This window comes from Biomphalaria glabrata, chromosome 12 (assembly GCF_947242115.1).
Source record: "Biomphalaria glabrata chromosome 12, xgBioGlab47.1, whole genome shotgun sequence".
Lineage (NCBI taxonomy): Eukaryota > Metazoa > Mollusca > Gastropoda > Planorbidae > Biomphalaria > Biomphalaria glabrata.
The window spans coordinates 23,980,484-24,041,431 of NC_074722.1; the positions used below are offsets into that span (position 1 = coordinate 23,980,484).

Here is a 60,948-nt window from a genome sequence, read left to right on the forward strand (position 1 = left end):
AGTGAACATTCATAATGAACATTCATAATGCCTCTGACGACGTTGATCATGTCTATAGCAGGTACACTGACTTCATTATTTCGATTTAAGACTATGGATATAAGAGAAAGAGGGTACTGGGCTGATTATTTCCCTTTTCAGTAAATTTCTTATTTCCATTGACAAAACTTTGTGAATGGACATAGTCACAACTGATAGTTTTGCTACTATCTGTAGGCCACACTTGTTCTTTACACGTATTCAGGTACTCATTGTATACAGATACCAATGTGCTGTCGCTTCTTCAGTTTTATCCGCAACCATTTCAGACATAAGACATGAATCTATTTTGTTTTCTACCAGCATTAAATAAATGAACTTTATAAGAATTGAAGCAACAGTACGAGAAACACTAAAACAAACTACTGTCACTAATTTAAAGTTTAAAGTTCTTTGCATTCACTGATTGGTTCTTTACACTAATGCAAGGGTTTCTATCTCCAGTTTAGATTAGGCCAGATTCGACCATGTTTGAAAAAGAAGTTAACCAATGAGCTAGATGTGACATTCACACTCTCCCACTTCGATTACTGCAATGCATTACTGAAGGGTATACCTGATGACTAAGTCGCTAAGCTTCCCGAATCCTCGACCATAAGATGATATGATTTCGTGGAGAAAATACAATGTTTGGGAAATTGATTTGTGAATAAATAAATTGTGTGGTTTTATCAATTTAAAATTCAGAAAATTATAACATATCTACAACAGGTAAAAAAGAATCATTTGGACTTAAAGATTGAGAGGGTGATTTTAGCTAACTACTCTATGCTTACACACACACACACACACACATACACACACACACAGACACACACACACACACATATATATATATATATATATATATATATGACACGCGCGCGCACGCGCACGCGCAAACGCACACGCACACATTTTTTTTTTCTATTTCATTTTTCTCGCCTCTTCTCGATAACGTCATAATGTGAATCTCTCCATAAACACGATAAAAGACCGCCACCCCCCCCCTTTTCCCATTTCCAAGTTCTGGATCCCCGCCCCCCTTTTGTGTATGGTACTTAGTGTCAGGGTTCACTTATGCCTGGCTGGACTTGGTTGGTGTGTTTCTCGACTTGGCTCGTTAGGGGGTTACTTAAATACGAATAATTATCACAAACAAACTCCGACTCCAAATATATATGAATAACACAAGTAATACTTTAATACTTTAATAGTATCTGATAGTATCTGATTGAGCACAAAAAATGATATCAACCTCAGGCCTCAGTAAATATTAAATACACAAAACACAAGTCCAGGAACATAATACAACTAACGAACTACCAATCCACTCTATCAACCAGCGGAAAAACTACCATTCAAAAACATCACGTGTATACTGTTCACATTCATGCCTGGGGGGGGGGGGGGGGGGGGGGGAAGAGAAGAGGAGAAATAAACAAAGGGATATAACTCTTTCATACTTAAATAGTACAAAGAAATAACACAATCACTCTCGCCATACCTGCCCCTGACACTTAGGTAAGTTTATCAATTTTAGCCTTTTTTTGAAATATCCAACATGCTATTCGTCACGTGACACTATGATGTTTAGCTACTACGTGTAACTTCAACTCTTATTACCTGTACAAGAGTTAATTTCTCTTGAAAGGATAACAGAAGACGAATCTTTGCAATAACGTGCCAACTACGAGAATAGACAAATTTGGTACCACCTACTCTCTTTTTGGCTCTATTGCTTGCTTTGCTCTTTTTTTTTTTTTTTTAAGTATTAGACATTTTAAAAAATAGGTAAAAAAAATTATTTAAAAAATAACCGAGCCTACCAGGATTCGAACCTGGAATCTTCTGATCCGTAGTCAGACGCGTTGTCCATTGCGCCACAGGCCCATGTATATAACTTGTGTATATATTGTTTGTATCGGATGTCTAAGTTGTCTACGGGAACAGAATTTCTTTTCCACGGCTGCTAGAGTTTGTCCTGATGCCGTTTTGAGGGTTGTTACAAAACTTGTCGAGGGTTTTGTTTGGTCGAATAGAGGCTGGAAACGAGCCGCTATCAGAAACAAAGGTAACCATTGATTCAAAAGTCAGTCAAATACAATAAGCAATGATTAACAGCAGGGCCAGATCTAAGTAATAGGACCTGGAAAGTTGCAATCTTTAAGTCACAATATTTTAAATGAGCTTTAACCTATAGTTGGTCACAGAGACCTGGTGACGCTCATAGTACCGTATGTTCGTATAGCCCGCACACGCCCATAACCCGCACAAAATACTAAAGTATCATGCAATCTGCACCCTTCAATACCCGGCATGTGCAAAGCGTGACTTGACGTAAACTTGTCACAATTGATGACTGGTCTATTAAAGATTCTCTGTCGAATCGGTCGAATGTGTTTTCTTGAGCTTCGTAATATGCTGGTCATTAAGCTTTCCAATGTGCACTTCACAAAGACAAAGTCCAACAGCTATGTCCATAGTTTCGTTATGCTATGTTTATAAGTAAAATAAATGTGTACACCCCGCACCTTTGTATACCCCTCACAGCTGTCATTTGTTTGTAGAACTTGTATAACCCGCGAGTTACATGCTCGAAAATACGGTACTAGTCGTTTTAATATTATTTCCTTTTTTTTAATACTTGATAGTCTTTTTTTTTTAAGTTTGTAGCATTTCTTTATTAGTGCCAACCACGCTGAAAGTCTTGTGTGGCTGTGAGGTCTGTACCTTAGTAAATCTGATCTAGGTGGCGAACAATATTGGGCTACGGTTGAATCAACTAGGTGTGGTGAAGCTAAATACCCTTTGAAACCAAAACTTGAGATAGCTGAATTTTGCTATATTTAGAGACAAGGGCCGCTATTTGGGGATTTAGACCGCTAATAGCTGTAGGGAAATTTTCTTGTGACAATATTTTTTTTAAAATTTTTTTTTTAGAAATACAAGTTTTACTAAAATTATTTTTTTTTCTCTAAATAGTTACAATGTACTCTAAGAAATTATGTCTACATATCTTTTTGCATAGGCCAGCCCCCTTATCTTTGACATTTAGGGGCTTTGTAACGCCCCCCACTTATTTTTTTTTCTTCAGGGGAGGGGATGGGTATTTGTATTTAAATTAGGTCAAGTGTAAAAAAAAATTTTTTTAAAGTACAAACTATAAATAAAGGTACTGACTTTTGTTTACGGTACCGCACATTTGTTTGAGGAGTTCCGTCCCCTTGGCGATGACGTCGTAGCTCACAACATGGCCGACACGCGCGCTTATGTTAAGCGTCAACTTTCTCGGTGACTGGCCTGGGATGATGCATAAACTTCGCAACTTCATGTCACAGTTAAGATATTCTGGGTGGAAGGGTAAAGAGAGGGGGGGGGCAGTGGAGAGAAGGAGGACCAGAAACAAACAAGAACTTGTGAAGATGGGGCTCCGTTGAGGAGGGAATGGGAAGAGATTGGGTCAGTGAATTCTCCCAACAAAAATGTATTCTTCAACTCACGATCCGAATGTAAACACTTAAAACAGAAGAGCGTATGTTTACGTTCTCAGGTGATAGTTAAGAGTGGCGGACGAGATGGGGTAGGGGGTCAACGCACTGTCCGTGTACCATAAAAGTAAAATTAGTCTAAATATTTGTCGCTACTAGAGAGATAGAGCCATTTTTTATGGGACTATGTTTTTTTTTTAAATTCAATATATAGCTTCATTGTTAGTCCAGAAAATAAATAAACAAAATGTGGAATAGACGAAAACTTCTTGAAAAAGAAATCGTAAACACTCCGAATATAATGATTCCTCTTCCTCTGCAACACTATGTCTTTCTCTCTCTCTCTCTCTCTTTCTCTATCTTTCTCTCTCTTTTTCTCTCTCTTTCTCTTTATCTCTATCTGTCTCTGTTTCTCTCTCTCTGTCTCTTTCTTAATCTCTCTGTCTCTCAATCACTCTCTCTATCTCTCTCTCTCACTATCTCTCTCTCTCTCTCTCTGTCACTCTCTGTCTCTGTCCCTCTGTTTCTGTGTTTCTTTCGCTCTCTTTTTATCTGTCTTTCTTTCTCAAGGTTTCCTTCTCTCTCTCTCTGAATCTGTTTCTCTCTCACTCGCTCTGTCTCTATTTCTCAGTCTCACCTTCTCTCATTAGCTCTCTCTCCCTCTGTCTCTCTCTCCCTGTCTCTCTCTGACTCTCTGTCCCTGTATCTCTCTGACTCCCTCTGTCTGTCTGTTGCTCTCTCTCTCTCTCTCTCTGTCTTTCTCTCAGTTGCTCCTCTACATAACTTTGAGTGATGTCACGTGGTATATTACCACCCCAACCAGGTGCGTGCTGTTGACTGTATTCATTAGAAACTTAGAACAAATAGACTAGTCTTCACTATACTAGTCAAGAATAGACACACCAAGGTTTTACACACAAAGTCTGTTCACGGCCTAAGGTTTTTGTTAAGGTTTACTTCTTGTGTACGTTGAAGTCAATGAGATCAGTACAACGTCTGCTCCACGTCTGCTCCTACACGATGTCAATGTGTACAATGAAAGGACGAAAATTTAAAACTTTTATGAATGATTTGCAAAGTAAACTCGTTCATTTTTTTTTTTAAATGCATCATTGTCAGATTCGTAGTCATTCTATATCTCCGTGGACAGCAAGGGGTCAGGTGCTTTATTATATTTAATGTTTCCTATACTCTGTAAACGTCCCCAAATAAAAACCAATATAAAATAAGCGTAAGTAATATTAATGGGTTTTTTTTCTTCTTGTGAGGTATCTTAATGTTATCTATACACACTTACTAACTGAAAAAAAAAAAAAAAAAAAAAAACTTTTAAAATTGTATTCGGCATTTTGTTCTTGAATCAATCAATTATTTTTATTGTGTTATCAGCAACTTGAGCTCCATCTCAATAGCCCCATCCCCCCCCCCCCCCCCCAATTAACAACACCCCCCCCCCCTCTGCATTTTTCCTTCCACAGCCTCCTCCAGGAATGATCAAGACATCTGCCACTGCTGCTAAGGCGTATCAACAAGACAGGTAGAATGGCATTGCGCTAGATGTCTTGTCCACGCCGTTGACAGTGAGCCGTGTATGGAAATGAGCGCGTGCTGGCGGAAGAGAATTATAATGAACTTAGCGGGCAGGTCACGAAGTATCCAAGATTTGCGTCGAGAAGTATAAGGGGGGAGGGACTGGTCTGATTGCCGGGACTCATAAAGTCTAGATTGATGAAGTTATGGAAGAGACTCGGAACGAGTGCTTGTAATATGTCATAAATGAATAGGGGGGATGTGTGGAGTGTGGGAGGATGGGGGAGGAGGTGTGAGCTTGTTCCCCCAAGTTGACAAGACCTTGTAGTGAGAGAGCTTATGAAATGGAAGGAATTCCTTCCTGTCATTCCAGTGGCACCTGTAAGGCGTGCACGTGTCAGTGATGGGCTGGGGTTCAAATGTGGAAAGTATTCATAATTGTTGATAGAACTCGGTCCAGGGGAGGTAATTAGACTAATCTATTGGACTCTAGCGCGTAAAGATATTCACAGTACAAGAGAGTGACTAAAGAGAGAGGAGATGACCTAACAGAGAGTAGGGGAGAAAGAGAGTGACTAAAGAGAGAGAAGATGACCCAACAGAGAGTAGGGGAGAAAGAGAGTGCAAGGCAGATCATACAGAGGGCTAACAGAGAAATATGTGCAAGAACAGAGAGAGAGAGGAAAAAACCCCAGAGAAATGGGAGCTTGAGACGGAGAGAGAGAACAGAACGATGAATAAAAAGAGAGAGGGCGGGAGAAAACAAATAAAAAGGAGAAAACAACAACATCAGCAGTGCGAGGAGAAATTTGAAAGAGATTCCGTTGTATGTAGTAGGTGTATGTTTAGTGTCACAACAATAATAATGTGCAAGATATCTACACAAAACGTCCAACCTGTGGGACTGTCCACTCTCTGGGCTGAAAGATTGGTAGAGAAGAAGAAAACATGAAAGAAGAGGAATCCTAGGAATAGAAATACCAATTTAATGGTAACAAAAAGGGAGGGGAGAGGGAGGTAGGGGAATTTACTGGTACGTGGTTAACTGAGCATTTGGGTACATTAGATTAATATCGACTGAGTGATAGTTAAATAGCTTGGTGGATCAATTAATATTTTGATGGATAATCACACAAACAGATGGACAAGCCGATAGATAGATAGATAGATAGATAGATAGATAGATAGATAGATAGATAGATAGATAGATAGATAGATAGATAGATAGATAGATAGATAGATAGATAGACAGATACAGATACATTCGTACATACATACATACATACATACATACATACATACACATACATACATACATACATACATACATACATGCCTATACATACATAGATTCATTCATTCTTTACCAAGGTACATATCCTCTACTTTTGACCTGCGTATATATCCCTTTCATTTGACCTAAGCAGGGGGCCTCTAACTTTGACCTTTGTACAAAATGCCTGGGATTCAGTTGTTATTTCAAGTGCTATCATAATTCTGGCTCTGACACGTCATCCATCATGTTAGTCTGGCCACAGCTAATTGACAGCTCTGACCTAATTACCTCACAGAGCCAACCACCAAACTCTCCCGCCCCCTGCTGCTATACCATTAGTATCTCGCACTGTATTTTTTGTTTCATTTGTCCTGCAAGTCCTATAACCCCTACTTGTAGCTAACGTCATTTGAAGTCTCTGTGTAGTACTAGTTGCTCTAGATCTTCCTGCACCTCTAACCTCCCAATACAGACACTACTGAGGCACGTCCACACTGTGATTTAACTTCGGACAAAAAGTAAAAATAAAGAAAGTAAAGTTTCCCCCTTTCAGACCTTGTGAACTATCCGGCAGATGATATAGTGGTCATCAGTTTCTATGGCCAACGGTTAACGAGAGTGACATGTGATCAGCACAACGACCATCCGACTTTACTTTTCCCGGACTAGGGTCAGATACCCATTAGAGCTGTGTGGACTCTAAAGATCCCAAAATTAAAAATCTCGGTTTTCACCAGGATTCGGAAGCCAAGCGCTTTACCCACTCAGCCACATCGCCACCTGCAGTACTATGCCGTAGTCTTAATTTATTCTTAATTTATTCTTAATTTATTACTAAAATTGTATATTGTGTTAAAGAGAGAGAGAAAGAGAGAAAGACAGAGAGAAAGAGAGAGAAAGAGTGAGAAAGAGAAAGAGAGAGAGGAAGAGAGAGAAGAAGAGAAAGAGAGAGAGAAAAAAGAGAGAAAGAAAGAAAGAGAAAGAAAAAGGAAGAAAAGAGAGAGACAGAGAGAGAGAGGAAGTAGATAATAATAATAATAATTTTTATTATCGATAAGGAAATTTGTCTTACAATGTGTGCATTACACCAAGCAAAACATTATAACTATAGAAAACCAAAATATACATTCACACCAGACTCACTCATAATTTACATTGGAAAAATTTAGATCAGATGGTTTATACTTCATGATTTGTTTGCCAGGGGAATAAAAGAGTTTTTAGGGAGACAGCTACTGGTGGAGCCTTGCACTTAGAAAATGTATTTATCTTCTAGGTATGGAAGACCTGTCCAGCTGACCTTTAGGTGTCAGTTCCAGTGCTAGTGTGGCTCTGCTATTGTGAAAACGGTTAGTGGTAACTTGACCACGCTGCAAAACTCTGTGGAAAAAAAGGAAAGCTGTATAGCGTTATATGACCGCAAGACTGGTGAGGAGCTCTAGTTCTGGTCAGTGCTTGAATAAAGAGCTAGGTAGTCGGTGCTAATGTACTAGATGATCCGTCCCCAAGTAAAAAAAAAAACAAGCAGGGAAACTGGACTTGATGACCTGATGTCAATGAAAGAGGAAGATTGCCTTTGCTTGGATTCCAACAATGAATACTTTAAAAGACCAACAATTTGAAACCTAGAAAATGTATGCTAACAATTAATACAGTATCATAATTATACGCAGTCATGTGAAACACTGCACTCATCTTTAATCTTCGGAATCGAAGACATTGTCATTTTAGCGGCCCCCGGAAAGGGGAATAGACGCTATTAGTTGTGTGTGGTCTGTCTGTCCGATCGTCCCTCTGTCCGTCCATCCGTCCTTCCCGTTTTGAGCTCAGAAACTAGAAGAGAAAATGAAAATCGGACATCATGATATTTTAGATCATTTAAAGCTCTGATGCAACAACTACTTTTTTCTTTTCCAAAAGTGAACCATTTAATTTAAAAAAATTATCTATGCAAGATTAAAAAAAACAAAACAAAACAAAAAAACACTACTTTTAAAAGAAAAACTTCAGGGTAGGTAAATTTTTTTTTAAATTCACAGACTTCTTCATTAATAACTCATGCTTCTTTCATAAATTCGCGCATCGGTACAGAATATTTGCATCTAAGGTCACAGTGGAATAAGTATCAATGAATTTTTATAAAATATATTTTCCATTTATTAACTAACTCATGGAATGAAATACTTTTTAAAATGTTGTTTTTAAAAAGAATTTTGATAAAAACTTTACTTTTGTTGTAAGTTTAAAAAAAAAAACTACTTTTATAGCGCATAGTTTTAACATAATAGCAATCTAGATATCAAATTGTAAGGTCGTATGAATTCTAGTCTAGATCTAGATCCTATATCAAGATTCTAGATCTAGTTTAGATTCTATATCTAGTTCTAGATCTAGAATCGAGATCCAGTCTAAAGACTCTAGATCTAGATCAAGTCTAGATTAATGTAGTTCGATAAAAAAATTAACCTCAAAATACAATACTAAAGCGTATCATGCTATATGGTTGAAAAGGGCTTGAAAAAAATATTTCCAACCGCATTAAATGTATGATTGTATGACGAAGAGAACTGGAGATATTAATTTGTATTTCCGAGGGGAAAAGTTTTAATTTTGTGACCCAAGTCATTTCAAGCTCACTACCGGAAATGAAATATCAAGAATATTTTGTGTTCTCGTGTTGCCAATTTATCTAATTTTGTAAGAAGAATGAATCTTAATTATTTTTTTTTTTACTTTCTCTTAATACATTTTATTAATTTTAAATGTATGCATAAGGTTAATGATTATTATTTAGAGAAATAGAAATGTACGCTCAATGAATATATAGGAAGCGGTGAGGATGAGTGGTAAAGCGCTTGGCTTCCGAACCGGAAGACTTGGATTTTTACTTTCGGGATCTTCGTGACGCCTTTGAGTCCATCCAGCTCTATTGGGTACCTGATATTAGTTGGAAAAGTAAATGTGGTTGGTCGGTGTGCTGGCCACATGACACCCTCGTTAACAGTAAACCTATATATCATTTGCCCCATGGATCACTTGATCTGAAAGGAGAACTTTACTTAATGAATATATAAAAAACAACAAGTAATTGAAAAAGTACTTAAGTTTGATAAAAATTCATTTAGAAAATTTTAAACATTATTACTATTATTTTAGTGACCAATGATTTTTTAAAATTGTATTACTTTGAACGATCAAAACCAGACTATGGCTTGAATATTCCTGGTCCACTGGTCGCCTCTGTATTTGTGTGATAACACAAACCCTGTTTGTAATCTTGTTGTGTTTTTTTTTTGTTTGTTTGTTTTGTTTTTCAGTGTTACTGGTTGACCATCTTGTGTTGTTTGTATTGTTCTATGTATTTCCGTTTCTTTAAACTGAGGTGTGGACCAGGAATTAATAAGCAGCTAGAGAAAATGAACCCACCATTTGATAGTTTATTTATTTTCCTTTATGTAATGCACTACTAGTTTTATTCTATAATTGCTAAATCAGGGCCGGATTTTGGGGGAGGGCACGCGGCGCTACAGCCCTGAGAAATCCACAAGAGAAATTTTTGAGAGATGGTTAATTTTTGTTCTTTATTCATAAGTCTAAATTTGGTACTGAGTTCTATATTACATACTAGCAAAAAATGTAAAGAATAATAATGAATAACCCCTTTCAGACTTTGTGATCTATAGGGCAGATGATGTCAAGATTCTATCTGAAAACAGGTTTTAATTGCTGGATTATCTGTGACATTTTACGTAAAAAGAGTTGCTTTTCTTTTAGTTGTTGTAAAACTATAAATCTTATATTAGACTAGAATTACTCAAATGATTTCCAATGAATAACATTTGTGAACACCTGCGCGTATGATCCTAATTTATATAGGTCTTGTTTGTTAGCCAGCTGTTAGTTCAGAAGAGAAACAATTTCATTAATCATCTAATTAAATTAGGTGTGTTGACATGAATACATTATTCTACCCCCCCCCCCCATCTCTCTCTCTTTCTTCTCTCTCTCTCTCTCTCCGCCATTGAAAAGACTATTACAACAGAAGTCATGTCAAGAGTCAGTGACTGACTCGAAAACAAAAATCAAGAATGTCAAGAAGAGATGGAAAAGACATTCAATCAATGGGGAGAGGGCTTGGTGGTTGGGGAGGGGGGGGGCGTTAGGGGTTGGTAAGTGCTATCGCGACTGGTAGACGTTGTACACTGACCAGCTGGATGTTCCGTAGGTGAGAGGGAAGAAAGGGGAGAGGAGGGATTGGTGGAACACCAAAAGCTATTGCAGGCTAGCACGACTTCCCCAGTTAAAGAAACAGCCAACCAGAATGACTGAAATAGATCACGTGTCCATTAACTCCTCCCACTTTTTTTTCTCTCTCTCACTTTGGTTTGCATCAGAATGTTTGGCAACTTCTTTAAAAAAAAAAGTCTAGACACATCGAGTAGACGAGAAATGGTATTTAAAGAAAAGTTTTGTTGAGAGATAGGGGGAGGGGGGGGGGGGAGAAAGACTTCCACACTTTATAAGCTGTGAGTTAGGTTCAGACTGTTAACAAATTGAAAAGGGGCGGGGCTTCCTTCCCAGCTCATTAACTAGCTGTCACTAAAGAAGAAATTCCCGCCCATTTTGTTGTTTCTACTCACACCCCATGTGGAGCCAGCAGCCGACACGTTAACAAATGCAGGAATGAGCCAGGCATTGAGTGAGGAAAGAAAGTTAATAACGGATACACTTTGAATGCAAGTGCCAGTTAGTTAGAACAAAAAACTCAAGTGTTAACTTGTAGATAGATCTTGTGTCTTCAATCTTGACTTCAAAAACAAAACAAAAATTATAATTGGATTGGTTCTTTGTCTAGAATCTAGATCAATATTCTTTGACTACATCCAGACTTCACGTTTCTGACTTATTTCTCGCCTAGTGTTAAGGACGACGATTCCTGGCTTGGATCTGGTGATACCATCAACTCATCACATTGCTCTTCGATAAAAAAAACAACACCCGTTTCTTTGCACTAAAACCGAGGCAGACTTGAAAAGCATTTCTATTAAAACCCAAGCCTAGAGGATTGGAACAAGCCAATTGTATTTCTTGAGTGTTTCTTGTGTCGATAATAGTCTACATTGTTTTCTGCGGCTGAATTCTCATGACGCTGTTACATCAATGACGTCTCGGGACTAAGTCGGGGGGAGGCCACAGTTTCATGGACCTTGCCAGTCCACTGTCTCCCAGAGCCAAAGATTTCAGTATCGTCTCTCTCATGTCCGGCTCCGTGGACTCTATGCTCATCAGCGTCAACAGTGGAAATCGAACCGCGAGTGCAAACTGCCCCCCTGTCGTTCCGTCTTCCGTTCCAGTAGCAGCCATCGGGCCTGGAGTGCCGGCACAGAGGTCCACGGATTGTTCCTTTGACTGGGCCCAGGTACCCCCTTATACAGCAGCGATCAAGTCAATGGAAGGTATGCCATTTCTATTTGGTTGTTGGTGCTACACCCAGTTGATTGTGATAGCATTTCCTGATAGGTTTTGTTTTAAAGATCTAGAGATATAGATCTAGTCTAGGCCTAGTCACCACTAGAACTAGAGTACTAGTTTCTAGATCTTTCTTTCTGAAAACTAAGACTTTTATTTCTTTAGCGTTCAGTCCCCAGCCAGGTCAAAGATTTAGATCTATTTCCAAATTAAAGTTTTATCTTCTCTTCCAAAGAGAAAATGATTTCGTCCTAAGTGTTCTTATCTTATCTTAGATCTATATAATAGTCGTGTATTTTAATTAGAGATTTAAACTCTGCTAAGTCATTGGTTTTCCTGACTTATTCAGGCAATCCTTTCCTTGATCTACAGACATAGGGAAGAAGGAATACTTGCTTTGTTTCTTTTGCTGTATTTGTTTCGGATGTTCCTTCAGAGTTGAAGATAATTTACTTCTTAGTCCGAACCTCCTGCAGGACGACGTGGGATGGCAGCGGGCTGGGTATGAACCCTGGACCATTGAGACGACTGAATGACAGTCCAGCGCGCATACCACACGACCAGGCAGCCACCCACAACAGGCCCTAGCGTACGAAATAAATGTGCCTTTAAATGAGATTTGCGAGTTATAAATTAGATTGTGTTTTTGAATTTGTAAATTATTGCTCAAAGCGTTATGCATTAATGCTAATTTACTTTTAAGTCTTAAGTCCTGAAGTGTCACTAAATTTAGTAAATGTACTAGATCTAAATTGTGTTACTCTAGTCAAATGTGAAAGTGTCGGCATACTCTCCATCTATTTCCATTGTGTAGATGTAGACATCTTTTATCAATTATCTTATCTTACCTTATATAATACAGACGTTACTTCAAAAATAATTGGGTCAATCTAGTCATGTATGTTCATCAATGACTTAAATTCTGCCAAGTTGTGGGTTTTCTTGGCTGATTCAGGCAACCCATTCCATGCTCTAACAGCACCAGGGAAAAAGGAATATGATCGTTAATAAATCTAAATTTAATTTCTTGAGATATATCGTTTTAATTACGTTCTAATTACGGGTGCCTACACTTCATCACTTCTACTTAGTTCAGTTCATGTCCAAACTGACTTTCAAGCTCCTGAAACAAAATAACTTTAGATTGAAACGCTCCAGACGTTACTCCGGAAATAAAGATTATTTCGCCGTAGCCCCAAACTGCAGGGGATGAAAGCGAACATGATTTGAACTCGGGACCATCATCTCCACAATCCGAAACGCGTATCACACGACCAGGCAATCGTCTTTGTCATTTGTGTAGTCCGGCGTTTTCTGCTTGGTTATAAAGAGAGGTCTAACAATGGCAATGTCTTTGATTTCGAAGGTTTAGAATGCGTGCAGATCTAGATGAAATCATTATATGCGTTGTTGATACTCGGTCGTTTGTTTGTAACTCCAAACAGCTAAGACAACTAAACCGATGTAGGCGTAGGCCTATTACATTCTTTATGTAAAATTTGAAATAAACACGAATAAGCTTCTTTTAAAGCAAAACTGAATATAACTTGTATTTACAAATAGACTCAGATTTAACTTGTATTTACAAATAGACTCAGATTTAACTTGATAGTAGATGACAAAATAAAATGATAATTTAAACAATGTATAACACATTAAAAGTACTTGTCTTTACAGTCTCACGCCTTCTCTGTCGCATGTCTCTTGCAAGTTTCTACTTTAACACTTTTGTTTTAACCTCAGTAACGAATGAGCATCTCGGGGTTTCATCAGAAACTCTTTAGCCTACACAAACAAAACATGCTCACTTCATTCCAAAATGTTACATCAGAAACACGCACATACGCTCCCTAACATGCGTTTAGGTATCTATAAATAGCTATGAAACCAATATGGTGTAACATTTTCTGTGTTTTAAATGTTGCAACGACGTGAAATTTAGAGGTCGGATAGAAGGAATCCTATAAATTGTAAATTGATGAATTGTATTACACCACTCCTACGGCACCAAATAATAAATGAAAAGTTACTTGTCCGACAGGCCAGCGAAGATATTACATACGCCTAGATTCGTATAATTTGTAACCCAATCTATCTCATCAGGGACCACACCAATAACAAAGCTAGTATTTTGGGGCCTTATTGAGATGATCCTCCTGTGGACCTGTAGGTCTAGATCGCGGCATAGCCCTATGGCCCAATACCGAGATCTCCACTAGATCCACACTCTTATCCGTATTATTTATGCTGAAATGTTATAGAATCCCAAAACCACACTAAGAACTTGATCAGATATTATCTTTATTGGCTTATAGACATGTCTAAAATTGTTTTCCTGTTTTTCTTAGCAAATAACTCGCTGTCGCATACGACATTTTCAATGATTCCAATTTTAACATACATAATACATAGAATTGTATGAAATATAAATATTTTTAATATATTGAACAACATCATTGAATATTAAAAAACTCAGTTACAATAACAGGAAAAAATATTTCCGATACTTATTTCTTGATTTGCTGTTCCTAAAGTTATTTCATAATTCTCTACTCAGTGACCATAAAGTCCAGATCTAAAGGTTTAATGCATACAGCCTTTTGAGTAATGCTTCCTATGTCAGTTCAGCTTGATGCTATATGAGAACACTCTATCAACTTAGCTATCCAGCCATACCTCTATGTGCAACACCTTAGCTTGAAATAAATGTGAATAATTTAATTTTTACTTTGAGTTTTCGGCTCGTGTCAAATCAACGTCCACTCACCAGGTCTACACAGAATGAAAGCAAGCGAGATCTGAACACTGGACCATCGTAACAAAAGCTCTATGATTTCAAAGATTGAAGTTGAGTGCAGTATTTCACGTGACTGCGCATACCCAGTTGAGACTTGCTTAATTAGCTATATCAAAGACGTTTTGTTGTCGACGTTTTTACGGATATATTGACAAAGATATAATAAGAAAAGATGCTGCAGTAAGTGTACAATGCCGTTTGATATTTGTTCGCTTAAGCTCAGACTTCTGTGTATTATAGGAAACAAGAACTAGACTAAAAAAAAAATAATTAAACGTTGCAGAAATAAATAATAAAAAATGTATGCTTTAAAAAAAAAACAATTGTCAACGAAACAATTTTTTTTTTCAGTTATATTCAATGCTACGATATCACCTAAAGTGGCCTTAGTACTTAGTCTGTGAACTTAAAACACATATGGAAGTTAATCTTTCTGTAATTCAACCAAGTTTCTTTGTTTAAACAAACAATATAGTGTGATGTTTGTTGTAATAAAGAAAAATGTCTCACTCCTTACTTCGATCTATGTCGTTAAATAAATTACACAATCTGAAAAAAAAAAAAATCAGCAGGAATAGTCAACATAAAAAAAAGTATATCTGAAAAAAAAAAGTAGGCGAAAAAAAAAAAAAAAAAGAAAGAAAAAGTAAACGACCATCAAAAACTTGGAAAACAAAAATAACCAATTAACGAATCAATTAAAGAAGCATTCAATAACTGTGAATGGTTGTAAATATATAGCACACCGACCAGCTCGCCCCATTACTTTACATTAAACACGCTCCCCTCAAAGCCGATTTCAAAATTAAATTCAAATTGAACACATTGAGTTCTGAATTGTTGTCAACTTCCACAACCAAAGTCTATACGTTTTTTAATTCCCACTCTTCACCAGCACCTTACACTCATCGCTCAGCTTTTCATTATTTTGAAAAGTATTTATTGACAAACGTCTTTCTAATATCTATTCAAAGGCGTTCTCGAGCCTATAAAACAATTCTGACTCGTTCTCTCATTAGCAACGCTGGGTTATCGGAAACTGGTCAAGAGCCTGGCACGTGATCTTGTTCGCCACTCTCCAGTGCTCCAGAAAAGAGGCATATCTCAACAGCCTCGGGTTTATCTTCTGCACCCTATGAACCCACTGACCACCGCGATAAGTGACCAGACCTCATCCCTCCTTATTTTAAGACTTATATCTGTCCACCTCCTCCCTCTGTAGCCTCGCCTACACATTCCGTTATAAGATAAACGGACGGCTATGACCACAGGTCACTTGAAAGGAAGCCGCACGGAAACTCGGCCGGGTTTGTTGAAAAATCTGTTTTATGTCCAAAGTGTTACAAATGACCAGTTAAGTTCTTTTTTTTTTTTTTTTTGCGAGCCGACGAGAAGTCAACAAGATGACTAATTGGAGATAGTAGAAAGAAAAACACGAGTTACTTCCCGAAGAATTGTATTTACTCTGGTCGTCCTCAGCATTTCTCCGTATGATTTTCTCATTTTCTGCGTCACTGTATTTGTTGCATGTAGACAGGATCCTACAAACTGAAATGCAAAGTTAACTCATGTTTATTGTGCTAAACTGGATTAAATTGGGCTACGCTGTGCTCAACTGAGCAAATCTGGGCTAAACTGTACTTTACTGTGCTAATCTGTGCTTAAAATGTATTGTGCAAGAACTGTGCGGTCTCAGAGGCGCCCAAAATATCCCGCAATGAAAAATCCCAGTCTTCACCAAGATTCGAACCCGGGACCCTTCAAGCACTTTACCGCTTAGCCACCGCGACTAGTGGTAGTGATAAGGAGTAGAAAAAAAAAAAAAAACGTTTCTCTATTCTTATAATTACGTGGCGGGGGTGGGGGGGGGTGTTATGATTTAATTGTTTACTATTTCCCCAAGAGTTAGACAACTCTCCACCTCGACTGTCTCCTTCCTCTTACAAAATGTCACGTGTCTCAATTTTCACACTCTCAATGAAATGGAAATTAAAATTAAAATTATGATCTTTTTTTTTGTTTCGTTTCACGAATTCTTTTTTTTTTAAAGTATATTAATTGCATTATATCAGCAGTGTATACCATGGGCGTAGCGATGGGAGCTCCCCCAGCGCGGGGCTGAGCTCATAGAAATTTGAGTTTGTAATTTGTTTTTATTATATTGAAGAGGGGGTTTTAAAATCAAAATCTTCCTTGGCTGTGTTCTTGGAATTTGGGGATTTTCGTTTGCATGTCTTTTTTTTCCTTTTTTTTTTTTGGTTTTATTAAAGAGGGGGATTTAACTGCAAAACCTCCTGATAGGGGGTCTTAAACTCAGAACCCCCTAGGCTGTGCTGGGGCAAGTGATGGTTTAGTATTAAAATCTCATCTAAAATAAACAAAATCAAAGCAAATAATTTCACTAAACTCCGACATTTCGGTCAAACCCCCCCCCCCCCAGGGGCCCTGGCTACGCCTGGTTACTCCCATTGTGTATACTATTCACGCTAAAATTATACTAAACTAAATGATAATTTAAAAATATAAATGATAAAGATTTTAATATGAAAATTTTAAAATAATTATCGCATGTTATCAAAATAAAACATGGACTGTTCATTAATTCATCGCCTCGATGCGGTCGTTAATAGTAAATAATAGTTAAATAAATTGGCAGGAGCGTTTCTGGTTTTCTCAAGACGATGCACGTCAGAGGCGAGCGACAGAGGACTCCCTGGGGATCCAATCATGACTTGTAGCGGGAGGTGATCCCAGGGATATGGGGAGATGGGTTCAGGGTAGGCTACTGAGGCACTGAGAAAGCTAATCACCTGATGCAATCACTGGTTGATATCCACGCCTGCGCACCTCATTACCAAGCAGATCGGAAGTCGGTGTCAAGTGACGTCACGGGGGCACAATTCTTCGACAGCCTGTTGCAAAACTTTCTCTCCCCACTGGGCGCCGTTCATCTTCCTACTCACCCAACACGTCTCTCCCTCCCCCGCCATGTTTACCCACACATGGGAACCTCTTTCTCCAGTTATGGTCACGATGACAAAACCGATAATAGCGCTCTCTGGTGGCCGATAGCTCTATCCCTGACGTTCACTCTCGGTGTCAGCGAGCTTTGAGAGAAGCCAGAACTCTTTTTTTTTAAGTATCATGTCCCGCCGACTCCTGTGTCACGCTCCTCACGCCACTGCAAGCAAACATGTCACAGAGATCGTAATGTTATGCCAAAACAACGCCGGATCTATTTTACGACTAACACAAACATTAGCTGTAAGGATCCACAACATGAATTAGGTAATCTATAAAATAGGTTTTAGAAAATGGAAACAACTTTTCTAAGAGATGTTCATCTAAAGACTCCGCGAGAAAAAAAAGACCACGTAAAAGAGTTAGATGTTTCGTCTATAGAATGTATTCCTACGCAATTCCTAGAAATATAAATCTTGTAATAGATAAAGTCAGTGAGATCTTTAGTAATAAAAATAAGATAATGTATTTGAATTCGAAGACTAAGAGAGAGAGTTTTTTCCGTGAATACACAGAACTAGCTGACCTACATAATTTGCCAGAATCAACACAGGCAAAACTATTACGTTATCTACAAAATACAGACGTAACTTAAAAAAAAAAAAGATGATTAAGTCCTACGTGTTGACCTAGGTCATTTTAGTCATGCATATTGTCTAGCTGAGACGCTGAGGTCGATTTTAATGTTCTTTTTTTTTTTTTTTCATCGACTGCTTCTGTCTTCGGAAGTAACTTACGAGTTTCAAATGTTATGTCCAGCCATCTTTGTAACGATTACATAGGTGTCTACATTGGAAGACATTCTCTGCCTAATGACGCATTTAATGTTGATAATGACTTCTGGTTTTGGATTTAACGCTCTTCAGAAGGGAAGGATCACCTCTGTTTCGCCTTTATTCTTTAATCTTGCAAAAAAAAATCTTTAGTAGAATGTATATCATCTCGTCAGAGTTGAATTTGTTTTATATCAAGTCACTCTGTTTGAATCTTTGCACCATTATTCATTGACCGTATTAAGATGTGAATCAATCTAAAGATAAACAAATTAATTGATCAATGTAACATAATTAATTTAGTTTGATATTGATTAAGAGCAATAAATCTTACAGTATTACTAAATACGTACAATTTTTTTCCCTTATATAATTTACAAATTTAGAATTAGATCCACTTAAGCTGAAAAGAAATAAAACAGTCAAAATAAACTCATTAACTGAGGCGCACAGAAATAAGAACAAATAATATCAAGTAATAGCCTATAATTTTTTTAAAGAATCAATCTCGACTTAAGGTTGAAATATATTAATTATATCTTTTTACTTGATTTTTACAACGCTTTTTGCCAATAGGGGTTAATTGACTTCTGCTTTGGGACTTATGGCTTCTCAGAAGGGAAAGATTACCCATGTTTCTACTTTCTTCTTTAAGGTTACAAAAAAACTTTGAGTAGACTGTATATCAGACTTCAAGTATTATATTATATCTATTTTTCTTATTTATATAAAAGCTTATATCAACTTGATCTGTCTGGTAAAAAGTTTGCACACGTTATTTCTCCGACACCCAATCTCGGATCAGGCTGAAAATTTGCTCAACTATTTCTTTCACCTGCAAACAAAAGAATCAATTAAAAATTTAACAAATTAGTTAATCAACTATTAGTAATGAACTATTTTGTTTGGTATCTCTTACAAGAGAAAGAAATTTTACTGGACTGACAAGGTGGTGTAAGTTGAATTATAATTATACGTTGAATTAGTTCCCTTTATTGTTTGTAGAAAAAAAAAGTTTGTAAATAACTATAAACCTAATTCCATAAGCAGCTTTGGCACACTGGTTAAAGTAATACCTTGAGGTAGCTGAGGAAGCCTTAGCCCTCGAGTCTTTGACCAACAAACTTACATTTTATAACAAATAAACACTTGCCAGATATTTTAGGACATCTCAGGCTGAACTCTAGTTGTGTTTGAAATAGAGGAGCATGAAAGACAGGCTAATAGTAATAGTAGTAGTAGTAATAATAATAATAAATATTTTTTCTTTTTTTTTTTTTAAATACGTGGAAATTTGGATTGATTATAATTTTTTTTTTGTCTTACAAAAAAATGTTACATAAGAATTTCTACGTGTTAAAATGATCAAGAAATTATTTGCTGAGTAATTATAAAAGAAGAACAACCAAAAAAATATATATATATAATTATTTCACCATAGATGAATCTCTTTCTCTACAAAATCTGGGTAGAAATACTCAGTTCTGAGAATCTGACAATCAAGCTACTTCCTTTTATTCATGTTACATATAAATCTAGATCTTTGAGTGAACGAGTTTATCTGACACAAATGAAAATTCTTTCTCATTGTATGATGACATAAACATGTATACAATATACAAACATTAAGTAAAGTTTTATGATAGTAAGTCTTTAATTACGACTTGTGGTAGTGGGATTGCAAATTTATATTGTGATATTATTGAGCAGTGTTTCCCAAACTGTGTTCCGCAGAGGTCTGAACAGGTGTTTCGCGAACTACTGGAAAAATTAACTAGTAGACCACAACGTGAATTAATGTCTCTTAAAAAAAAACTAAGCAAAGTGTTCCGCTAAATACTCAGAATGTGAGAAGTGTTCCGTTAAGGGAAAAGTTTGGGAACCACTGGTCTAGAGGACAAGAAGAGGATAAAGAGATGAGCTAATTATAACTCTTTTTTTTTTCTTCAGCCTGTGTTGTTACCAGTGGATCGAACATGGGGCGCATGTTTGACACCATCCGCTACGACCATACTACTGACCACTCGTCCTCGGCTCCCTCACACGGTCTCCTCCCTTGCGGGCGCCCGTCACCCGGAATGAACGACAGCAAGCACGACTCGGACTGCTCTAGTTCCGACGGTCTCTCTTGCCATCAGGACAGTGCCGGGGCCCTGGATAAGGACAGGATCTCCGGGGGCGACTCCAGCAGCTTAGGCCTGGTGAAGGTGGACGTCCCTAGCAAGCCCCTGCACGTGAAGCTCCTGAACGTCAACGCACAGCTGGAGATGAAGCAGCTGTGGGAGACATTTGACAAATACGGCACGGAGATGATCGTCACCAAGCTAGGAAGGTAAGAACTGTACCTTTATACACTTACATGGCCACTTTGATAATGTTGTAGACTGAAGAAAAGGCTATACACGTAATACAAGCATGTAGATTTATTCTTCGAGTCATCCAATGGTCTATTATTAATTTTAATGGAATTGGCACATCTGCAGACTAAAGTTTTGGTGTCAAGTTAATCAGGGACCTGTGAAAATGAATGCGTAACTCACAGCCGCAGGGTTATCTTCTGCACCTTTGGGAAGAGGGGGTTAGAGCTTCTCATACTCACAATCACATAGAGTTTGATGATGTTGATATGATGATGTTGATATGATGATGTTGATATGATGATGTTGATATGATGATGTTGATATGATGATTTTGATAAGATGTTGATATGATGATGTTGATATGATGATGATAACAATGTGAAAATACACTCAATGGCCATTTTTTCTCTAACAAAACAAAATGTTAAACATTTTGACTGGTGATAATAACAATAATAGTTACTAGGATAATTTAGACTGGTAATGATAACAAAATAACACAGATTGTTTGTATCTGCACAAAAATCTTCGTAATGTGTTACTTTACTAGATCAAATCATTGTCATCGTTGAGATACTAGATTTAAAAAAAAAACTGCTTTCTGTCAATTATCTAGAAAAATAAACTGTTTTATGTAATTGACTGTTTTGTGACCTTGGCTAAACAACCGCCTTTTGTCAATGACGTAGGCTAAACAACCGCCTTTTGTCAATGACCTAGGCTAAACAACCGCCTATTGTCAATGACCTTGGCTAAACAACCGCCTTTTGTCACTGACCTAGGCTTAACAACCACCTTTTGTCACTGACCTAGGTAAAATAACTGTTTTCTATCATTGACGACATTGACAGTACGGAAAGGAAATGTGTTCACTGTAGGCCTCCAAAGTTTGTTCTGTGTATGTCTACTAACGGTGACACCATTCCACTTCACAAGTCATTCTGCACTTACAATATTCAAGACCTTAGATATTCTAAACACGTACATACGTGATCACTAGCCATGATACTTACTTACAAATTATCTTTCTTATTATAATTTAAGATTTTATAATGTTCACATTTCGCCTTCAAATGTCTCTTGTTTCCTATTGGCTGTCTGCTCACAGATGAGAATGGGAGACGAGTTTTAGTTCTTAGGGGCAATAACTTGTGGCCACCTGCATTACACAAGTTAACTGCACTTGATATCAGTAATTCCCTTTTTTTTAAATCCATTAGACATGTTATCTCGTGCCAAATTAGAGAGACAGAGAGAGAGAGAGAGAGAGAGAGAGAGAGAGAGGGAGAGAGAGATTTAAATGATAAAACTTATTGATTTAGCTACCGAGTAATTAAGCTCATACACTTTGCTTACATTACGAAAGACACGCATTTCATAAATCGGCTTGACATTGAAGTCTTCTCCTTTAACTAGTTGAATTTATATATTGTAACTCTGAAGTCAAGTTACTATATAGCATGTGTTGTAATGTAGCTCTCGTTAATGTGAAACACAAATCTTGGCTATTCACTATAGCTGTGTCCTCTTTAAGTGTAGTATTCTTGAAAGGGAAACATTGAGAGATAGTGACGGTTTTCTAAAGCAGGAGGTTTTTCTTTTGTTTTTTCTCTTATTTTTTAACTAATATACATATATTTAAAAAAAAAGAGTTTGTTTTGTTTCTGTTTTTTTGCAGTCGTTGTGGTAGATTTAGATATTATACAAGGTCATTACGGGTATGTAGATCTTGTAGTTGGTCAGGTGTAAATTTTTTGTTGATATGGGGGAGGAGCAAGTTTTGGGGTGATAATTTCCATACACCCCCCAAACACACAATGTGTATTGACCACAAAATCTCCCTTTGGCTTCACTTATGGAATTTGTGTACTGTAGATTTCCATTATTTTATAGTTGTTGTTTTTTTTTATTAGAGAGGTTTTAACCTCAAGTCTCTCTTGGCTAGTTTCATGGAATGATTTTTTGTTTTTTATTAGAAGGAGGATTTCAACATTTAGAACTTCTTGACTACGATTATTTTGTGACTATATTTTTTTTTGTTTTTTTTTTCTACGCTGCGGCAGTGATGGTTTCACATTCAAATCTTCCCTTCCTTGGATAGGATTTCATTTCAGAAAAGTGGGCTTGGACCCAGCACCTCCACCTTAGCTACGCCCATGGTTGGTCATTATTACGGGATAGAACTAGATGTCGTACGTGGTTATTATGTGGTAGGCCCTAGATGTAGATTGAGATGATATGAGGCTCTAATTAATTTCTGTGCCAATCAGGCTTGCTTCCCCGACAAATGAAAATGTCAGTTTCATGTTAAATGCGAAACGAATATGGATCAACGCTTAGAAATGAGATACATGCCAGTGCATTAGCCATGGTTGGAACGATGTCGCCTTCCATGCAGCTGATCTATCCAAAGATACGGCATGTGCCGATACAGTTTGGGGTCAGCGACATCACAGGCTTTGGCAGGGTGTAGCACTGTGCTGACTCCCGAAGCCTTTCCCATGCTCGGCGTAGCTGTTGGTAGCAGAGGTTTGAATTCAGAGTTTTTCTTTTTCTAAGTGGTAGCCAGCCAAAGGTAACGACCCTGCCTGAAACATGGAAAGCTTAAATAAACAACAACCAGAGGAAAATTACATTTTCAAAAATTATTTAGTATTATAGGGAAGTACAACATAGTTGTTCAAATCGGCGTGGATCCGTTATGTAACTAAATTTGTTAAAGATCTAGATTCTAGACCAACAACAATAAATCTGTGTGATTAGAAATATATTTTACACATTTTTTTTTTGTTTGGCTCTATATTTCATGCTTTTTAGCTTTCTCAATACGCTATGATTTTACCACTGGTCTGGATCAGTTGGGGCTGGGAACAGGTTACATGGATGAATTTTATCGTACTCGTTTTTTAAAGGCATTTAGTAAAAAAATAGTGAAAGATCTGAATTCGAACTTACGACTCATGCCGACATTCTAACCATTCCGCGTTTGAGATGTGTATAAAAAATAGGAGATTGTATAGTTATTTATTGTTTAGTTTAAACTTACTTTAAAGCTGCGACCCATAAAGGGAACTAATTCAGCTTATATCACCTCCTCAGACTAGTACATTCTCTTTCCCTTGTTTGAGATACCAAGCAAAATAATTAATTACTAATAATTATTTAACTACTTGGTTGATTGTTTTTTAAACTGATTCTTGTAATGTCAGGTAAAAGAAATAATTATGCAAAATTTTAGCTTGATTCGAGATTGGGTTTGGAGAAATAGCGTGTACACACCTTTGACTAGACAAACAGAGTAAGTTTTGTAAAAATCCCTACCATCTACCATGCAGCTGTCCTTACCACAGTTTCATCATACTCACTGCATGAAATGTATGAGTTTAACTCAGTCTTAAAATCTCCATCTATAAAAATTTAGTGTATTTCATTTAATTCAAAGACCTTTAATTTTTTTGTTCAACCTTGATTACATAGCGCCCTGCTTGTCCTGCCTTATGAGAGCGCACCTGTTTGTAGCAGTCAGGAAACTCGAAACATCAAGTGACGATAGTCATATCTCTATGAAACCCTCTTTCCTCAAGCTCATTGTCTCCCCCCTTCCCCAACTCCATTCTTTTACGTCATTCAGACATCGCCTATCCTATTCATTTCGTACTCTCTCTCTCTCTCTCTCTCTCTCTCTCTCTCTCTCTTTCTCTATTACTCTATTTAGTGCCTTTCTAGTTAACTCCCTTCTCCTTTCTCTTTCTATCTCTCTCTCTTACCCTCTCTAATTTTCTTTCTCTACTCTCACTTTCTACCTCCTCTATATGCTCTTCTAGTTCGCCCCCTTTTTTTTTCTCTCTTTCTCTTTGCTCTCAATTTTCTCTCCCCCCCCCCCCCCCCAGTTTTTTTTTTCTCTTACCCTATTTACTGTATCCGAATCACTTTATCAACGTCAGACGTCTCTCCCCATGGACCCCCCCTCCCCATCTCACGTTCTGACTGTTGGGCCCTCCTCCCGCCCCCCGCTCTTCATATCCTGCACTGCTTACCATTCATCAATGTTGGTGTTACGGAGTGTATTCACCACCAAACAAACACACATGCAAACAAAAAAATGCATTTGTGAAATGGGGCGAGAGATTCCCCTAACGATCTCAGAATGGAGGTGGCGTCAACATGGTACATTGAGGAAGGGGGGAGGGGAGAGGAAGCGGAAAGGTGGAGGGAGAAATAAGCGCGTGAAATAAGGGGGAGTCAAGTTTATAAATTGCTCGTGAACACATCCTGAGTGATATTAGCTCAATATCTGACCGCTGGTCAGGAGGATACCAGCAGAGTCTATGTGTCTGTTAGGGGGCAGGAGTGTGGCGCCTCATTCACCAGGTGTCAGGAGACCAGCAGCGAGTGCCCTAATTTCATTAATTTACTGATAGCTGGAAACTAAACCCAAAACATGTTACCCCCTCCTCTTATTTGTCTTCAGTCATCGTCTCTCTCTCTCTCTCTCTCTCTCTCTCTCTCTCTCTCTTATTGTTCTCTCTTTCTTGCTACTTTTAGGTTCTCACTCTCTTCTCTAACTTGACCAGCTAGTCAACTTCTGGCCTTTCGTTTCACTTTATTCTTAAAGACAAACTCTTACATTATTTGAATCAAACAATTTATATCAAGTGTATCCTGTCCATACAAACTTTGCATTCATTAATGACAAGCAATGTCCCAATGATTCCCTAATACTGTATTTAGGTCCAACTGTCCAACGGTTAAAAGCAGTGATGTCCAAACTACGCCTACTAATATCTTATAAATCACAGACGACGTTACTTCAAAAGAGAAAATTACTTCCCACTTTCATGTGTCATCTAGTCATGCATGTTAATCAATGGTAAATCGTTGGATTGCCTGGCTGATTCAGGCAATCCTTTTTATGGCAGCTAAGCTCTAACGGCACTAGGGAAATAAGAGCACTTGTAAGAATGTGTCCTAGCACATGAAATAAGAAATGAGAAGGGATGCTGTGCCTTGAAACGTCTGACCACAGTACATAATTAAGTCCTAGAAAGAGTGGGTTCCATTACACTCGACCACTCGAAGATTTGGGTATGAAGCGGCCTTTGATCTGTATGTCCGTGACCTCCAAGCCGAAAATGACTATGACCTTCAAGCCGAAAATGTCCATGACCTCCAAACCGAAAATGTCCATGAATTCAAAACCCTTAACATTGTATTAAATGAAATCTATAATACAATAAATATAAAGCACAATTAAATCCTCTTTAAATAGAATATATAAAATTAGCATCCTCATTGCGGAAGATAGGGTAGGCAATAAGAAAAAAGCTCATACACTAAGCATCTATTACAATGGTTACTTCAACCATACTAGTTTTTTTTTACCTATTAAATATTATGCTACTTTGAGTGGGTTGGCTTCCTTCAGCCGTAGAACGACTATGGTTGATCTCTAACACATGTGACTGTGGTGCCCTATTTTGGAGAGACCTTCCCGTTCACAGACATCGAAGGTTATAGTGGCTATCACTTTGGTGGTAGAGGAGCCGGCCATATGTTTCGTGTGGCACGCTTTTCTTCCAGAGCTGAGGCCATGTTTTTTCACTGTCCATAGCTTTCTTGGTCACCGTCTCTCTCCAACTAGTGCGGTCCAGGGCTATGTTTTCCCACTGGTCAGTATCAATGTTTATGGCAAAAGTAAGTAGCCTTTTATCTAATATGTGTTTTCACGCCCTATAAACAATAACCTAAAAAAAAGTGTATTCCCTACAAGATATCATAGGATGAACAGACAATAAGTAGGAGGTAGGAAAATGGCTTTAAGGTTCTATCCACACGTACTTCATTGAAACAAACTTACATTCGCTCCAATGTGACTTTTGGTTGTCTTACTTTAGAATCGCCACCTTGTTTGTAAGTTGATTCTCTCGTTCTCTCTCTGTCTCTGTCTCTCTCTTTTACTTTTATTTTTGCACAAACTCTCTATCAGTATATTGTTTTTTAATTGTTTCCAATCTTGCCTAACACCTGGTTATCTACTCTGAGACGTCACTGACCCAGTCGGGAGCTCCAGGAGAAGACAAGAGAAGGTAATGGTGGATTTAGTTCCAACGAATGCACCTGCGGACCAAATCACGTGATACCAATCAAATGCACCGAATGGACCGAAGGGCTGGAGATCTCCGTTGGTCACTTCTAATTACGTTCAGCTCTCTCTACAGTGGCGTATCACCCCCCCCCCCCCAAGTAGGTCTTCCTTACCCAATCCTTAAAACATAAAACACAAAACAAAAACAAAACAATCGCCTTCGGATGCAAACCCAAACTTTTGACATTTGGTCTTACTTGGCTTCATTGAACAACAAGTAACAAGATTTTCTGGCTATATTTCAGGAGATGGTTTAGCCAACGGTTAACAAGGAGGCCATGTGGCCAGCACAACGACCAACCGCCTATGCTTATTTCCCAAACTTAAGTCAGGTACTTATTAAAGTTGGATGGACTAAGAGGAGCCCCCCTAAAATTCAAAAAGTCAAAAGGCCCAATCATCACCAAGATTCGACCCAAGGACCCCAGGCTCGGAAGCCAAGCTCTAATTTATTAATTATGAAATTTACTGTAAAAAAAAATAAAATAAAAAAGCATAATGCATTGTTGCTGTCTATACATTTTGTACTGACTGGTCTGACAGATTATGCTACCTCCCACGCCCTCTGACACCCCCCACCAGCCAATGTTGTCTCAATGTAAACACAATGTTTTTCTAGCGCCCCCGGCACTGCCTGGCTGCCTTAGCAATGACTCGGAACTGATGCGTCTATGATAGCCAAATTTACGGCTGGTGCCGACCGCGAGACGAAACTGACTCGTTCCGTGACGTCAAAACTTCGAGGAGTCATGCTTTCGACTTGTTGCTTTTTTTTTTTTTCGTTTTGCCTCCCCCCCCCCCCAACCCTAAAAAATACCTAGTCTTTATAGCAATAGCATCTTTCTCTTTCTTTTTAACTATGTCGAGAATTTCATGTTGCGAGTGATGTCCCCTGTGAGGTTTATGGTATTTGGATAAACTGTTATGAGCTGCGATGTGCTGCCCCCCTAGGATGATCAATCTTTCATAATGTCAAATACATTTCTGTTTTAGTCGCTGCTTACGCTTTCCCTCTCCTGACTTGATATCTTTTTGATAGACTAGTTGTGAAATGGTCTTTTGATACATTCTCTTTCTTTTGTCCAAGCTTACGAAAACTTGTTAATACCTTTGCAAACTGTAAATTTCTGAGGGAAGTTTGGGTTAAAGATGTTGGACGTTGGGTAGAGGAAAAAACAACATAAGACATAGACAAGCGTCTTTCTGCCTTTTGAAATCATAATCTTATCATAGACTTAAGAGGATAGACAAGCGTCTTTTTGCCTTTTGAAATCATAATCTTGTCATAGACTTAAGAGGATAGACAAGCGTCTTTTTGCCTTTTGAAATCATAATCTTATCATAGACTTAAGAGGATAGACAAGCGTCTTTTTGCCTTTTGAAATCATAATCTTGTCATAGACTTAAGAGGATAGACAAGCGTCTTTTTGCCTTTTGAAATCATAATCTTGTCATAGGCTAAAGAGGATAGGAGCGTCTTTCTGCCTTTTGAAATCATAATCTTGTCATAGACCAAAGAGGATAGGAGCGTCTTTTTGCCTTTTGAAATCATAATCTTGTCATAGACTTAAGAGGATAGACAAGCGTCTTTTTGCCTTTTGAAATCATAATCTTGTCATAGACTTAAGAGGATAGGAGCGTCTTTCTGCCTTTTGAAATCATAATCTTGTCATAGGCTAAAGAGGAACGATAGAATAATAGACTAATAATCATCTTTATTATCCATATGGAAATGTGTCTCTTACAATTTGTGCAGGACACACTAAACACAACAGTGGAACGAAAACGTCCAGACCAGTTACAAAAATGTCATCTGAATGTTTAGATCAGTATCAAATGGTAGCCCGAAATGTTCGCTATATAGGCCAATAAGGTCAGGGTGTGTGTTGCTTGATGCAAATAAAGTTTAGTTTCTTGTCTATGCGACCACCCTTGACCCCCCCCTTCTTCCCAGGGTCGGCCTTAGGCTTATTTCACCATCTGATCCAATTTGGGCCCCTAATAGGCATATCGTTATTAGTCACGTCTCTTGTCACAGGCCAAGATGTAGAACTCAAAGTGTTAACATATTTAGTGCATCGTGCGATTGACCTAGCTTTAATAAACCGCCTATTGCGTTTAAATTAGTTCATATGCATGTTGTATAATACATGTTGGTCTAATGATCGAATTAATAGTAAGAGTTGATATTCTTTAAAAAAAAATTAGAAGAGTGGCCTCAAAAGCGTCCATTAAATTTGGCCCCCAATTCGTAAGGTCAGCCCTGCCCTCCCTCTCCCTCGACCTAGTTAGAGTATGGTGCTGTGTGTCTGTAAAAACATTAGCCAACACAGGAGGCGAGGACAAACATTACGGGCATTCCCCATCCCTTTGTAAAAACAGCGACCATTGCTTGTTGCTGCAACAGAATTGCCATACAACAGAGATGTACACCTCAACCTCATCACACATTATAAACTATAGATTATAGTGGGGGGGGGGGGTTGAGGGGCGTGGGAGAGGATTAATACTGAAACTCCGTTGTAAAGTTTTTCAGTGGCTCATTCAATGGGTTACCGAAAAAAAAATTTTCGTACATCTGGGCCTGAATAAGACCCGATGTTGTGAAACATTGATTAAGGTAATATAAGTTATAAGTGGGTATAATGAAGTTATAAAGTTTGAGCAATGGTCCTTTGTTTCCTCTATTCTGGAAGTACAAGGACTGGGAAAAGTAACTGAAGGAACACTTGAATGGCAGACATTGAAAAATGAAGAGCTGACAGATTTAGTAGCTACCAGCGTTACAGATAGAAACATAAAGAATAAAGTACACAATCAAAATAGTGGCTAGTTCTGACTCAATCTGATCGTTCTTTAACTACCTCTCTGTGTCACCAACACATTTCATGTGATCTATAACTTGTAAAGTTTAAGTTCGTCAAAACATTGAAAGTGGAGATAATAAGATAATAAGACAGACATATATAGATAGATAGACAGATAGACAGACAGACAGACAGATAGATAGATAGATAGATAGATAGATAGATAGATAGATAGATAGATAGATAGACAGACAGACAGATAGACAGATAGATAGATAGACAGATAGATAGATAGAGTTAATACGATGGATGGATGGATAAGACAGACAGACAGACAGACAGACAGACAGATAGATAGATAGATAGATAGACAGACAGACAGACAGACAGACAGACAGACAGATAGATAGATAGATAGATAGATAGATAGATAGACAGACAGACAGACAGACAGACAGACAGACAGACAGACAGACAGACAGACAGACAGACAGACAAACAGACAGAGACAGACAGACAGACAGACAGAGTATATTGCCTACAGCCTAACGACGTCTCTCCTTCCACAGTCTAACTTCAAGTTTCTCACTTGGATACTATTAGAATTATCAATGGAGATAATCACTTAGCACAGAACGCTACGGCCGGCAAAGTCTAAATATTTGGAACTTCCTGAGGGCCGCCTGGGACGCTGGTTACTGTAAGAATTGGAAAGTTTTTGCCCTTACCTGTGATGGCATTCTCCTCACGTAATTCTAAACTTGTGCCTCCTCTTTCAAATAGCAGTTGCTCTTAGAAGTCTCTGATCAGGCCTACATGATCCTTGGACATTTTCTCTTTTACTTTCAGTGTAAATGCGATTACTGTTGTAAATCTATATTGTTGTGGGTTTTTTTTATTTATTTTTATTTTTATGAAATGTACATGATTTTCCTTTTAGGTTTACCAATCTCAGGGCCGGATTTTAGTATGTAGAGGCCCCTACACTTTTTTTGAAAGCTTTAATAAAAATGCACTTATTAATGAAAAACAAAATATACTAATATCTAAAAGCTTGCGATATTACAAAAAAAAAGTTCTTGTAAATTCAATTTATTTTTCCTTCCTTTACAACAATAAAATAATGTAACATGCATATTTTAGTTTTAAGAAATATAAACTTTTAGGGTTTACCCAATGTATTAGGTTTATCTGAAGTATATTACAAGAATAAGAGCACACACTTTTGAACCACGACAGTGTTGCCAACTGTAAGATTGAATGTATTTTTGGTAAAAATGTGGTGGGACCTTTCTTGTGGACCCCCCCCCCTTTTTTTACGCTGTAGCCCCCCCCCCCCCATCCCTTAAATCCGGCCCTGCCTACTCTTGACTTTTTAAAGCCATAAATAATTTTTAATAATTAATTGCTAGTGAGTTCATGTCTCTGGTAGTTCCACCCAGAAATGTTCTAATCAACAATCGTGAAAACGAGGAGAGGTCTCTCTTTTTGTTTTGTTAAGGTCAGTTTTAGACAGAAGAACCAAACGACAGGGAAATGTTTCGTGAGGTACAGTTGCGTTAGTGAGACGGAGAAAGTGTTTAAGATAAAAGACACAATGAACTGAACAGATGGTTTCTATACCCTGGCCCTCTGTGGGGGGAGCGCAAGCTGGAAATGTTCAACTAGGCATAGGCGGATTGGCAACAAATGTTCAGTCTGAGAGTGCAAATTTTCTGGGAACTCGGACTTCTGATAGTTAAGAACGAGCACTGGTTTTGTATGCACAAAAAATGGCCAACTTTAATTAGATCCTAGTTTTGTGAACATAAACCCATATTCTCATTCCCGATCTATCTATCTAAGATCAAAATAAAAACCATGGTACAAATTGTCATGTCTTAAAACAAATTTCATAGATCTTGTTACAAGACATTTCTTTAAATGAATGTTAAAATTATGATTTCAAAAACATTGAGCTGTTAAAAGAAAATTTTGTAAATTGACGTGTTGCAAACATTTGTGGAAATATTATTGAAATATTTTTTCACTTGTACTAAAAAGGTTAAGTGTGATTTTCAACGAGGGTCGAGTTTGAATACCAATGTATACAAGGAATTTTTTAAAAATTGAGATTTGACTTAAGTTTTCTGAGCACTTAATGGCAGTGCGCACTACGATCTCCCCCCCCCCCCCCCACCCCATGTCCACAAAAGAATCTGGACCAGAACACAGTAATGGTGCTATAGCATAAAGCAGTGATGCTCAAAATACGACCCGCGGGCCAGATCCGGCTGGTGTTATCCGGCCGCCCAAACATCGAACAAAAATGTAGAAAACCACATCTCACTATTTTTCCACTGTTTCCATTCTTTGCTATTCTAATATTCATATTTGTTTGTTTTGTTCTTGTAAGAAAAAAACAACTTTGTTTTAATTTTCCGTTGAAATGAATCTTCTATTATTTTTAATTCTTTAAAATGTCCGCTGCGTCTTGAGCTAATCCTGTCCTTGGCATCTTGTGTATGCCTCACGAGGCATCATTTCCTGCTGACTTTTGGATCGTTTTTAGGTATCAACTCCAGTGGAACTGTACCATATGTGTGTGTGTGTGTGTTTGTGTGTGTGCGTTAATGAAATGGGAGAAAACAAAAAGTAGGCCTTGAATCTAAAACTTCGAAGAAAAGTGAAAAAAAAGTCTGGTTAAAGGTCACAGCGGATTGCAACACGAGTTCTCCAAAAATTTGTCAATTTATGTTGTTTTTTCTTTTCGTTGATATGGCCCGCGACATGAGTATCAGAAATTAAAATGGCCCGCGGGCCGACCTAGGTTGGGCATCACTGGCATAAAATATACGTACGCTAAGCACATAAAGACGTTTTATAAAAAAAAGTACTGATCTAGATAGATACTGCAGACAGATCTTAGTACTGGCCTGGCTAATTTATCGAGAGAACAGAGCTGAACAGTTTTCATTGATCCATTTAATTTGAACCCACAGCCTATAAATCTTTCATTATAAACTTAAACACGAGAATAATTCTCACAGAATTTCACTCTATCCATGGCCTTCCCAACTTGGTCACTTAGGATGGCAATTATCAGATTCTGCTATAAATTAATTCAGGCATAGGTTTATATGGTTAAACATTGGAGTCTGGAGTCATATACATTGTAATTGAGACATAGATCAATATGGTTAAGCATTGGACACTATAAGTTGTAATTCAGACAGCGAAAGAAATGTGCCCAGTTGAATGAATGAGCTTGAAGTCTGGACACTACGTTCTCCACGAGTTCACAATTTTGTTTGAAGAGAAAGAAAGGAAGAGGAGAGGGGGATCTAAGGTGCAGGGGCAACTACTCACGAGTATACAGACTGAAGAGCTCAAGTCAAGGGGCAGAACTCCCACAAATCTAAACACAAGAGTGAATTTGTTTACAAGTGTAATTGGAAGTTTCGGAAAACAGATTCCTCTTGACTGGGCCGGGCAGTACGCTGGAAGACGTTGAGATAGATTAAGAGTTAAGTTAGGGGGGGGGGGGGTGAGGACGACACGGAATTTAATGTACTTAAAAGTGTAGGTCAGTAGGCTACTTATAAGTGACCAAGTCAAACGAAGGAATGGGAATGGGAAAAAAAACAAGGGGCTACATTTGATCAGGTTCAAACGAGCACTAATGAAAGTATAACATAATATTAGTTAAATATAAACCAATACTTTACAAAAAAACTTATATTGAATGAAATGGCATCTATTATCAGTCATGTGATCAATCATCTGGGGGAAGGTTTTCTTGCTGCATTTACAAAAGCTATTATGTTTTTGTTCTAATTCCTACTCGAAACGCCATAATGAGGGCCAACGTGTTGTGCCCCTGGGCTATACAAATACTTATAAAAATAGAAGTTTTTAGTGGTTTATTGTTAGTTGAACATTTTAATTCTCTACATTATTGTGTTTATTGTCAGGGGTAGCCAGTCGCCGATTTAACACCTTTTCCAAATAAAACAAAAATAACTGATTAAGACTAATTGATTCAATAATTGTTTAATATTTTTGATTGATTCATGTGTTGTCATCAACATTAAATAATTGTGCAAAGTTTCAACTTGACCCGAGCACGGAAAGGGGGAGAACTAACGAGTATAAGATTTTGATCAGACTGACGGAGTGACTGGATAGAAGCTCGGTCAAAATAAAGATTCCTTTCTCTACTTCTCACTCTCTACCAATCTCTCTCTCAAACACACACACAAACACACAGTTTTGTCTATTTTCCTCTTCCTTCACTCTCTCTTTCTTTCTCTCTTTCTGTTTCTCTCGATCTTTCTCTATTTCTCTGTCTCTCTCTCTCTTTCGATCTTTCTTCCTCTTTCTCTCTCTCTCTTTATTTATCTTTCTCTCTTTTCTCTCTCTCTATCGCTCTCCCGTTCTTTCTCTCTCGATTTTCTCTCTCTCTCTCTCTCTCTCTCTCTCTCTCAACAGCCTAATAATTACGTGAGACAATGCTATAATGAATTTATAACTGTGAATCAGCTGATGGTAGAGAAAGGATTGTGATCTAGGAACTATGCAGATCTCTGCCAAATGTATCACAAACTACAAACTCATCCAAAATTGAGTGAGTTCATTCTCAAACATTCCCCATGATCATCTTTTTAGGCCAAACCTGACAGGGCCCTATGCGAAATGGATTGCGCGGGGCCCAGCCTGGTTAGGAATAAAGATAATGAGAGCAAATACTAGATCAAATCTGTCTAGATTTAGATTTATTTCAAAATAGATCTAGATTTTTAAATATAATTATGAGTTAGTTCTCTAGAACCAGGTATGCACATTAAAAATAATATATATCTTTTATTTTTTTCAAGAGATCGAGATAGGTTTAGATATGGTTTAGATCTATATTTATATAATTCAGTGAATTTTTTAAAAATATTTTGCAACTTCTGGATTTCCATGATCTCATGACTCCTGGGAAATCGGGAGACCGCGAAAATTCTGAGTGGTTTAATTTAATAATTTACAACTAGAATTAGCGCGGGGCCTATCTAAGTGCGGGACCCACTGCGGCCGCTAAAGTTACAGTTGCCTAAGGCCGGCCCTGCCAAACCATCATATTACAACTTTGTAACACATACACATTCACTCTATGGCTCTACGTGTGCTATGAATCTGTGGAGTAACAAAGCTAAAATTCTTTAAGGAGTATTGGGTGCTTATTAAAGCAATAATGCTTTGTTTTTAACCGGTCACTTCCAATCACATCAAGACTTCCCGAGGCTCGTGCTACTCGGCCACCTTCGCTACAATTTCTGTTATCGTATAATTGTTTTTTGTCGTATTTCCTTTCTCCGGCCAGGAATGTATCTCTCCGCTACGTCGGCCACTCAGTTCGCGCCAACAACCCGCTGCTTACTGAATTGCTTACGTCGGAAGATAACTTCCGAAGATTTTTGCAGACGTCGGGGGCAAGGCGTCGCAAGTTGCGTCCCCTTGGTTCGCGCTCAGATCGGAACACCCGATTAAATAATATATATTTTTTTTTAAATATTACAATAATTGAAGGTTTGTAGTAAGCATGGAGCATAATATAAAAAGTACAGGTACAGTTTTTCTGTTCGAAAAAAAAAAAAATCAGTTCTATCATAAATAGCATGAAGATGTCTACATGCTGGCTAAAACAGCGAGCAGAAGATGGCGCCATTTGCTAAAATAAGTTCTGATCTTTGCAGGAATATGTCCGATAGAAGTTTTTGACATTTATAACTTAAATGCTAGTGAATTTCCGTTTATTCTAGATTTGTAATTATTTCAAAAGTAAAATAATAATAATAATAATAATAATTGTCTTTATTATACATGAGTAAATTTGTCTTACAATAGGTCAGATTAGTATGGTAAATTGAAATTTGACTATCTTCAGGCAAGGTTTTTGTTATTTGTAGAATTATTTCTTTATTGTATTTCAATGGAGGGGAGAAGATATTTTTACTGAGGATTGTATGCCTGAGATTGAAGTGACGGAGTTGTTTGTTTTGTCAGATTGTACAAGGCTATACGACTTTTGGATGGTGACAAGATACTCTAGCAGTGGCGCAGCTAGAGATTTGGGGGCCTGAGGGGGGGGGGGCTTGAACTCTTTAGGGGCCCCTGCATTTTGACGTTCGACATCATGACATGAGATAATATTAAATGTAAAAACAGATTTCGGATACTCATTTTGGGGACCCCTCAAATGGGGGCATGGGAGGATTTTCAACTTTGGAATTCCCACACCAACCATAGCTGGGCCACTGTACTCTAATAAACAGTCGCCCTAATCCTAACCCCACCCCAACCATAGCTGGGCCACTGTACTCTTGTAAACAGTCGCCCTAATCCTAACCCCACCCCCACCATAGCTGGGCCACTGTACTCTAGAAAACAGTCGCCCTAATCCTAACCCCACCCCCACCATAGCTGGGCCACTGTACTCTAGAAAACAGTCGCCCTAATCCTAACCCCACCCCCACCATAGCTGGGCCACTGTACTCTAGAAAACAGTCGCCCTAATCCTAACCCCGCCCCCACCATAGCTGGGCCACTGTACTCTAGAAAACAGTCGCCCTAATCCTAACCCCACCCCCACCATAGCTGGGCCACTGTACTCTAGAAACAGTCGCCCTAATCCTAACCCCACCCCCACCATAGCTGGGCCACTGTACTCTAGAAAACAGTCGCCCTAATCCTAACCCCGCCCCCACCATAGCTGGGCCACTGTACTCTAGAAAACAGTCGCCCTAATCCTAACCCCGCCCCCACCATAGCTGGGCCACTGTACTCTAGTAAACAGTCGCCCTAATCCTAACCCCACCCCCACCATAGCTGGGCCACTGTACTCTAGAAAACAGTCGCCCTAATCCTAACCCCACCCCCACCATAGCTGGGCCACTGTACTCTAGAAAACAGTCGCCCTAATCCTAACCCCACCCCCACCATAGCTGGGCCACTGTACTCTAGAAAACAGTCGCCCTAATCCTAACCCCGCCCCCACCATAGCTGGGCCACTGTACTCTAGAAAACAGTCGCCCTAATCCTAACCCCACCCCCACCATAGCTGGGCCACTGTACTCTAGAAACAGTCGCCCTAATCCTAACCCCACCCCCACCATAGCTGGGCCACTGTACTCTAGAAAACAGTCGCCCTAATCCTAACCCCGCCCCCACCATAGCTGGGCCACTGTACTCTAGAAAACAGTCGCCGTAATCCTAACCCCGCCCCCACCATAGCTGGGCCACTGTACTCTAGAAAACAGTCGCCCTAATCCTAACCCCGCCCCCACCATAGCTGGGCCACTGTACTCTAGTAAACAGTCGCCCTAATCCTAACCCCACCCCCACCATAGCTGGGCCACTGTACTCTAGAAAACAGTCGCCCTAATCCTAACCCCACCCCCACCATAGCTGGGCCACTGTACTCTAAACAATACAAGGTCCATCCCAAAGTCCATGTACACAACATATTTGTGGATTAACCAAACCAAAGAAACACGTTACCCTAACATCATTTGCCTTATAGATCGCAAAGGTCTGAAAGTGGAATTCTACTTATATTTTTCCGTAACCGGGAAATCGTACACTCGTAGTGCGACGTCAGAAAATTTCAGGTTATCGTCATACGACCTATTTCATCCACCAAATGATACAAATATATTTTCCAATCTTGCCAGTTTTCTCTCTGAGCAGAATCCTTCGTGCTTAGCCCTGGGTGAACTAGATTTCATCTGTAGACACTATTGTTATATAAAGTTGGATAAAAAAAAGTTGTTTTTTTTAAATGAAAATAATGTAAAATTATTATAGAATTTTTGCAATATCAAGAAAGAGATGGCTTGCACACAGATCTCTTCATATACATATAGTGAAATTGGTAATTTTAGGATTTTTTTTTCTGCTCTTAAATTTTCATGAGAAATGAGATTTCAAATTCTCTGGCAGAAAGAAGAAAAATCGTGCCAGGTTGTCCGTTCATTTTAGACGTCGAGCACGCTATCAGGGGCAATCTATTCTTCCTTTGTTTTTTTGACTTCTCTCTGGCCACACCTCTTTAACTGACTTCGCAGAAGAGTGGAGTTAAAAATATGACATAGATTAAAATGGAATAGACAATTTTCTTTTAAAATGACTTGTCTGAAACTGGGGGAATTATATTATAATAGAAATATGAGGAGACTATGATAAAGTGAAAGGAACACTCTATCTATCTATTTATCTATCTATCTATCTATCTATCTATTTATCAATCTATCTATCCATCTATAATTTATGTGTATATTCTATTCTGTTCATAATATTTTTCAACAGTATGCATTAAGAATTTAATTACTAATTTTAAAGTAATTTTAGAAAATACATTCAAAAGAATCTTTTCACTAGCAAACCAAACCAAAAAAAATTGTTTGTCACTGATTTAACTTTCCTTAGCTGTTTATTTATTTTTTGATCTTCATCATATCTTTCAAGATTTATATATGTAAATTGTTATATCAATAATTAATCACGTGACGTTCTACGTCATTGACTGATGTCCTGCATTTACTAAGTTTAGCCTTTACACCAGCGAAGGGGAAATATTTAAAGTTTAAATTTGAATCCAATAAGAGTGGAATGCATTTCTTTAGGCTTGGTGTGTGTTGCATTATCAAACAATTAATAATCGATGACTTTATATTTACTTATTTATGATATTAGAGATATGTAAATATAATAAAGTTTTTTTAAAAGATTAGATACATTTAAAAAAACTGTAAACGAATCTAAGCAATATAATGAGACATGTTGAATTGAAGCAGCTGACTGGAATACAAAGTATTTCACGTTAGATCATTGGACCAGAAACTTTCCGTTTGTTAAATGCTAATCCCTTTATGACGTTTTATTTTCTATGTTTCGGACGTTTCTTCTCTAATGAAGGTTATTAGGTCCAGGTCCAAACCTCCTGCAGCAGGTGATGGCAGGTGGCAGGATTTGAAATGGGGATCATCGCGCCGCCTGTTAGCTCATACAACCCAACCAGACCAACGTGATTCTTAACTACTTGTTCTAACCCAATAATTAAACGTGTGACCTATTACCTTCCGCTTTGTTGATTTAATTAATTGTAAAAAAAAATAATTAGCCAAAATATGTGCTGGATATTAATAAAATAAGCGTATAAGAACACAACAACATTGATAGTATGTAGATATGGATACATTCAATTTATTACACCGAAGATGTGACGATGTAAAGTAATTTACAGTAAGAGTTTTATCAAATGTGTACTTATAAGAAGTTACATACATTAGAAAAACAACATCTCTGAAAATGCGTAGATTTCCAATTAGTAATCATTACCACAAAAACACTAATCTGAAGATACGTTGGCCTTAGACCATGGTGTTGGAACCTTCCTTACAGTGGCGTAGCTAGGGTGGGGGAGGAGGGGGGAGAATTTGGAAAATGCCTCCGGATCCCCACTTTAGGGGGGGTGGGAATTTTTTTCTCATAAAAAAATTATTATTACGCAAAATGCAGGGGCCCCCCAAAGAAGTCAAGCCCTCCGGGCACCCAAACGATGGAAAATTCCTAGCTACGCCCCTGCTTCCTTAAGTACAGTTAACTGTAGTACATACAGTATATAGATATTTACTAAACTACTATCCAATTAGATCTACCTGATATAATACTGGCGTGTTCAAAATTGAATTTTATTTCCTTTTCTTTTAATGTAAATTTAAAAAAAGGAACCAGCTGATGTAAAATAAATGTGTTTGGAGAATAAAATAAATTTCCCCGAAGATAAATAATACGCATTAATAATCTCTCCCCTTCTCTAGGCCGAGTTCTCGGGAGTTCAACTATAATTGACTAAGAAAGGAAATTGTCCGTATCAGGTTTTAGGATTTCTGCAGAGAACCTGGGCAAATCGCCCATCAACGAGTTGCTGGCCCCTGATAGGCAGTGTCAAGGGGGACAAGTCTTTCCATTCAACAAAAGGAGATAAGACGCTCTCCACGTGATCGTCGGCTCTAGCTGGGAGTTATCGTTCGCGCAGCATCTTAGAAGTCAATGCAATTGACAATGATATACGATCACCTTAGATTTCCGTTGCCTCTCCATCCATCCTCCCGTTTTTCTTTATTCCTCCCCCTCTGTCTCTCTCTCTCTCTCTAACATTGTAAATTGTGGCATCAGAAAGTGAGCGTAATGAGCTAACATCATCTTCGGAATGAATAGGAGAGGTCAAAGGTAATGATGGAAACTCACGCACTGACCGCTGGCTGGTCACACTTAAACTACTGCATTGTATGCGCAATGGCAAATATGAAGAGTGAAACAAAGAACGTGCTGCTACTAAACGGACTGCTAGAGTCGGAGGGTTCGTCGTTCGTGCCTTGGTCACGACAGTCTATTTAATATACACATTGAATACATTGAATAAAATTCATTTCAAGTCTGGTATTTAAGTTAGATATAGAGAGTAAGACAGAGATTGAGAAAGAGCTGTATCGTAAGTAAATTAAAGTTCCCCTTTCAGACCTTGCAACTATAGGTTATCTGTTTTTGTGTCCCATGGTTAACGAGGGTGTTATGTGGCCAGCACAACGACATACCACCTTTACTTTTTCACCAACCAATGTTAGATATCATAGGCGCCCTACAGATCCCGAAATTAAAAATTTCAGTCTTCACCAGGACTCAAACATGGGACCCTAGGTTCAGAAGCCGAGCGCTTTACCATACAACCACCACCCCGCAATGTACTAGTCATAATTTAAAGTTTAAACTATTAAAACAAGTTAGAGTTTTCTTTGCTGTTTAATTAAGATTAAGGGGCGCGGTGGCTGAGTGGTCAAGCGCTTGGCTTCCGAGACTGGTGTCCTGGGTTCGAATCTCGGTGTAGACTGGGATTTTGAATTTCGGGATTTTTAGGGCGCCCCTTAGTCAACCTGACTCTAATGGGTACCTGACTTAAGTTGGGGAAAGTAAAGGCGGTTTGTCGTTATTCCGGCCACATGACACCCTGCCTAGATGACCTTTACGTACAGATCGCAACGTTTGAAAGGGGAAGGATGAAAACAAAACACGATAGTTATGTCACTGTCCCGTTTAGGTTATGAGAGTTTAGGTCATGAGAATTTAGGTCATGAGAGTTTAGGCCATAAGAGCTTAGGTCATAAGAATTTAGGTCATAAGAATTCTATTATATTAGCTGGATGAGAAGACTTAGTTAGTGAACCTAAAGTCATGTAAGAGGGTCAGTAACCTAAAGTCCTAGTAGAGAGTGGACATATATTTTAAGAGGATTTTTCATATAATTCTATGAGTATTTTAATGTTTGAGGATAATATCCTAAGATTTCGCTGTGCTAGTATTCTATTTTAACATTATATATTGTATAAAAGTAACGTCGGCTGACGTTGGAATTTGTTGGTATATCACCGATAGCTTGTTAATGTACGTATAGTTTAATCCAAGACCATATACAACTCTACAAACGTGAAGTAGCTACGCAGGCAAGCAAGTAATACAAGATGCTAAGCAGTGACAAGTGACAATAACGTTATTTTAATTGATAGCGTTCAGTAGTCTGGAACGCTTGTGTTGAGTAGAAAGTAATTCTACTTCTAGTGTATTGTTACATTTCAAATTTATTGAATGCGGGACTGGGAGGAAATAGTTGAAGACCTGGGGTCATTATCACGAGAGCAGGCTTATAGAGACACTGGTCATGTTTCACAATAAGTTCAAAGTCTCTATAAACATTGGGATTTTATACTTGTAAAGAATAACATTATTTGACACGCGATAATATATCATACCATACATGTAAAGTTAAGTAAAGTTCCATTTCAGACCTTGTGGTCTATAGGGCAGATGATGTAAAGGTCATTTGATTCTGTGGCCAACGGTTTACGAGAGTGTCATGTGGCCAGCACAACGGCCAACCGCCTTTACTTTTCCCCAACAAGCTGGGTGGACACAGAACCGCCCAAATATCCTGAAATTAAAATCTTAGTCTTCACCAGGATTCGAACCCGGGACCCCTTGTTCGGAAAACAAGCGCTTTACCGCTCCACCATAATGTACTTATTTGATACATTCTAAACAGACATTTCTTTTATAGTGGATGGCAATGACAGAGTATGTCTATTTCCTTCGTTTGATTTTTAAAACGTTCAACATTCATTGTATTCACGACATCTAAATACAATACGGCCTTCGCTGTCTCAATTTTGCTTCCCAGCTTTGTCTCTCTAAAAGGTTTCATGATCATCGTATTTAATTGGCTCTTAACTCGTTGTGAATCATAAAATAACAGAGTGGGAAATCCCCAGCACAGTCCGCAGGTAATTCCTGCGAAAACAATGGGATAAAAGAAGATCTATATCTAATGTGTGGCCAATTAGTGGCTAGGCAAATCGAACAATGTGTAATATGTATAATTATTGTATTTTGTTTCGTTTGCGGCTTTTCAGCAATGCATACCCCTTAGAGCCACGCGGTCGCCCATGTCGCTTACGCCTTGCTCCGCCTCTGTTTTACATGATTTATAAGTGCTTTTTAATGTGTTTATATGTTTTAGTGACTTAAGTAGAAAAAACAGATAGTTGTTTTTTTCCTTTCACATTTAGATCTCAAAAAATAAAAGCATTATTGAAAACCCAATTAAACATAACGTGATCCAATAGGCGATTTGGAGACATTAAAAGCGTAATTTAGTATATAAGAAAAATAAAATGTTATAATAGTTTTAACTCTTTTTTTTTTAATGCATCTTCTTTTCTGAAGTTAAGTCTGTATTGTATAAGATAAGAAGATAAGACTTTGTAAAGTGGTTCAAAAATTTGAACCCTTTCTCATCTTATATTCTTTTGACAGGGTATCTCAGGTTTAAAAAGATTAAATAAAAAAATTTATTTAGCAAACGAATACCATTGTATTATTGGAATGGTCGGGAAAATATTTGCTAAAATCTTTTTCCTAAATTCAGACTGAGAATACTGAATCTCCAAAAGATTTGTATAGTAACTCCCTCTGACTTACTTCTTGCTAACTAGCTTATGACTTAGAGCTGACTGATTACCCTCTGTTGTCTAGCTACATGCTAAATACCGTCAGATTATAACGAGCTGTTATGAACTAAAAACCACACACATCGGCAGGCGTTTGAATACAGGACTCCTATTATGACAGTAATGGATTCAGTCTAGAGATATCCAGGGATTCGATGTCTCCCCTTCCACAGCTCGAGCGGCAGACCACCAGGACGATATCGCCTGGGTCCTGTTAAGGACCAATACATCACGTGGTGCTGGGACACAGCAGGACTCTGAACAAACTTGTCTGGAGCGTCTGATAGCGACCTTCTGGTGGAAGCCAAGCGAGCGAACATGCCTGTATTTTTAAAACATCATAGTCAGTTTGATTTAAGCATAGATCACTTAATGCCTAAAACGACTTGTTAATGCTTTAGATTGTCAATACGGTTGTTGGGTCCGAATACCTTATTCCTCATTGGCCGCTCAGAAAAGAAATCATAAAGTCGCCTTGCTAAAAGGAATATATGTGTGCTTGTATGGTATAAAACCAAGTCAATCTGATATTGAAGCAGAGGCGTAGTGAGGGGTGGGCAAGGAGGCACGATGCCCTGTCGCCACCTTCAGGGGGAAGGGGCGCCACACACAAAGGCGCCAAAAATATTTATTGTAGATATTTTAATTAGGTAATGCATTCTGAGGTTATTTGTATTATATTATTACTAAATACATGGAAAGGACCAAGATGCCTGTGTGTAGTCACTGAATGAACTCTTTATGTTGTGTCTGTTCTATTTATGTGTATGTTTCTGTTGTGTTGTCTGTATATGAGAAAAGAATCCTTGTAATCACAACACATGTACATAAGAATCAATAAAGCAGTCGTAGTCATAGTCTTAGTTTTATTTATAAGCCTATATTTCTATGTGATGTTCATGGAAAATGGAGTGGGTCCCAATTAAGTTTCTTGCTCCGGGCGCACGTTTTGCTCACTAAGCCTCTGTAGCTAAGGTATGTTTCATAATTCTTATTAATACAGGGATTGCGATAGCTGACGTTTCAACACAGTTTGTACCATTTACAAGAGCTGCTAGTGATCCTATTTCCTAACTCTTGTGGTTCATTGTAAAGGGTATTCAAGGTTGGTTGGGAACACCCAAATACTGACCACTTTCCCTCCTTCATCTAATTCCATTTCCTGTTATCTAATCAGGGTACATCACATACAGGGACACATCACATAATGGGACACATCACATAATGGGACACATTACATAGGACATATATACGTACAGGGAAACATCCAATACAAGGACCATAACTTACACAAGGACACATTAGATAAAGGGACACAACATATACAGGAGTACAACATATACAGGAACGCTTCTAATGCATAAACTAGTCATACACGGGGACACATCACATGCAGAGATCCAGCACACACAGGGAGAAATCAGATAAATGGAGACCTTACGTGTAGGGACACTTCACATCCTCCTCTGTTTCGGAAAGTTTTCCTCTTTAATTATTCAATATATCAGTCAGTAGACATACATTCAATATATCAGTCAGTAGACATACATTCAATATATCAGTCAGTAGACATACATTCAATATATCAGTTAGTAGACATACATTCAATATATCAGTCAGTAGACATACATTCAATATATCAGTTAGTAGACATACATTCAATATATCAGTTAGTAGACATACATTCAATATATCAGTTAGTAGACCTATATTATCGCCTAATTAGCTAAAAATGTATAAATCTTATTGTGTTGCAAATAGAGCGGCTACTTCATATTTGTTCAGCTAGTTGAACCAGTGACTTCACCACTTCACCACTTCACCACTGCTTCCATGCCATTTACATCATGTTTCTGTTTTGTATTTCTTTTCAGGCGGATGTTCCCAACATTTCAAGTCCGACTGTTCGGCCTTGACCTCAGCAGTGACTACGCAGTCATGATGGATTTCATACCAGTTGACGATAAACGTTACAGATATTCCTTCCACACCTCTAGCTGGGTGGTCGCGGGAAAGGTGAGTCCGCAGACGTGCACCTCAGGTGTTTGCATTACATATAAAACATAATTCACATGTAGGCACACATCGGATATTGATGCTTTATAGAGATCGCTAAAGGTCCAACGCCTTGACATCCCATCTATTTAATTCTCTCTCTATATATATATGTAGCACAGAAACACACACAAGTATGTGTGTGTGTGTGTAATATAAATATTAATGTGTGTGTTTGTTCATGTCACATTCAGTGATAGAGACAGAGAGGGAGCTAAAGGAAGAGAGAGGGAAGAGAGGGAGATAGAGAGGAGAGAGAGAGAGAAGGGGAGAGAGGGAGGAGAGATAGACGGAGGAAGGAAGGGTGAGAGAGGGAGGGAAGGTAGAAGTGAGAGAGAGTTGGAAAGATTGCTTGGTTACTAAGAGGGAGAAATAGCAATTGGTGTTTTACAATTTTGCCTAGGAGAACCGCGAATGAGAATGAACAAGAGAAATTTGTAGCAAAGAATTTGTGTAAAGAAAAATAAAATTGAAAGAAAACTGGTAAGTATTAACTAACTATTGCTACATCTGGTCACACCAGAAAAAAACTCTTTGGTAGACCTACTGAAGAAAATTGAAGACTAATAAGATGGTGCAGACATCTCAGAAAAAGCTGAGAAAAATATACAAAGATGAGAACAAGAAATAAATCAAACCCTGTTGATTGTGTCGTTTGTGAATACAAAATAATAAAGCAGAATGTTCAAATTATAGAAACTATCTGACGTTGAGAGGAATACATGTACCGTATTGAAATATTTTTTATTTCTTCTAAACCTCTAATCATAATATGTCTTTTCTTAATAACCGAATAATAGTGAAATACATTGCACTCAGACCGGGCTATTGATAACTGCTAATGTCCCACACACAAAAAAATGTCTTATTAGACCTTTTTTATACAATGTTACTATTAGTGCACCATTTACTGGATTTACAATCATTATTAATTAAATCAGAAAAAAAAACACTTTTAATTTCTTATCTTTCACTACTTATATTTAGCTAAAAAAAAGCAACTAGATATCTGGTAAGGAATTCAACGTGTTAGATGAAGACACGCGGTTCTTCTAAACTATTTACATCAGAGGTTATAAACTTGTGGTCCGCGGTCCTAATGTGGTCTCAGAGTAATCATAAGAGATGCATCATGAAGGAACTAACTGCATAGACTTTTGCGGTGCTCAAGTAGCATCATTTATCATAGGCTACACACATGAGAGAGAGAGAGAGAGAGAGAGAGAGAGAGAGAGGCAGACGCTGGACCACGAAATGTTTGGGTACCTGTGTTTCTATGAGTCTCGACCGTTCAGTTTTATGTTCACTCTCCTATCAGTGTTTATGTAAATATTGTTGATAAATCTTAGCACCGGCACAAACAAGCCAAACTTTGTCTCATCACCATAGCAACCTGTCAACGTGGCAGTAGCGGAAACGGACACTTGTCTTGAGATGGGTTACAGAGAACGTTTTCAGTCTAGAATATACACTTCTGAACAAAATAAATGATGGTTTATTGTGTGTGTGTGTTCCCTGTCGTTTTCATGTATTCAATTACTTTAAAACTTTAAAACTACGATTCAAATGAGCGATTGAGAAATTACATAAAAAAAAAAGTCTACACTAAATATCAGGATGCCCAATATTTTCTTTATTCACCAAGTTGTCAATGAATATATGAACATTAGATATATTTGAAGGATGGATTTAGCATGTGTTGTCCAGATACATAACTACAAAGACTGGAACTTGTTGAAAACTCTCGGACGTGTCACACAGAATAACTTTATTCCTTATTACCGAATACGAGGTTTATTTACATAGATATACTGGAGTTTAGATCTTGTAAACTAGAAAAGATAGTTAAAATCAGACATAATAGAATTTTATTCAAAGTTCTGATGCAACGGCTACTGTTTTCTTTTCTGAAAGCGAAAAATAATTTTTTAATCACTTCTGCAAGCAGTTTTTTTCATAAAAATATAACACTTTAACAACTATTCACTATTAATAGTAACAAACACGAAAGGCTCCTTAGTAGGGAAGATAACAATTTACCATATTTCTAACACATTTATGCAAATGGTTTTATATTTTTTTGTCAAATTTTTTTTTTTACTTTAGCTAAGTTATGTAAGTTCTGTTATACTAACTACTACATTTACACAAAAAATTTTACTTTTTTTTAAAGATAAAAAATCTATTTAGTATGCATATAAGTTGGACATAATTTAAAACAACAATTAATAAGTAGTTTTTCATATTATCGCGTGAACTGCAGCACCACATTGAACTACAACACACTAAACTAAAGGATTTTTAGCGGCCCCCGTAAGGGGAAAAAGCCGCTATTAGGTTTGTGCAAAATGTCAGTCTGTCTGTCTGTCCGTCTGTCACACTCAGATCTCGAAAACTAGAAGAGATATGAAAAATATTATTTCACCATTAATTGCGGCTTGAAAAGTTTAGGTGCAACGGCTACTTTTTGGTTTTCTAAAAGCAAACCGTTTAATTTATAAAATTAATTATGCAAGCGATTTTTTCATAAAAATACACCAATTCTAAAACAATTACGTAAATGTAAGGGAGGCAATGTTACAATATGCTAACAAAGATGGACAATGTTTTGTATTTTCAGTATCACTAAATCAAATATTTTTATAAAATGTACAAGAAATGTTTACAACAAATATAAATAATAGTTTTCTGGTCAACTAGCTGCTAAAATTAATAGAAAACATTTCTGTTTATTTATAAAGGCTAATAATGCACTTTGTATGTAAATGTCACGCACATTTTTTAAAATAGACTTTTTATGCAGCGACTTTCGTGCAGTAGCGTAACGTCGTAACATGCTATGGTGTTAAACCAATTCCTTAAACTTTTTTTAAAAATCAGATTTTATTTATTTTTTGTTTAGTGCCCCTCATCCGAATAAAAGAAGCTTATTTTTGTTCGTTTTGTCTGTTGGTCGGTCTGTCCGTCACGATTAGATTAGCAAATAACACTAAAGGAAGGCTATTGTAAATCTGATTTAACCATTAATTTTTCATTCAGGAATATGGCAATAGTTTTAAGTATCTATAATAGATTGTTCCGGATGTTTTGTGAAAAACAAATCAATGCCAGCGAATATTTTTTTGCTCTTCTAAATTATATTAGATTTTATTTCCATGCTTAAACGTTGCAAGAAACACATGATCTTCATTACATTGTTCCGGTTTTTAAAAGTAAATAGCATATAAATGCTAAATAAAAATATCTATACCGATTTATATTTCAATAACTATAAAGTTGTTCCGGATATTGTTTTATAAAAAATAAATTATGTCAAATGATTGTTTGAAATCGCATAAATGACTAATATTACACTTATATTCTTTGACACTTTGTCACTGTAGTTTATTTATCCATATCAACTGTTCCGAATTTTTGACTTAAAACAAATTTATGTCAAATGACTTTATTTTTTTCAAAAATATCGACAATAGGTTGTTCAGGATTTTAAAATAAGAAAGTAATTTACTAGAAACGATTATTGAAAATCACTTTTAATTTTATTTTACAGTTAATTTTCTTGCCGAAACATAATAAAAGTTGTTTAATCGGTAAAGAATGTTCCGGATTTGGTTTCGAAATGTTTGAAATCCCTCTTCTAATAAATAAAGAAATAAATTTCTCTTTTACTAAAATTGGTTGTTCCGGATTTTTATGAAAAATATTTTAACTCTATTTATGTAAAATCGCACTTCTCTCTTACACTACATTTAACTTTCTAGCTAAAACGTTAGAAAATCTTATTATTGTTAATATTATGTTCCGATTTTTAAGGAAAACAACTTCCTAACACCAAAGTATGGTTTGAAAATCCATAAGGCTATGGTACATCTAATTTTCATAACAGACCATCCCCCAAATTTAATTAACGGTATCTCACTATAAATACATAAACATTCGGAACAATCTATTATAGAAACTTAAAACTAATGCAATGTTTCGGAAGCGAAATTAAATTTTAATCAGATTTTTAATAACTTTTAGCCTTTTTTTCTTCTCGCTATTAACATGACGGACAGACAGACTGACAGACAAAACAAAAAAAAGCGTCTTTAATCCCTTTATATATATGTTATATACATATTTAGTCTAACTAGCCATCAAATGAAATGCTAAAAGAACTCACTCGGTGCACCAATGTCTATGAGCACTCGACAAGCTGCTCGTATAGAAGACATTTTTTAGTCTAACTAGGACGTGTGACGTAATGGAATTTTTTTCCTTTGACGTCATATAGAGTTAATTCTTTAAATATAATGCTAAAAGATCTCACTCGGTGCACCAATGTCTATGAACCCTCAACAAGCTGCTCGTATAGATGATATTTTTTAGTCTAACTAGGCCGTGTGACGTATTGGATTTTTTTCCTATGACGTCAAATGGAATAAATTCTTAAAATGAAATGCTAAAACAACTCGGTATAGTAATGTTTATTAAACCTCGTAATGTGACTCGCATTTTAAAAATACAATAGCTAGATTTAGATCTAATCTAGATTTTTAAAACTAGATTTAGATTTTTTTAAACACTAGAACTAGATTTTTTACACTAGATCTAGATTTTTTTTTACACTAGAGCTAGATTTTTAAAAACTAGATTTAGATTTAAGTTCTAATTAAAATCATTGTATAATCTAGATCTAGAATTTCTTGGTCTAGTTTAGAATGTTTGTTGTTTTACATGTTTCGGATGTTCCTTCAGAGTTGTAGTCCAAACCTCCCTCAGGACGACGGGGGATGGGAGCGGGTAGGGTTTGAACCTGGGACCATCAATGAATCCAAACGAAAGTCCAGCGCGCAAACCGCACTACCAGACAGCCATGATTTAGACTAAAAATTTTTTTTACAACGTCCAATAAATCTTTGAAACATTATTGCTTTTAACAATCAAAACAAAATCACGTCTTGGATAATCCTTGCGAATATGCGGATCCGACAGGGATCCCGTCTCCCACGGGGGCCGCCTCTGAGTTTGTGTCAACAAAAACTCTCCTTGTAATCTTGTTTATATTTTTTTTTTACGGAAATGTTTTTTTCTTGAGGATTTGAATAAGAGATTGACCATTTACATAATAATGAGATCAATTAGATATTCATTAGAAGACATCAGTTCGGCCAGGTTCATATTTAACTTCACATTCACTTTCACCTCTCCTTTGGTCTGCTGGACCGTTAGGGCACCACACAGGATCTGTCATCCTTTTTTCTTCATTCTTTTCTGTCATTTGTCTTTGATAGAATTTCATTCTGATGTTTTTTCTAAAAATATTGAAACTTCCTTTTTACCTGCCTGGGTGGACCTTTTCGGGGGCCGATTTTGAGTTTGTGTTTCCACGCAAACTGTCTTTGTAACCTTGTTATTATTATTATTATAAGTACCGACCTGTTTTATAAATATTAATTAGCCACAAAGTATCAAATAACTAGCTAATTATTTCATCTCAGTAAATTCCCCTTTCTACATTTATGAATTTAACTTGTCAAATATTGTGGTACTAATTCGCTGTTAGTTTTCCATTGTTATTTATCTTATTAGGGTCACATGGTTTGTTACATTTATACAGGCAGACGTTTATTTGCCGGGCAGGATTCACATGCACCCAGACTCGGCCGCCAAGGGTTCCCAGTGGATGAAACAGGTCATCTCCTTTGACAAACTCAAGCTGACCAACAATCAGGACGACAAAAACGGACATGTAAGTCAAAACACATTTTATTCATTCTCCTGTGCACCATAATAAAGATACAGCCTAAAATCCTATTATATTTTCGAATGCTTACAGAAGTCATGGTTGCATGCTATATCGGGAAAGAAGAAAAACATACCAAGAGCTTGAGGTTTCCTTGTCATGACGGAATTCAGCAAGTCTGAGACAATCAAAAAAAATATGAGGCACAGCCCCCCCTCCCCTTTCTCAGACGTTTGCTATAAAAGCTTGTTCAGACCTTTCCTTCGCGTTGCTATAAGAACTTGTTAAAACAAGTCCTGCACTTTGCTATTAAGCCTATGGCTTGTTCAGACCTGGGAAGCCTCCAAGAGAGGCTCGATCGGAGAGTCTCATGTGCTTATAAACTACCTGGGCCTTCTGTGAGTTGTCCCAGCTCTGAACCTGCTTTTCCATTTTTATCGTTTGAATTATGAAGTCCCAGCCTTTACCAAAAAACCGTTAAGTATATATTTCAGTAAGCGTCCAGTTCATAAGTTTCCTCACTTAATAATCTAAATTTTAAAATACTGATGTATGATCTTTCATTTAATGTATCATTGGAAAGCTAATAAAATGTAAAGTTGAAAGAGTTAAGCGACATTTGTACGGAGTATGCTTAAGTTGCGACCGTTTCTCTTGTAGACTACTTAAAAAGCCAAGACAGTAACTAAACGATGGTTCTAAAATTTCGATTTAAATTAAGGACAAAATTGAATAAGCTCACTGACAATGGAATATAACACACCAGAATATCTGGATTTAAACTTAGCCTACAATTACATAAACTCACTGATAACTCATCAGAATATATTTCACTGTCTATTTGTACGTGTGATTATGTATACTGTGTGATATTGTGATATTATTTCTCACACACCCTCTCTAATCTCTCAGTGTGTGTGTGTAGTATAAGTGTAAATGTTTGTTTTAAGAAGAAGATAACCTTAAAGGCAACACAGTTCCTATTTCAAGTTGTTCTTTATCTTTCATTCTTATTTCTTGTTTCTCCAGTGAAAAACTTATTCTGTTATACAAAAATACTTTTTTTTTACAAACTACTATACAAAGATACAGTGTTCATCTCTCTATGCTTGAGTTGAACACATGTTAAAACAATAAACACACGATAAAGAGCCTAATTGCACAGTCCACTCCAAAGGTTGTCGCTGAAGCTTCAAAAAATTTGGCAAGAATCGTCTCTGGACTTTCTCATCACTTCCATCCCGCGCGCTGAGCTAATTATAACCCTTCCTCCTTCATATCTCTTCAAATATCCCCCCCCCGGCCCAGTTTTTTTGTTCTCTCCCCAGTCTATTGCCAAAAACATATTCTTTCATGTGCTCCCTCTATCTTGAGCTGGCCTGCGTAAACATTTTTATAAAGACGTGTTTTGGCAAAAGTTGTCATCTTGTCTATGACAAGCTGCTTGTGATCTTTCATAACACACTTTCAGTCGAGCAGCCAGGCGAACACAGGGTAGGACCTGATCTTCCCCATCCTCAGTCTTAAATATATAAATATGACCTGGCGTATTGATACACGATGACGTAATACCCAAAAAAGTTCATTTTTATAGAGGTAGACGTCCATTGAGCAGGTAATGATATTTTCAAGTGAACGATGGTGCTATGTGACCATCATATTGACCATCATATTGACCACATTCCATAACCTTCAGAAGTTCACCCCTTTTTTTCAATGTGAAGGTCATTTCCGGTACTAATTTCACGAGCCACATCCACGATTAAAAAAAATAAAATCGTCGAGTCCAATGGAAGCGATCGTCTGCTGCTTCATTATTCACAGTGAGCAGACGTATTGAAGGGTCAAATAACGTTGTCCACTGTGAGCAGTCAGCCAAACCCAAATTATACGACAGCAGTAAGTTGCTTCAGTATTATTGAAGCTCATAAGCTTTGCCTATATTGTTACGTAAATCTAATATAGATTGCATCTAGATACTAGATTTTGAGATAAATCTAGACTAGATCTAGACCAGATCGTTAGAGTTCTACATTTTTACATCTAGTATCTAAATGTCCATATATGAACTTATCAATAAATAATCGCTGGCCGATTCAGAAACATCGTACGTTCAAGCAGCTTACGGTATCACGGGTTCGATACACGATTTGAATTTATTTAAAAAAAAATAATTTTTTAAATTATTTAATTATAATTTTAAGCTTAAAAATGGACGCATTGTCTTTTTAAAGAAATATTTTCAAAATGTTTTTTCTGGTATATTTTTATGTCGTGTTAAAAGAAGCGTCCAGTTAATGAAATCTTCCTTTGACTGCTGTTGGTTTTCAAACACGACAGCACTGCTAGGAAGTCAACGAAACAGCAACAGCGTTGTACCGCTGGGACGTTATGAAATACTACAGAGATAAAGAGTCCAGGTGGACTATGTTCTCATGTTTGGAATATCTGAGTTGGAGCTATCAGAGGCGACTTCAACGTGAAGCGGGGTAAACACAAGGGGCAGGAGACGACAACACAAACATTGGGGGCCGTTTTTTACGGGGTCCCGCGTCCATCTGCAAGCAGTTACGTGAACGAATGACGTGGGGGTCAAGTCGGGCCACGCACATGCGTCCGTCATTTGACGGAAATAGGTGCACATTCGCACGTATCTGTTTCGGATATTATTTTTAGTCAAAGTTATCTCGGAAAAGAAAGATATCTCACTGCCTCGCTTCAAACGAATCACTAAAAACTCAGAGACACTTGATGACACTAGACTAAAAATTAAAGTAACAATAATACATAAAACACTGAAACATAGTTTACAAATACATAAAAACGCAGCCGAATAAAATGCTCAGAATGACACATATAAAAGGTACATAGAACGGATTGTTTTCAGTGAACTCCCTCCCATCCCTTGTGCCATTAGAGCACGATCGGGAAATCAATGACTTAGTAGAGTTTCTAATTAACATACTAGATTAACACATTGATAAGCGTAGGACGTAATTATCATCTTCTTTTAATGGGGATGTCTGTAATGCATAACATATGATCGGATAGAGCTCATCGTGAGTCAACCCAAAATGAAGGACAGAAAAGAAACTGAAATAGGTAATCTAACTGCACAGTTGATTACCTGTAGCGGTCTAACAGTTGAACAGTTGAATGCAATAGTAAAGAAATGGATTGATAGTGGATTTTGAAAGGAAAAATAAAAACGCTCTGAGAAACCTGGGTTAGGGACTAGTTTGGGTTAGGGACTAGTTTGGGTTAGGGACTAGTTTGGGTTAGGGATTAGTTTGGGTTAGGGACTAGTTTGGGTTAGGGATTAGTTTGGGTTAGGGACTAGTTTGGGTTAGGGACTAGTTTGGGTTAGGGACTAGTTTGGGTTAGGGATTAGTTTGGGTTAGGGACTAGTTTGGGTTAGGGACTAGTTTGGGTTAGGGATTAGTTTGGGTTAGGGACTAGTTTGGGTTAGGGATTAGTTTGGGTTAGGGATTAGTTTGGGTTAGGGACTAGTTTGGGTTAGGGATTAGTTTGGGTTAGGGACTAGTTTGGGTTAGGGACTAGTTTGGCACAAACACAAAGGTCTCAGTCACAGATCTTAGATTCGTATTTGAGTGTTTTCATGAATCGTAAATTAAGTAAACAGGATTGGACTAGTACAAAATTGAACAAATAATAAAGAGAGAGAGAGAGAGAGAGAAGGAGAGAGAGAGAGAGAGAGAGAGAGAGTAGGAGCGAGAATATAAAGGGAATGGCTGGAGGTAGAGAGGTAGGGATGGAGAGAAGTGGGAGGAAGAGAAGTAACCTGGAGGGAGAGGGATGAGGGAGGGAGAGTTGTAGATAAAGAGGGAGGGAGATGGGAAGGAGAGAGAGATGAAAAAAGAAAGACGGAGGTAGGCAAGGAAGGAAGAGGAGAGGAGGGGAGAGAAAAAAGAAAAAAAGGTTGCTGAAGAGAGAGAGAGAGAGAGAGAGAGAGAGAGTGAGAGAGATGTAATTAAGGTAGCTTTTTCAAATTGCGAATTTCGCATTAGTAATGTATTTGGTACTTATGGGAGTCTGGTTTTTTTTGTATGAATGTAACTTGGTACTTCATTAGTTCCTTTAGTTTTAGCTACACTGACTAAATACCAAGCTGTTTTCATTCATCAATTATTTATTTTTTGTTTTCTAAGCTGAATGTCATAGGATGTAGACTCTTTCTCTACAGACTTGTTCTTTGCTTTCATTCTCGAACTGTGGTCGCATTGGTAAATAGAATAGAGAAAACCCATACACAAATAACTTTTTTTTTTTATTACATGTTTGTTCCAGATCATCTTAAACTCCATGCATAAATACCAGCCCAGGCTTCATGTACTGTACACCCCCCTTAAACTAGAGGACGTTTCCGCCACTGAGAACCACCGCACGTTCATCTTTCCGGAAACCAAGTTCATGGCCGTCACAGCCTACCAAAACCAGAGGGTGAGTAAACAACTTAGGCCTACCAATAACTGTCAGAATTACAGACTGACTTTGTTTTGGTAAGTACAGAAATTGGATCCACCTATAGGAACGTAAGCTATGGCTTGTCTAGGGCCGCCCTCCCACAAAAATAAAATAGTTACAGGGATAAATTCAATCATTTTGAAGACAAAGCAGAGGAAAGATTGCCTTACAAGGGCCTATATCTCTAATAGCTCAAGTCTAAATCCAACCCTGGATAAGACGGATATGAACAAAAGGGGATAGTATTCAAATGGGTTTTGGGGGTCGTTAATGAAGACTTATTAAAAACTGTATTAATTTGTAAACATTTTCCTCTTATTATGTGACCGAGTGGTACCGCCTTTGGCTGTCAAACTTGGGGTCAACTGGTTTTAACTGTTTTAAATTATAAGTTGAAAAGTTGACTATCTCCTGATACGGGTGTATTAAATTGTCAAAGTGGCTGGAACTTGATACATCTTTCGCTATATGTTATTTGTAATAAGTCGGACGATGTCGCCAATAAAAATTAGACATAAATTCTCTGAGGTTTTAACTGGGAACATTTAGATTTTACTGTTGTTAGTCTAACAGGTTTAGAAGCTTACTATTTCTTGGACAATAGGGACTCTGGGGCTGAGTGGTGAAGCGCTTGACTTCCAAACCTAGGGGTCTCGGATTCGAATCTCTGTCAAGGCAGGAATTGTTTAGGATGCACCTGAGGAGTCTACCTAATTCTAATGGGAACCTGACTTTAGTTGAGGAAATTAAATGCGCTTGGTCGTTGAGATGGACCAATGAAATACCCGACAGACGTTCGTTCAAAATAAATATTTTCTGCTTCGTAAGTCAATTTTTTTTCATACTTTGAACTAGAGTTTTCCCCAACGCTATACATCAACTGTCCAATATCTAGGAGAGCCGTTTTCGAGATCCGTTTGACCCACCCACCCAGAAGGTTTTAGGTTCCATGAAGTTTTGAGTTGAATGGAGTTATTGTAATAAGTATTCGAGTATAATTTTTCTCTTGTTTTTTAGAATTAATTTTGTTTCCATTCATTTCTCAGATCACAAAGTTAAAGATTGAAAGCAATCCGTTTGCCAAAGGCTTTAGAGACTGTGATTCAAATGACTGGTAATAAGATTATGAATTATTTACACCCATTAAATAACAGCAATTACTAAAAAACAATGTGTTCAGTAACTATAATAAAAAAAAAGAAAAAGGAAATTGACATACATGAATTATTTGATTAATTGCAACCTTTTATTTTTATTTAATTAATGTATCTATGTTTTCTAATGGATTCTCAGCATGGCCGAATTCTTGCAGACTAGTTCCGGTTGCGCCTCCAGACCACGCCCACAAAACAGACCAAGCTCTTTCCATCTCCTCGGAGTCTCACGCAAGAGAGATGGGGACAAAGGTAGATCTACATCAAGAATACATTCATTCTAGCATACAGCTTATTATTTCCGTATGGAAAATACAGATTATTATTATTATTATGTTAGAAACGAACGAGTATTCATTCTCTGACGCTGCCATGGTCGAGTTTCGTTAAAGAGAAACAAAATTCATTGTAGTCCCTTTAACAGTGTTCTTCTTCTTCTTCTTATTATTATTATTGTTATTATTATTATTATTATTATTAGCCACTTGAGAAAGGAACTATATACTTCATATTTATGCTTCAGTGTTTTACTATTCTTAATTCTCGTACTGCGATCAATAAATTTTTCTTATTTATTCTTTGAGCAGATCAGAAACAAGATGACTACCTCGGATTGCTAGCCAGCTCTACACCGCCGCTCACCCCTATGTCGTCTGTGCCGACCATGGGCAGTGTGGCCGGGATGTCGGTCCTAAACAACGCCCTACCCTCGGCCAATCTCTACGCCGACTGCTACACGTACCCTGCTTACGGCGAGCCCTACATGGCCACAGCCAAAGCGCGACCTTCACCTTACGGGTGCCCAGTTGACTACGCCTCATACACACCCAACATGAAGGGCATCTACTCCTCGCCCAGGGCGAACAACTTTGCGTACGGATATGACACTCGATGAGACCAAGGCAACCATTCAAACGTTGAATAGATGCGCCTCTGTATGTACATAAATAATGTTGACTAGCTGTATACATTTCAGCTAATGGAATTAATCTGGTCAGAGATTGATTTCTAAAAAATTTGATTTATAAGTAAACGAATAAAAACCGTAACAATAAATACATCGAACTGGCTTAGCACAGCAACAAAATGTATTCTACAAAAGTTTATTGAAGATTGGCCTTTCAACCTCAAACGTGCCTCTTTTTCAAAACGAAGGTAGGTTACAAAAACAATGTCAAGGCAAAAGTGTGTACATTCAAGTCATGTGCTTTATTAAACTGGAAAAAAAAATTGCCAGTTTATCTTGTGCTACTTCCATTAAAATGGCGATGATCTGTTTATAAAAGAAAAATGATTTGCGAAATACAACTTGTGCCTTTAAAAAACAACGTACGGTCCACGTTAAATCTCTATGTGCCTTTAAAAGTGCCTGATCGGAATGGAGTGTTTTTATTGACTAGCTTTCACCTTTTTATATTCTCTTTTTAAGGAGAGTCTGGAAGCATGCTATAATTCTTTTCAGTCGAAGATGCTTCTTAGACAGTGCACGTCTAGAAAGAAGACGTCTTCTTGTCTTGCAAGGTCGTTGTGACATTTGAGAAACAAAGACGTTGTAAGATTTGAGAAACAAAGACGTTGTGAGATTTCAGAAACAAAGACGTTGTAAGATTTGAGAAACAAAGACGTTGTAAGATTTGAGAAACAAAGACGTTGTAAGATTTCAGAAACAAAGATGTGAGATTTCAGAAACAAAGACATTGTAAGATTTCAGAAACAAAGATGTCATGAGATTTCAGAAACAAAGATGTTGTGAGATTTCAGAAACAAAGATGTCATGAGATTTCAGAAACAAAGATGTCATGAGATTTCAGAAACAAAGATGTGAGATTTCAGAAACAAAGACATTGTAAGATTTCATAAACAAAGATGTCATGAGATTTCAGAAACAAAGTCGACTCCTAAGATTGTGTATGCAATGAACGTATTCAGACAATTGGAGAACGTTTTGTTTCGTGCACACATTTTGGATTTTTTCTAGTTTTGTAAAGTAACAAAAGATTGATACGACATGTCTCAAAAGAACTATGTCTGTTACGCAAGTTGACAACGGTTTCTTCTGTTCAAATGTGTAGGTCACAGAGGGGTCAACATAGCCACATAAATTTTTGTTTCCAAACTTAAGTCTTGATTTTCGAAGACATTCAGCCTATTTTATTATTATTATTATAGACGAGATTTTGTTTACGCTTTTAAGATGTTTCTGCTTTGTTCACAGAGGAATTGACGTATAACATGTAGCATACATAACTGACATTCTTATATCTTTTTTTTTTCTTCAAGATTTCATATTTAAGATTTGAATGATACGGATGATGTGTGATTTTTTTTTTTCACATACGAAAATCTTCGAATCGTAACTTCACTATTTCCAACGACATGCTGAACACACACTTCAACTGTTTGGTACAGACCGTCGTTAGCTACGGCTGGTGGGACTGCGTGGATTATCATCTAGAAAATGTTAGTATACCAGAGCGTGCAACGTCATTCTAAACTTCAAACTGCTATAATGTGTTGGTAGGGTTGATAATGTAATGTGCATTATTTAAGTCATGAACTGTATCTCTGCATATGATCTAAATCAGATCTTAGACAGTACTATGAGACAGAAAGTGACACGTTTTATTGAAATAAATACTGAAACTGGAATATATATGCCTTTCTTTTCTTTTTAAAACTTTTCAAAATCAATCTTGTTCCAATACAACTTTTGGGGTTGTCTTATTTATCTACCTTCCTATTCCGATAGGAAATTTGGTTTCAAGCTTAATAAAGATTTTTTCCAGCATGAATAGTTATGTATAACATTAGAGCGGACTAATTCCGTTCAGCTCACTGACGGTGTTACAAAGATATATTTGAGAAGTATCAGGAGGGGAAATGTTATGGATTGTGTCTGTCTGTTTCTATGAAGGTCAGTGATTGATAGTGAATGATGCCACGTCATTTGGTGTTAATTAGGATAGACGACTCTAGAACGTGAAAGGTTGTGTTCTTATAGTGAGTTAGATTTTGTTCAGAAATATTATTACTAAAGTCTACTACATTTATTTCATTTTATCGCTGGTTAATTTTGTCTTAATTAAAATATAGTGTTATTTAGTTTTGTTCACAAATGGAAGTTAAATAAGTTATTTGAAGTTTTATTTGGAAAATAAAAACAGGTCTCATATGCAATACATTTGACATTGGAATTTCACTTTCAATTCGAAACAAACATATAAATATAAAAATATACATATAGACATACAAAAATAAAATATACATATAGACATATAAACATATACATAGAACTATATCAATATGCTGAAGCAAGTTTTTTTTTTTACTTAACCCCTTAAATCTTCCTCACTCCTTCACCGTCTTTTTTCCCGTCCTCCCTTTCACTCCAAGTGAGTGACATTAAGGTGAGAGTGGACATGTTGTTTGATAGACGCAAATCACTCACTGCGAGTGACCTCGACTCAGACACATTCAATAATAAGAAACTAGTTAACATTCAGTCAGTTGACTTGGTTACAGTGGCGTAGCAAGGGATTTGGGAGTCCGGGGGATTAGGCCTCTTTAGGGGCCACTGCATTTTGACATGAGATAATATACTTAACAAATATACAAGTCAATTGGAATACATGTACCATGATCACTAATTTACATAACATGAATAGCAAAGGTAACATGACATTGGCTTAATATTTAATGTAAAAGAAAATATTTCCGATACTCATTTGGGGAACCCTTAAGTTGGGGCACGGGGAAATTTTTAAAATTCAGACCCCCCCCTTTCCCCACCCAAGGTACGCCACTGCTTGGTTAGTAAAACGAAATCATTAGTCCTAAATAAAAATATATCAGTTAAATTGATAAGTGATATCACTTGACTTGATTAGTAATAATACAATAATTAATCAAATAATAAATGTAAATGTGTAGTTCTCTACGTGGGAGAAAGCCTGCCATTAGGCTGAGATTATTGTATAAAATTATATATATATGAAAATAATACTTTTGAAAAAAAGGCAGTTGTAACAATTAGTTTGGATCAGTCGTGTAATTAAATGTCTAATAGATCTAGACTAACTATAATAAATCTGTCCTATTAGAAATATTTTTACTAATTGTTTTTGTTTAGCGCAATTTCATGCTTTTAGCTTTCTCAATACGCTATGATCCTATCACTTGTCTGGACCAGTTAAAGAGGAAAGGGAGGGGGGAACAAAGGTGGTATCTGGGTGAATGTTACCGTGATCGTTTATTTCAACGCATTTATAAAAAAAAATGATAGACCTGAATTTGAAATCTGGGGCTCAACACACTAACCACTGTGCCAGGGAAGTGCTTATGAAAATAGGTTTTATCTGTTGTTAGGTTTAAAGCTTTCTCTCTACAGATTATAAAAGGGACAAGCTCAACTTATACTCCAATATCAGTCAGGTACTATTTCTTTCCCTTGTTAATACCAAACAAAATAATTAATTACCAATAGTTAGTTCTTTAATGTATTTTTTATGCTTTGCTTATTTTAAAAATAATAAATTGGGTCATAGTGTATGAATGGCTCATCATACCTTTAATATCAGGTTTAAATAAATGATTTAAAATAGTAAATAATAAATTAATACCGGAATGTCATAGTTCATCAGACACATTGACAGAAACAAGAAAATGAAAGCAAACATCAGGTAGCCTAGCTACAGAATGTCTTATAAATCTCTTCAGGAGGCCTCTAGTCGCAATTAAATTAGAATAGGCTCTCA

At 37.4% G+C, this 60,948-nt stretch overlaps 1 protein-coding gene and 1 non-coding gene across 2 annotated transcripts; one reads left to right on the forward strand and one right to left on the reverse strand.

The window, feature by feature from the left end:
* Positions 1 to 1,838: 1,838 nt before the first annotated feature.
* Trnar-acg (transfer RNA arginine (anticodon ACG)) lies at positions 1,839 to 1,911 on the reverse strand. The gene has a single exon. It is a non-coding gene; the product is annotated as a tRNA-Arg (tRNA).
* A 9,040-nt stretch (positions 1,912 to 10,951) lies between these two features.
* On the forward strand, positions 10,952 to 59,371 carry LOC106061349 (T-box transcription factor TBX10-like). Its single transcript, XM_056006846.1, has 8 exons — positions 10,952 to 11,771; positions 20,326 to 20,707; positions 44,647 to 44,788; positions 50,430 to 50,561; positions 54,864 to 55,016; positions 56,087 to 56,154; positions 56,334 to 56,446; positions 56,782 to 59,371. The coding sequence occupies exons 1-8, from the start codon at positions 11,516 to 11,518 to the stop codon at positions 57,087 to 57,089; spliced, it is 1,554 nt and encodes a 517-aa protein (XP_055862821.1). The 5' UTR covers positions 10,952 to 11,515; the 3' UTR covers positions 57,090 to 59,371.
* Positions 59,372 to 60,948: the final 1,577 nt, after the last annotated feature.

Excerpts from the sequence above, each read along its gene's own strand:
- LOC106061349 (XM_056006846.1), top strand. The coding sequence starts at position 11,516 with ATGGACCTTGCCAGTCCACTGTCTCCCAGAGCCAAAGATTTCAGTATC. Across the intron at positions 44,789-50,429 it reads GCTGGGTGGTCGCGGGAAAG|GCAGACGTTTATTTGCCGGG; the intron begins GTGAGTCCGCAG and ends ACATTTATACAG. Across the intron at positions 56,447-56,781 it reads CAAGAGAGATGGGGACAAAG|ATCAGAAACAAGATGACTAC; the intron begins GTAGATCTACAT and ends TTCTTTGAGCAG.